Below are 71080 nucleotides of genomic sequence, written 5' to 3' on the forward strand. Positions count from 1 at the left end.
GTCTGTTGTTCAGAATCCCCTCCTGACACTGTATTTTAGGGGGTCTTGTTTAGTTCTTTCAGTAGTAAGTCAAGTAGATCAGATACCCCCTATTGCCTGGCACAGCTGCATCAGACAGGTTTTGCCCTCCCTGTTGCCCATGTATTCTATCCCTTTCAGAAAAGCGTATCCATTGCCTTAAAGGCATTACAGTGGAGAAATTGTGCTATTTATTTCAAACTCATTCTAAAGTCTATATGGAATAAGCAGCCACGTCCGTGTCATATTTGAACTTGCAATATAAACTACATCATATGCACTAGTATATTTGAAACAGCTTTTTGATTGTCTCATAAACATCCGCAAGGCCATTTATGGCCACAAAAACATGTTGTAGGGCGTGAGTGGTGCTGGACTGTTGTTGCTTCTTTGCTGCCAGCAGCCCAAACTTTGTGAGCCTACATGTGTGAGTTGCAGCAATAGCTCAGCACCACAAGCAGCTTCTGGCTAACTATTACCTCATGACGAAGCCATGCTGTCTAGTGTTCCATTTCCTTAATTTTGTACATTTACAATGAAGGAGTAGTGCACTTTGGATTGATCTATGTAAGGTGGTTACTGTGAAACAATCTGAAGTGGGGAATCAGAAGACCAGCAGCTATCCTGAACCAGTTACTCAAGTAGATACTCTCATTTTCCATGATGGATGCCTTTGTTTGCTTTTAATGTAGTTCACCTCTCATGTGTATTAAGCAAAACCACATAAATTCATACTTATTGCAAAAAAGTATCCCCTCGGGGAGCTGCTGCAGAACAGATACTCTGCAGTAGCTGTTCTGAGCTCTTTCCTGTGTAGACAAGTCCTACGGTGTAGATCATTGGTTTGTCTGCTCTTAATGACTTCATGTGAGGTTTATTCATTACATTAGGTGGCCAAAAAAGCTAAGGCTAAGACTACCTGACGTGTGTGTTACTTAATTAGACACGCTTTCAGGTATTTGAGTGACTTTTTAGTTTCCACCTGTGGATTGATTCCCTCTTTCTGACTCCAAAATCTAAACCATTTGGTTTTATTTTTTAATTACCTCGTAATTACTAGTGTTGGATATTAGTGTAACTTCTGAGGTGGGAAGAGTGGTAAGAATTTCTTAGATAGATTATTACAAAACTCATTGGTCTGACCTTAGGATTTGTTGGTATAGCAATATTCCTAGGGAGGTTTGTAATGCCTCCTGTCTTAGCTCAGCTTGTGACATGGGACTCTACCATGCACTTGCTGGTAATAAGTATTTTCAAATAATTATTTCCATGCTGTACTGTGCTGCACTCCCTCACTTCAGTAGCAAAGGTAAGCAAGAAACCAAAAGTATTTTTGCAGTAATTTATTTATTTTCTTAGAAAGTTTTTATATTACCTAAATAAAATAAATTTTTCAAAAAAGCATTTTGCCCCTGTGCATTGAGAGCATGGTAACTGGGCTTGCTGGTGCAGTTACGCTGATTACACTCTGATTACAGATATGTTGTGTAATATCTGGGGTACAGTTAGAATTGAGATTTCAAGGGAGTACATAAGCATGCACTCCTCTCCCCTACCTGTAGTGCTCACCTACCTTTTCAGAGCATGTTGTCTTTCATATCTGCAAGAGTCCAGGCCTTTATATACAGACCTCCAGTCAGACCAGTCTCAGCAACTACAAAATTCATTTCTCGCTAAGAACAGGAAACAGAAAGACATGCAAATTTTAAGTGAGAGCCTGCTGAGTTGTCTTAATAGTGAGATATGACTGGGCCAGACACAAGAAGATGAAGCTGGTTCAGGTTTTGTGCTTGTTCAAAATAGACACAGGCAGCAAGCAGTCTGTAGCAGCTCTGAGCAGCTTCAGATGGCGAGTAATAGAGGATGATAAGGAAGAGCAGGAGGCCTTCAATTGTTTGAAGTTCAGTTCTCCACTAACAGAAAGTATCTTTTAAGTTTGTAATTCTGTCTTTGAAATTTACTCCAGTGCTGATAGCTTTATGTACGTATACAAATTCAAGCTTTAGTACTGCCTTAAACCTCAGTTTTGCTTTTGCAAAGCACTGCCTATCAAATCAAATAGCCTCTTTTTCAAAATACAGCATCTCTTATTTTGAGAGAAGTTAATATTCATCATGGGAAAGTGTGACTAGGAATCAAGCCTGTGATGGTCTCCGTGTTGTAGGTTTCTTGTAATTGTGTAAAGAAAAACAAAATACTCCTTATCTGTTCTTTCCACATAACATCCCCAGTATATGCCATAACCATTCTATCTGTATGGGTAAAGTGTTTTTATTTACTTGCATTGTTTTTCTTCAACCACTTTGCTGCATCCTCAGCCTTGCATCAGCAGGTCAGCTCTGAGACTCTAGTCCAGCATTTACTGATGTTACTGCAAAAGGAACAGGAATGTTTCAGTAGGTGCTGCTTCAAGTGCTGCTTTAGCACAACTTTCTTGGGAAGGTAGTGATTTATCAATGAGTAATCTTTTAACCAATTTGAAATATCTGCATTTTGCAGAGGCAACATTTCCAACTGGTGAGAAAGTTTCCCAAATCTATGTTTACCAGGATTTGCTGTGGTTCTTCTGTTGCTCTTGCACGTATGCACAGGAAGCAAACTGTGCACGTTGCTACGTAACAGCTAGTTTGCAGTCTTTCTCATCTGCTCCCTACTGCTGCTCCACAGCTGTCCTGGATGAAATTAAACAGCTTCTGCTTCCTGTCCAAATGTTCAGTAAAACCATTCGTAAGCAAACAGTAAGTTGGATGTTTAGGACATCACACCGCCACCTATGTGACTAGCAGCCATGAAATCACAAGGAGGAAGGTAACTGTGACTGTCCCCGAATCAGCTTGAGAAGCTTTTCTTTTTCACCAGAACTATTGGCAGGTTAAGAGAGTCCTTTACAATATCTTTGCTAAGGGATTTTAATATTCTAATTCATGTTATCTTACATATCTCTTCAATTTAATTTTAAACTTTATAAATTTTATCGTTTAGTCATTTTTCATTCTAAAAATACATTTGCAAACTTCAGAATGGATCTTATGTGTCTGCCATGAGATAAAGAAAAACAAAGTCTCTTTATTCAAACCTTGAACCATATTTAAGCAGTTAGTATTGAACACTTACGTTACTACCTTTATTGACCAGGCCCACTTACTTCCCTCTAAATGAACGCAGCAACCTCTTAATGGAGGCACTAATCCTCAGGACAGCAGCTCTGGCTGCTGATCTACTGGCAGCAAATAGATTAGTCACTAGAAAGCAATGAGCACAATCAGATTTCTGAAGGAGACATCAGTGCCTGGAACCATGTTGAGGGAAGCCTCTGTTCAACTCTGAAATTCTTTGGCCACTGCTTGCCATTCCATTCTTGTGGCTATCTCATCCCGAGTGGAGCATCACAAGGAGACAGCCATACAGAAACAGGCTGCTTTCATGATCCCTCTTCTCCAGTGCTGTCCATGATCCTTTTCTCCAGTTATGTCACAGTGACCAGGCTGGTGACATCTTCCAAGTCTTCAAAGTCATCCATAAAGATGAGGGCCAATACACCTGAAAAAATACTCAGTGTTAGTGGTTTTCAGAAAGATGGTGCACAGTACTGTGAAAATGGCACCTAGAGTGTTAGCAGCAAATTGACTGTGGAGCACTGAACACGGAAAAATGGTACATTGTTAATTTGACCCCAATCCTTAGTATTTCAGTAGGCTGTAAGCTGCATCCTATGGGGCAGTCAAAGGGTATATAATTGCAGCATAGCACACCGGCTATGAATTCTTTGCGGTGGGAAAAAACAAACGTCATCTCCCAGGCACCAGTATCTTTCTGAAAGGGGAGGAACAGACTGCGGCAATCTGCTGTTAAAACACAACAGCCTGGGGTCCCTTTAGCCGTGAAACTCTTGGAAGATCCAATAAGAGGATGGCATGAGGGTGACTGACTCCCTGCAAGACCAAGACACTGTTCACACCATGCACAACCAGGTGTGCTTAGAGATCTCCTGTGCTTCTCCATGGTTCTCTCCTCGTAGGTGCCTGCTCAGCCAGCACTGGTACAGCCACTGCGTCTGCTAAGGGATGACAGGGCTGGGTGCAGGCAACTACATGACTCCCAGGCTGGAGTGTCATCTACTGAATCACCACCACCGTTGCCTGTGGCAATTTGGTTAGGGTTTGCAGACTTAGCCACAGCATTTGAAATAAAAGCAGCTACGCATGAGATATTTTCATTAAGTGTTATATCTAACAACACCTTTAAATGCTTAAACCTACCAACTGTATCTTCAGCTACCCCTGAAGGAGTAAAACCAGCTGAAAGTCAACAACTCATTCAAAAAAAGATATATTTAACTAGTTTTTTTCGAAATTGAGGGGATAGCATACATTTTTCTAAGCAGTGATGTGCAGCATACTGACAGACATGGAACCTGTGACATGGGTCTGTGACAATTAGAAGAAACAACAGAATTTCAAAGGGAAGCCCACGAATTCTGCTTTTTATCTAAGGACTACCATGCATTATTCTATGAAAGCAAAAGCTTTAAGCGCCTCCCCCTGGATAATTAATACTATGATTATTAACCCTGGAAGGACACAAGCTTTTCTCAGGCGACTGGAAGCGTGCCGCCTGCACACTGTTTCAGCTGCCTTTTGTTCAACAGACATGTTGCGTCTTGTCCAGGCTACTTGTGGTGCTTCATGATGGAAGGAGCAAATGGGTTTTCAATTCTTACCTTCCCAGTACTTTTAGTACAAACAGCATTTTGCGGTTCTGGGAATACCAAAGTCACAATTCATTGCCTGCCTTTTGATTGGTATTTTAAAAGGTAGGGAGAAGAAGTTCAAGCAACCTTTGAACTTCAGTCAGCAGAAGAATAAAATAAATTTAGCAGTCTTGTGTTGTCCAAGTTGTCCAAACATATCGGTTCCTTTACAGTAGCCTCTGTAACTGTATTTATCTTGATTGGTGTAATTCTCTTGGCTTCTTTTGGAATGGATTTTCCACAAAAATAAGATGCATTTTTAGCTTTCTGACCATAGTGTGTGCACACTAAGGAGATATTCTTATTGTCCATAGGACAGCAAAAGACAATACAAATCGATGCTGTAGTAGTAGGTGTTAGTGTTGCCTGTAGTTGAGAACTGCATTTGTGTATTTCTCAGTATTTTCCTCTGGGCTTTTTTTGATTTAGCTGTAGTTATCTAGTTTAAACTAGCTTTTGGATGTCATTAAGTGAAGAGAAAAACACTGGCTTCCTAGCATCAGCTACAGAATACTTGGAAATTCACAACTTAGTCTATTAGAACAGACATCACTGAGAACTGTATTTAAAATCAAAAATTGCAATTCCTAATTTCTTAAGGAAGCAAGTCCTCTTTATTCACCATTACATACTTTTTCCTTAAATTTCCTCATCTGTAGAGTTGCACTGACCTTTCTTTGTTGGATTTTATATTGCAGTTAGAGCAAGGGGGTAGTTGCCAAATACAAAATCCTGAATTCAGAGAGACACATTTACTAGAAATCAACCATGCTGTGACTTATCAAAATCAAAAAATGTTCACCAACAGCATCCAAAACTTTAGATTAATCAGATACAACAGACAGAATCATACAGAATAGTCAGAAACGCTGCTCAGTAAAAGCCAGTGATGCTCCTGCAACAATTGCAGAATGTCTGTGACAACAAGGTGAGATGCTGTTTCTCCCTCAAATGTCTGATTTTACTGCCTTAACAGGATTTATGGCTTAGTACAACAGTGAGAGTATCAAGTTTAGAGGTTCAGCATTCGAGGTGATTGCTTTCCTTGTCCTAGTGAAAAATTTCTCCCTTCTCGTTTTACAGGTACATGTCTGTTCATTTCAATTAATCAAATAAATGGAAATTAACTGAAAACCCAAACTGCAACTCTGGTCATATAATCCAAAAAGAATTAGTTAATAAAAGTACTATTTCTTAGTTATGCAAAGAGGCTTTCTTTATGTAACTATGATTTCACAAATATACACTCTTCTGAAATATTAAGACTTAATGCTTATCTGCAGAAGTTTTTGGATTCAGGTCAATCATTTCAAATTATGGTAAACAATCCACTGAACACAAAGCCCTGAATTACAGTGCAGTGATCCATGGGGTTTGGTAGAATCATTAGACCTTACCTAATTTATTATAACAGCTCCTTTACTGTGGAGATGTAGAACTGGTGTGCAACTCTGTGTGCAAAACTGATTCAGTACCTGGAAAAATTATGTAGAAGATCATGCTGGGTGCTATTGAAAGACATTCAAAGAACAATGCAATCGTCAGGCACAGTCAACATGTGCTCTCAAAGGGAAAGTTCTGTTTAACTAGTTTGATATCCTTCTATGGTAACTCGCCTAGTGAGTAAAGGGATGGTGGTGGATATAGTTTTTCTGGGTTTTAGTAAGGCTTTTGGTACTGTCACAGAATCACAAAATCAACAGAATCAACCAACCAGGTTGGAAGAGACCTCTGGGATCATCGAGCCCAACCGTTGCCCTGACACCACCCTGTCAACTAGACCATGGCACTAAGTGCCATGTCCAGTCTTTTCTTAAACACATCCAGAGATGGTGACTCCACCACCTCCCTGGGCAGCCCATTCCAATGTCTAATAACCCCTTCTGAAAAGAAATTCTTCCTAATGTCCAACCTGAACCTCCCCTGGCGAAGCTTGGAGGCTGTGTCCTCTTGTCCTATCGCTAGTTGCCTGGGAGAAGAGGCCAACTCCCACTTCACTACAACCTCCCTTCAGGTAGTTGTAGACTGCAATAAGGTCACCTCTGAGCCTCCTCTTCTCCAGGCTAAACAACCCCAGCTGCCTCAGCCATTCCTCGTAGGTCAGACCCTCCAGACCCTTCACCAGCTTGGTCGCCCTCCTCTGGACTCGCTCCAACACCTCAACATCTTTCTTGAAGTGCGGGGCCCAGAACTGGACACAGTATTCAAGGTGCGGCCTCACCAGTGCCGAGTACAGAGGGACAATCACTTCCCTAGACCAGCTGGCTACACTATTCCTAATAGAGGCCAGGATGCCATTGGCCTTCTTGGCCACCTGGGCACACTACTGGCTCATGTTTAGCTGGCTGTTGATCAGCACCCCCAGGTCTCTTTCCGCCGGGCCACTTTCTAACCACTCTTCCCCCAGCCTGTAGAGCTGCATGGGGATGTTGTGGCTGAAGTGTAAGACCCGGCACTTGTTCTTGTTGAACCTCATGCCGTTGGTCTCGGCCCATCTATCTAACCTGTCCAGATCCCTCTGTAGGGCCTTCCTACCCTCCAGCAGATCGACACTCCCACCCAGCTTGGTGTCATCTGCAAATTTACTGAGGGTGCACTCAATCCCTACGTCTAGATCATCTATAAAGATAGTGAACAGCACCGGCCCCAGAACTGAGCCCTGGGGAACACCGCTAGTGACCAGCCGCCAGTTGGACTTTGCCCCATTCACCACCACTCTCTGGGCTCGGCCATCCAGCCAGTTTTTAACCCATCGAAGAGTCCACCCATCCAAGCCCCCGGCAGCTAGTTTGTCTAGGAGGATGCTGTCCCTCACAGCATCCTTCTGGACAAGTTGTCCAACTGTGGGATGAGCAGGTTCATGGTGTGCTGAGTGAGGAACTGGCTGAAGGTCGGGGCTCAAAGGATTGTAGTGAATGGGGCTACGTCTGGCTGGCGACCCATCACCAGTGGTGCTCCTCAGGGCTCAATTCTAGGGCCAGTTCTGTTCAATCTTTTTATCAGTGACCTGGATGCAGGTGTTGAATGCACCATTAGCAAGTTTGCTGATGATACCAAACTGGGCGGTGCTGTTGACTTTCTTGAGGGACAAGAGGCCTTGCAGAGAGATCTAGATAGATTGGAGCATCGGGCTATAATTAATGGAATGAAATTTCACAAGCTGAAATGCCGGATTCTGCACCTAGGACAGAGTAACACCGGGCACAAGTATAAATTGGGAGAGGAGTGTCTGGAGAGCAGCTCTGCAGAAAGGGATCTAGGGGTGCTGGTGGACAGCAGGCTCAATATGAGCCAGCAGTGTGCCCTGTCAGCCAAGAGGGCAAACCGCACCCTGGGGTGCATCAAACATAACCAGACAGTCGAAAGAGGTGATTATCCCACTGTATTCAGGGTTGGTGAGGCCTCACCTGGAGTACTGTGTGCAGTTCTGCGCCCCCCATTTAAGAAGGACATGAAGGTCCTTGAATGCATCCAGAGGAGGGCAACAAAGCTGGTGCAAGGGCTGGAGGGAATGTCCTATGAGGAGTGGTTAAGGACTTTGGGCTTGTCTAGTTCGGAGAAAAAGAGGCTGAGGGGTGACCTCATTGTTCTCTACAGCTTCCTGAGGAAGGTGCTGATCTCTTCTCCAGTGGTGGCATGCATGGGAATGGTTCAAAGCTGCACCAGGGGAGGTTTAGACTGGACATTAGGAGGCATTTCTTTACTGGTAGGGTGGTTAAACACTGGAACAGGCCTCCTGGAGAGGTGGTCAATGTCCCAAGCCTGTCAGTGTTTAAGAGGCATTTGGACAATGCCCTTAATAACATGCTTTCACTTTTGGTCAGCCCTGAAGTGGTCTGGCAGTTGGACTTGATGATCGTTGTAGGTCTCTTCCAACTGAACTACTTCTCCTCTTCTCTTCTCTTCTCTTCTCTTCTCTTCTCTTCTCTTCTCTTCTCTTCTCTTCTCTTCTCTTCTCTTCTCTTCTCTTCTCTTCTCTTCTCTTCCCCTCTCCCTTTCCCTCTCCCTCTCCCTCTCCTCTCCTCTCATTTCTCTTCCTACCTCCTTCTTTCCCTAACAGTAGATGCTGAGGAAATCTTTGATGACATTTCTTCCCAGCCCTGCACTATCAGAAGGAATTGAATGGGTAATCATGTCCCATCCCAGGCACTGGCTCTGTCACTTTGTGGGAAGGAGGCATGTACCTTTTGATGGGGGTGAGAGCTATGGATTGTCTCTAGATAATCTGAGCATCTGAACAAATTTGCAAAAAGCATGTGTGAACTGTGGTTTTTGAAAGTCTTCTGTGTTCATCCAGTTTAGCTGGGTTTACACAGGATGGCAAAAGACCATATATCTGACACCAGTGAGGCTCAAAGATCAAGCCCTCAGTCTGAAGCAGGATCTGCTCCAGAACTAAATGGCTGCAAATCTTTTTGATGTGAGCAATACCTGTTCATTTCACCATGAATTTTTGTTTTCTTATGCTCATTTTTAGAAATGCCTGAGCTGTTTTCCTTGGAAAAACATAACAAAGCACAAGAACCTGAGAACAACAGTACTCCATCAGAGCAAAGGTCCATCTGGCCCAACGCTCTGTCCCCAAAGTGGCCAACCATAAATGTCTAAAGGAGAGTACACGAGCAGTGCAGGTTTACTTCTGCAGGGTCCTGGGGGTGCTCATAGGCCTCAATGGCTGGGACCAGCCTCCCCTGGGACCCCCACCCACACCGTCTCCTGCCAAGGGCCCAGGGGACGTGTCTCAGCTCAGCCTGGGGCCTTCAGCCCCTGAGCGATGCTGTAGGTGTGCCCGTCTCTGACCGCGACTCCTGGAGGAGCCCAGGACCTGCACTGCAGAGCCGCTCTCCTGGATGGACCCCGCAGGCCTAGCTCATGGCTTGTCATGCATAACGCTAGGCCTAACATTGCATAACTGTTCTGTTCTGTTCTGTTCTATTCTATTCTATTCTATTCTAATTCCCTTCACTCACGATGAGTTGAATAACAATGAGACTGTTACTTGCCTGAAATGCCAGGGGTTTTTTCAGCTCCAAAAACACTTTCAAGGACACAAATCATAAAGGTTACAAGTGGAAACAGGATTCAATTTAATTTAATTTAATTTAATTTATTTTTCTGAATCTGTTTCAGAGCTGATGCTCACAAGCATTAACACAATGCACGTGTGTAGCCAGGAGCAGGCTGATGTTTAGCTTCAGTTTACCTTGAAAAAACATCCCTTGCAATCTGGCAAAGGAAAGCCACAGAGCTACAGAAGGTAGCAGCAGGAATACAGGCCAAGCAGTCCCTGTTTCCTAGAGAGTGAGAATTTGAAGAATGAGGATCGGTACCGATCACACACAAAAGAAGAAGTAGCGTGTGGTACCATGGGGTGTTTTCAAAAGTGTTACACCTATTGATCACAATCATACTTTTTGGCTTCAAAAAATTCCTCTGCTGTGCTTCTTGGCCAGCAATGCCTGAAAAGTGCTCTCGTGCCTGCCCGGCACTTGTGTTGCATGCAGGGAGAGCTGGGAAGTGGCAGCTCCTGGTGGTGCAGCAAGCCCGGAGCCCTTTTGCACAAGGCAGAACACCTGGGGAAATGGAGCCAAGGAAGAGCAGAGCTCGATCCCGATACAACTTGCAATGGGAGAGAGAGACAGGGCACGAGTGGTGCCTTGGAGGTGCAAGAGCAGCAGGCAAGGACCTAGCCGAAAGGGCCCAGAGGAGCCCTGACAAGGGGCTGTGCTCAGTGCTACAGAGGACAAGAAGCAACGCCTGGGGGCCACCTTTGGGACCCACCCTGGGAGTCTAGAAAGCTTCATCCCCCCAAATGCAGGGCATGAACGCCACCTTTGTGGAGCATGAGCAGCAGGCACCTAGCCAAAACGGCCCAAAGGAGCCCTGGCAAGGGGCCATGCTCAGTGCCACAGAGGAAGGCACAAAACCCCCAGTGACACTTGCTAGCCCACCCTGGGGGAAAAAAAGCCTTCCTCCCCGCAGCTGCAGGGCACGAGAGGCCATCTTCGTGGTGCATGAGCAGCAGCCAGTAACCTAGCCAAAATGGACCAGAGGAGCCCTGCAAGTGGCCATGCTCAATGCTGCAGAGGAAGGTAAAAAACCCCCAGGGACCAGTGGCAATCTGCCCCGGCAGAAAATTCCTTCCTGACCCCAGCACTGGCGATCAGCTATTCCCTGAGCATGTGAGCAAGACATGCCTCCTCATTCCACAGGCTGGTCATGCCTCCCAGGAGACACTTGCACTGCCCATCAGCTATTCCCTGAGCATGTGAGCAAGACATGCCTCCTCATTCCACAGGCTGGTCATGCCTCCCAGGAGACACTTGCACTGCCCATCCCCTTTCTTCCCTCAACCTGGAGTCATCTCAAAGGCTTCCAAGAGTAGCAAAATGCCCTGGCCTGATCGACCTTGGGGGTAAGAATCCTTCCTGTTACTGGCAGGACACCAGTGGGAGCTCCAAGGCACTGGGGGACAGTGCTGGGACATCTGTGCATCCCATTTTTTATGACTACTGCCACTGGCTCCACAGGGAATGAGGACAGTGACCTCTGCAGTGCTCCTCAAGTGCCGAGACTGCATTCCCTTGGTCTTGCCACTGCTATCCAGCTGACAAAGCCTGATAGCCTCGGGCACCTCCAGGGGTTGGTGGTTCTTCTCATCTCCTGAGGAACTTGTATCTGTTCTCCAAAGGCTGAAGCAGGACTTCCATCCATCAGAAACAAGTTTGGGGGCACCTGACTTGGCAGCTAGTCCAGGTTTAGAGGCCTCTGTCAGCAGAGTAGATGTGTCTTAGCATACGCAGACAAATTAAAAAGTTGACTAAAAGGAGGCATTTTGAGATGAAATTCCAAACAGACGGATGACACCAGTGGTAAGGAAAATGCTGAGGATGTGGGAGAAAGCTCTTAGAACAGGGAAGGAGGACAATCTTTTATAGTGCAAGAGCCTAATTCAGGCAAATAAATAAGATAATAATAATTTGCAGTTAAAGGAAAAATGTACTTCTAGTTACATTTGAAATGATGGCAACATATGTTGAGTGCTAAATGTACTACCACCTATTGTTAAAGAACTGTCAAGTGTTTTTAAAGGGAGCTGGACCATAAATCTGGAAGAATTACCACGAAGCATGTAGAATCCATTTGTGCTGTACTGATAAAATTCACCTGCAATGCTGATAGCTTTTTTTTGCAGGTACTAAGAATATTTGTTTTATTCCATTTAACAGCAATTGCTCTTTAGTTAATCTGCAATTAATTCAATACTAATGAACAAATTAGGAGTTTTATTCTTTCCTAGCAAGGAAGTAAGAACCAGGCTGTGAGAAGATGATGCCATAACTGATCACAATTTGAATTTTGCGTAACCTAGCACTACCTTGTTACGTTTAACTCAAAGAGCATGTTCTTCAGCAAGGGTGAGGAGTATTACTGGAGCAAGCACAACTGCTTGGGGGTTTTCTTGTGTGGGGTTTTTTTTTTTTCAGGACAGCAGCATCATCAGAGTGATCATGAAACAACAGCCTGAAACCTATTTGTTTTGGTATAAGAAAGGACAATGACCAGAAACCTCCGCACAAGTCACTAACTACAGAAGATATCTCATTTATTTAATCAGTTAATCTTAAATTAATAACATTTGTTAACTTTTTGCATATGTATGCAGCACATTCAGCATTAATTTTACATAACTTGTAACTTTAAAGTGTGGCATTTCATTACTACCAAAATGCAGTTTGACACAAAGTGAGGAGAAAAAAAGGAAACAAATACCAGTCAGCATTTTTACCACCATAATGTAAAAAACTAGAAATCTAAGTAATTGTTTAACAAGCTGTAAAGTTGTTTAAATGTGAATACAGTGCATTTTTAAGGACCAAATATAATATAAAAGCTGTATCTAGCTACAAATCTATATTTTAAGGGTTACAAATATAGGAGAATTAACCTTTCAACAAAAATCTCTATGTCTACCACTTATAATAACCGATAATTTAAATCAACTGTTTAACCTGTATTGCTTCAAATCAGCAACTTCAAATAAAAGTGAGATCCACACTTGAAATAAAGTATAGGAACGACCAAGTTTCAGACAATAAAATGCAAACTGTGAAATAACATTTTTAAGACTCTTTAAAAAGCACTCCACACTGAAGAAGTAGGCAGAAGAATGCAAGCTGCTTTGGAATTCTTGTTTAGCCCGTGTATTTCTCAAGCTACTGGATAAAAAAGCAAGGATTTCAGAATCCTATATACTAAGTGTATAAATATTCCTATTATAGGCCCCGAGGAATTAAGCCATGAACTCTATAGAAGACTTACACATATGACAAAGTTGGGGTAATTTGTCTAAGGAACAGATAAGAGAAGCCAGCTGAGCTCTGAAATTATCATTACCTGGTGCAAGGGAATGATGGATTCCCAAGAATACCAGATTTTTCCTAGAGCCACAAATAGACAGCAACTGAATTCTGCCCAAACTCAGTAATAAAAAATCTTGATAAGACAAAGCAGTTACACATAAAAAGGTAATTTAACATCAATTTAGCCACCACAGTGTTTAACTGTGATTAAGTGTTTTACAATGACAAGTTTTGATTCACAATGTAAATGGCTTTTGAAACTATGTGAGGACAAATAGTTATAGTAATGTTTTGTGAAAAGAACATCAAGCACAGCCTAAATTCCTTCATTCGCTCCTCAGCACACCATATGAGGGTTTCCAGGAATATCCTTTTTTTTTTTTTACCTTCTAAGAAAACATAGCTGGGCAATCTTAACTGCCTCACCTAGGACACCGACAGTAATGTATTATAGGATTTTTTCTTTTTAGTCAAAACTCTAAATTAAGGGGAATTCTGAAACAGGCTTGGCCATTGACACATGGAGAGGCATAGCTCAAGGCAAACTATAACACTGTAGTCAAAACACAAATAAAAGGTGTGTAGATGAAAGCAAGTGAAAAGAGGAACGGCAACTGGAGAAAGAATGGAAAAAGGCAATTTTGCTCCTCCTGATTTCCCCACCCCTTACTTCTGCCCTTCTGAAGGCATTCTCCAAGCAGCTGATTATAGGACTCATTTGAAATTCAATATGAAATAGAAACAAAGTGTTTTGTTTAAAGTATATGACTTAAGTACCCTCAATAAAATATTCCATTTTAAAGGCAGAACTATATAAGTATTCTTCAGGCAGCAGCCTGAAGAATAATTCCAACCAAACCACCACTAGTTACACTATAGCCTCGTACTAAGACCTGAAACTAAAGCAAAGGCTGATACTGTCAACACATGTCAAATATTTCCTAGTATACCTGCAGAGGGGACTTGGCCTTGTGACCACCAGCCATACCTGAGCAGTATGGTTGCCATCCGTGAATTAAACAAGTACCCAAAGCACATTCATTTCACAGGCCCTTCCTGACGGAAAAAATACTATGCCTCAGGCATCCTTCACTGAAAAAATACAGAGAATCAAAGCCTGGTATTTGTCTGGCATTGTGATTACAGAGTAGCAATGGGGTTATAGTAATTAATCAATTTACCCCCCAAAAAAACAACTGACAGATAAATATATTACAAATTGAGAGCTTAATGTATCAAAAGTTCAGAAATATCATACCGCTTCAAAAGAGTCACAGCCTATCAGTATAAAGGAAGAATATAAAACTATTTTATTGACCACTGTTCACCAGTATTTACAATAAAGTAAACAATATACAGTCTGATAACATTCAAATTACTACAAAGTTAATTTTCACCTGGTCTTCTTGGGACCAAGTGATCCCAAATACTAAAAAGAATGATTCTACAGGTTTAAAGGGGTAGGTTTGGGTAAAGAAGATAACATGCACATCAATAGTATAGAAGACTACAAAACATCTGTGAGCTTGTTTAAACATTCATTATGATTCTGTAATAACTATGGAAGTTTATGAATGTTTTATAAAAGCTTTTACCTAATATGGAGGAAGTAGTAGTATCAAATGCTCTCTTGTGATAAATGAAACAAGTTGCAGAAAGCTTTTATTTACTTGCTGTTGATGCAAAACATACTACTTCAAAAAAATATCAAATTTGATTCTTGTTAGAATGTATGCTTCTCACATTGCTAATAAATCAAATTTCAGGTTTTAATAATCATATATATAAAAAAGCAATGCAAACAATTATTGTGCTTCATCTTCTGGGCATGAATGCCAAGTTAGTCGCTCTTCATAAAAAGCGATTACGATCTGAGGACACTTCACATTAGCTTCTTTGGCCAGCACCAGATCTGCCTCATCAGAGTCTTTCCTGATGTAGAAGAGAGTAGGATTTAAGAAAATGCATAAACATTAATTCAGCAAATTTAGCAGCTTGTGATAGGTCATAAGTTCTGAAAAGAATGTCAGCTAGAAATCAGTTTTCAGTATACCTTTCACTATAGCTACCAAGTACTTCCACGCTAATGGCAAGTTTTCCTAGCTGCATCTTCCTTCCCTTCCCATATTTTTTTCTGTTTGAAAAGAAAACGCTATTCAAAGGGAACCATTTATACAGCTACCTATTGCAGTATGTAATGAAAGACGTAAAACTTCGCTAATTGTGTCTTTTGAAGCATAATGAAAACTTCAAAGTGAGACTTAAAAATCAACAGCATCAGTCTTAAGAGGTGGTACTTAACATCTAAATTATATTTACTGTTTATGCAAGTAGCTTACTGTATTTCATACTGCTATTCTTGATGCTGTCTTGGGGTAATAAAAGAAACTTTCCAGTCTGACATGCTTCAGATTACATTTTAAAGTGCATGCTGCCTTTACAAGTCAGTTTTGTGCATACATATTCATATCTATGTTTGCTGCCTACAATCAATTACGAAAAACTAATCAGCTGCAACTGACCTAAACAAATAAAGCTTATTTTTGTACATTTCCTTCATGTTTGATTTTGCCAATTATCACTACAGAAATTCAGACAGTCACAATCTATATTTTGCAACTCTTCTAAGTTTCACTTAAAATTTATAGAGAATTTAAAAAGGCAAAAGGGAGACACAATCTTTCAAAGCACTGATCTTCAGCAGTGCAGGCATATCACATGACAAATCATTTCTCTGAAGACCACTCAGTTTGACTCCATTCAGAAAGTTATGCCCTTCTCAAAGGCTGCCGAAAGCTATCATTCTTCTCATTCCACCACCATAAGAAATCCGTCCCCCAGCAAATATTAATTTAATCTCTTGTATTCTCAATACTGGAAAAAAAAATTAATTTTATCCTACTTGTTCACTGAGGAGACACAAGAAGTCTCCCATCAACGCTGCAGCTAATGAAGCTGGTCTCCCTCTACCCTCCCAACAATGCAAACTCCCCCCCATCACTCTCCCCTCTTACTAGCCCATAACAATAAACCTCTCCTTCATATCATTTGTTGTTCATCTCAACCTCAGCTTCCTCCACTAGTTCCTTCCAATTCTCTATCCACTTGGCTGCACGCAGAACAGCTGCCACTACAGTTGGTTAGAAGGCTGGCTATCCAGCAGCTGGCTTCTGCTTATTGAAAAAGGTAAAGCTGGAGTTCTGCCTGCTGTTCCCTTAGCAAGAACACTACTGAGATCCAGCTTTTCCGTACAAATGCCAATTTTTCCATATTTTATCAGAATTTACCTTTCAAACTTCTACTTCTGTAAAACTGAACCAACAGAAGGTAAAGTTATTTTGGTTTTGGAAGGAAGAGTAAGTAAGTACTAACAGATTATACAAGCTTTGTTTTTCTAAGAATACAAGGTTAGTAAGGAGATCACCAGCTGCCGTATTCCTGAAGTGAAGTTGTCTCATTAGCCTAAGTGCAACTGCCTGTCCTCCCTTAATATGGACCAGAACTGTGGATGTAAGGCTTACCATTTCATGAGGAACATAAGCTCTCCACTGCTGTCTGTAGCCCCAATTATCCGCTCAGGATCAAGACCCCTTGCAAACCCTCTTGGTTTATCGACCTATTGAGTAAGTTACAAGATTGTTATCTAGTTTAAGATAAAATTCTGTTTTGGCATTAGAGCTAGATATACGCATTCTTGTGTATATATATGTGTATATCAGAACAAAAAATATAGCCTTACATAATTATAAAAGCTATAATTGTCTGAAGATGACATTAATTTTATTTTTTCATGACTGATCTTCAGGACAAGTCATTTAGATGTAAAGTAACAATGAAGGAATTTTACATCAATGTTTCTAGCCCTTAGTTCTGAAAACTCAATAGATGAAACAAGTGATCTAAAAATCCTTATAGCAGATAAACAAACAAGCATGGCCAGTAAAAGCAACAAAAGAGGCAAAGCAAAACCGCACTCCTGGAAGTGGGAAAAACACATCCTTTTCAGCAAAACAACAGATCTGGGCTGGCTTGAGCCAACTGTGAAACTGCACCCTTGGGGAATACCTCAACTCTTCTTGGCTCACTGAGATCACACTGATGGCGAGGAATATCACAACCACTTCCTGTATTAGCTCCTCTAGGTTCACAATATCCTTTTTGAGACAGTGGCCACTACTGTACCAGATGAAGACACACAATTGACTTCATACAGAAACTAAAATATTGTTTGTATTATTATTCATCAACTATTCCTTCTGATGCCTTCCAACTTTTTTGACAGTAACCACACATCCAACAGGTGTCTTCAGTAAACCACTGACATTGCCAACCAGTTTTGTTTCAAACTGCTAGCTTGAAAGTTTACAGAGAAAAATGTGAACTACTAAGCATGTTATTATATATGCATTATTTTGTACTTATCAGCACTAAATTTGTCATGTTGTTCTTTCACTTCAATTGTAGGAGAAACCCAGACCTTTAAGAAAAGGTAGGCTTTCCTCAGTCACCCTTCCTACTCCCTCTCCACCATCATGCCTGGTCCTAATCTAAGTAACTGCCTGGTCTTCACATTTTGCCGTCTTGCCACTCACCTATTTAAAATCATATGCTAAATATGAATGCCAAAACAGAACTTCATCTTTGTTCCATTCATGAACCTCTTGCTCTAATACAAACGGACCAATTAATATCATTCATAACTAACTCTCAGTCAGTCTTACTTTCAATTACAGAGTAAGCAACATGGGACAATGCAAGAACTTTTAGTCATCATGTCAATCAATCATCTTTGCCCACCATTTGGATAGTCTCATTAACCACCAGAAATGATCACCCTTTTCAAACCACAGTTCCAGGTGATGTGCGATTTTTACAGTTTTAAACCCACGTTTGGTCTCATTCTCAAAGCCACAACAGGATTTTGGGGGAGATGGGGATGGAGAGGTAGGGAAGAGACACGGTAAAAACAAAGCTTAGCACATGAACATATACTTACAGAATCACGCTTTTTCTTTGATTTACTATCATCGGATTCACTATCTGACAAAGATTTTCTTTTGGCACCATCTGTTTTCTCTTTACCAGCTTTCTGAGAGTTTAGAAAAGCTTCGATAAGCTCTGGACAATCTAAGTTTTCTTCAGGTTCCCATGTGTTGTCAGCACTGAAACATACATACATTTATGTAAAACTAGGAAAAGAAGAAAAACATAAAACTAGCCATTGTTCACCTTAAGCAAGTTAGTTTTTTTCTCATGATATAAGGCAGGTTTCTTAAACTTAAGGATGCTTATCTTGCTATCTTTAGTAACCCTCATGTACTGCATTTGATGACTGAAAGAAGTATGCTCTGCTACTGTTGAAAAACAATGTTCTTAAACTGCAGATAGACAACAGGCAGCTCTATTGTCTCCTATGATCTGTGTGGGATCATAGGAGTTAAAACAAGCAATCACACCCAACCAAAACCTACCTGTCCATTTAAACTGACTTTCTTCCCTGGTTCCTCTAAAGACTGACCATGCAAACAAACCATAAGATATGAGCACTAAGACTTAGAGAGAACAGAATGTACACAACACTCGCTACAAACAGCGTAAGTATGCCTAAGCTTCTATATACAAGGAATGCTCTCAAAAGTTATCTTCGAGCACTGAGATCAACTATACTCAGAACTATCTTCCCTCCTCCAGTTGACTGCAGGGGGGGAACAAAGGTTCCACGTCCACAGCTGGGCACTGCAAATGTTCCAGTAAGTGTGCATTCTGTTAACTAAAATTTTAAGAAGTCCATGAATGTTCCCTACAACAACTAAGCACCTCTTCAGAAGTCCTCATGCACAAATACTGCCACAGCGCTACTGCACAAGCAGGAAGCCAAACTATTTTCAGTTACTAAAACACATTTTTACAACTTCAAATCAGACCCTCGAATACTAAACACATTGTGTTTTTCATTTATGCACTTACCACTACACAAATTTCAGGTGCTAGAACACAGAAAGTTGCAATGAAATCACTTTGGGAGGTATGCAACAATAATATGACTGCATATGTAACTACTTATGCTCAAACGCTAGGTGCATCACCTTTTTTCAGCTAGTAAAGTAGTCTGCCAGAAAGTGTCACAGGAAGCAGGGAGGAGGCACAACTATGTGCCTTCTTTAACACTCAACTTTTTTAAGTCTACTGTAAGGTTTTCTTGTGCTTCCATAAGGCCTGTGAAAGAGACTCAAAAGATACCTTTCGGGTAGGCCTAATGAAGACAACCATACCACAGAATTCCTTAGGCAAATTCATCTAATCTGAGAGCAGTTCAGAAAAGTGAATAATAAGCAAACTATCTGCTTCAAATTCATCACTTCAGAGCTGCCTACAGTTTAAATCCCTGCAAAATTTCTCACTCAGAAGTAACATTCATTCCACCAGAACTGTCAGTCTATCTTACCTTGACAGATATTGACACAAGCTAAATCAAAGAACAGTGGCAAAAGAACAATCACTAAGGACTTGGTAAAAGTCTTGAAACATTTTAGGTAGCACAAGCACTAAGCTACATATCTTCTATTTTATTTTCATACTTGACTGCCCCACTTCAATATGCATTTATGGATGTCCTTCTCTTGAGGTTCTTTAAAATGTACCCCCATCATCCAACTCCCTCTCTGCATAGTTATTTAAAATAAGTGGTTAGTATTTAGCATTCTACCAGAAAAAAAATAATAGGTAATGCCTTACTCTGTAAATCCTTTCCACTTCAAGTAGTATTCCACCTTTCCATTTACAACACGTCTGTCCAGGACTTTCTCCACAACAAATTCTTCAGGCTCTGCCTCTTCAACTTTTTTACCTTTGCCATTCTGTTTCTTTCCCATTTTGTGCTACAAAAGAAATTCAGAATGACGTTATTCATTCTTTTGCTTTACACAGTTACTTTGCTGGCCAAATCCAACTTTGCTCAATAAACAGCAAAGGATCATGTACTTATTCATACTAAAGCCAGCAGCTCAGACTCCTTTTACGTTAACGCATGTGGTCAGGTAACCTGAGCAAGACATGTTAGTGTTTTGGTTTTTTTTCAGTTGCTTAATGAGATACCCAACATCAGTTTTTAAAAAGGTGAAATATTTTTGTCCATACACTTAGTGCCTCCACTCCCCTTATAAATTTAATTCTCGGAGTGCTACATGTTCAAAAATTTATGAAGCTTCTAAAAGTTAATTCTATGCCTGTGAAAAGGCAGAGGGCAAGAAACAGCATAAGGCAGGAGTACAGAAAAGTAGTAAGGGAACTGTGAAAATGCATAAAATAGAAAAGGGATGCTACTCAAAAAAAGGTGGGTACTACCTTTTCCAAAAAAAGGAGAAGCTGATGTGAGCAAAGTTTATGATGTATTGCTACAATAAGCAAAATATTCAACAATAACCCATAACTACGGAACAGGATGCATGCTAGGAGCATTCCATTACTGCAGTCCCTTCTCATTCTTAGCCACGCACCAATGTAACTTACATTCAAACAGATGTCACAAAGGCGCAAAAATTTAAGACAGCTACACTTAAGTACAGCACTTAACACATAAATGAAATTTTGCTAACTTAAAAAACTTTATAAGTATTTTAAGTTTACATTTGATACTTCAAATAATATTCTTTAAGTTCTTAAAATAAATATTACATCCACATCATCCTCAAGGCATTCCCAGTTTAATAAGGCACAATTAAATAGTAATAGAAGGACACATTTCAGAATTTCCTTGTTTGTAATCTTAAAAAGGTTGGAACAAGCCTATCATGTTGTCATATCACATTTCTGGAGCACTAGCAGACCAAAAGCAGTTTACTTGCCATTTTGGACTGCACTTTATAACGAAATTGTTAAAGTGGCAGCCATAAACTAACGGGAGCAGTATTAAGCTCCTAAAACATATAGTCATGCAGCACCCTAAATCAAAGAGGACAGAACTAGTCCCTCACTGACGCACTTCCTACAGAACAGAAAAAAGACAAGCAAAAATCACAGAGCACCTCTATTTGCTTGACAGCCTTTCTCTAGTCCTCTCTAGAATTCATGTGGGTTAGTTTGAGAATATTGCAAAGCAATTTTGAAACAGTCAAATTTTTAGACTTTTTAGAATTTTGTCTTGACATGGTGAAAGGTAAAAAAAAAAGTTATCTTTTAGACACAAGAAAAACTCTTCTTTTTGTAAACTGAAGATTTGAAGCCAATTCTTTCTTTCCAAAGCCCTGTCTTTGTGCCCCTTATTTTTCATAATTAATTTTTCCCTCCCTCCCCAAAATAGCTTTACTCTAGTTAGCAACCCATAAATTGAAGGTGCAAACAACGAAGACCAGGAAAAGTGTCAAGTTTCTCTTTCAAACAGCAAGTTTCTGTATATGATTATATCTCATGTGACATTTGTTTTGATTTGGAAGCATAGAAGAGAGATTATCTAAAATAGAGCATATATTTCCAATTTGATTTTAACTGCCTGCATATCCCAGGTGTTATTTTGACCACAGCATTTATGTCTGAAAAGTGTCAACTTAAGCACACTGGCTTTTTTTGCCTCCACAGGAAAAAAAATCTAAGACTGAAATTGAAGGAAAATAAAAACATGAAGATGTCCAACGCATCTATGAAGGCAGCTTCTTTCAAGAAATGTGTGAAAAAGAGAAACGGGTAGAGATGAGGAAAACAAAAAAAGAAGTGGGGGGTGGGGGGGTGGGGGAGAAAGACACAGACTCAGTATACCATAGTAATAACATTGTAATTACTGGTGATGAGGCAAGCAGGCTACAAGTGGGGAACATCTCCATCTGTGTTCTCCGTTGGACTACAATTCTTTGATTCAATGGAAGATTGTTTTCTGGTATTCTTTGCGGCTCCACTAATTCTTGTCACTTAAAGATAAATGTTTTGGATTTCTGTATCAAAGCAACATTTTTTTTTTTACTTTCTAAGACTTAAATATCTACATAATCTTCCACAGAAGAAAACGAATGTCATGGGGGTCTGTATTTTTTTCTTGAAGTGCAGTAAGAAATAACAAAATCAAGAGTATGTTTCTTTTTGTTTTAAATATTAGAGATTCAATTAAGTTCTCATGTGCATCAGCACTGCTTTCCAAACTCTTGAGCTTTTCCAAACTATTCAAATAATACTTGATTGTTCCCTACATATTTACCTACGCTATGTTAAATACTACGTATTTAACCTACGCAAATGATGTTGATTGTGGAGCCTACAGAAATACCGAACATTTGTTAAAAACCTGTACATTCTGAGATTACACAAGCCAATGTAAATCTCTGCCCAGAAATAAATGTGGTACCTGACTGAAGTTAGAGGGTGCTAAATGTCCCCTAGACCCCTGAAGCTCCCTTCTCTAGGGTTGCATGTTGTAAGCTGCAACTTGGGCATTTGACCACTGAATGCTGATCTATGGTTCATTTCCCTTTCTGCATTCAGAAGTCACATACGACAGATGCAGATGCTCTCCAGTGGATAATCACTCTTTCTCTGAGGGGCAAGATTAAAACACTGGTGTGACACTGTAGTGAAGGATTTTAACATACAAGAGGTAACAAATTCAGAATTACTGTTCCAGAGCTATGCTATCCCTTAATACATTTAGGTTTGGCATGCAAACACATAACGAAGCAGAATTAGTTACGGTTCCCATGGTAACCATAACTGATTTTCCTGACCTGTGCAGCAAAATTCTCAACAACATTATAAGATTAAAAATACTGCATTCACAAATTCTTTCCTCTCCCTGAGGCACCCCCTGCCCAGGCTGGCTAACTCCTCCTCTTCCTCAAATTAGAGAAAAGTGAGCAATCAATTACTCACAGAAAGTTCAGACATTCACCTTGGCAAAATCTTTTAAAATAGTTATCATACAATATAAAGGAAGGACTACGTTGCACTTCTAAGCCAGGAGTTAATACAAGATTTTAGTATATCTTGATCTGGGTCAACCAGTAATCATTTCAGTAAATTTAAGAACAGGACTTTCGAGCACATCATAAATCAGTTGCTCTGCTATCCAAATTTTGAATTGTACATATGTATTTTTGCTTATTTCCCCACCTCAACCTCAGATGCATATCACGCTATACTTTTTCAGTTGTCTTTCACAAAACTATGTATCATTATTAGTTGAATGGTAACCAGCAACCAACTGCCCTTAGAAGTCCATATTTTAATGTCAAGCAAAGCTTTACAGGACTTGAGATCCATGAATGCATCACTAAAATGGTCCAGGAGGGGCTGACATCTGATAATCTCTGCTCCTATGAAATTCAAAGAAACCGTTGTTAAAAATCATTTCAAAAGGCATCTTAACTATGCCACATCATTTCCCAAGAACATTATTCTTCATCTGTAAAGATTGCCTTTTCTTGGGCAATTAGTTTTCCCCAAATACACTGGAAGAAATTAAATGAATACATGATTTGGATTTTATTTTTCACATATATGATGAATTACATGGTGTGCTGAAAGGAAGCTAAAAAAATCCTTAATGTTTTCTACCACAGGACAGATGGAATAGTGCAGAGCCTTTTAATATTTTTTTCCCAATAGGTCTCTTTAGAAATGACAGATTTATTAAAGCCAAAGACAATGTCCTTTCTAGTAGCCTTACTTTCTGGATCTGAAATTTTGGTCAGAATAATGCTGGGGAGGGGAGATGTGGATGTATCTTTTAAATGGAGATGCCAAGTTATAAGTTTGAAGAAAAATATGTTGATTAAATCCTTATATACTTTAGGGGTGCATGAACTTACCAATGTAGTTTTATTGGAGGCCATTTTTATTGCAGACTTGCAGAGCTTTTACTAGAAAAATGCATGACAATTAAAAGGAAGTTTACATTACTCAAAGAAAGGCATCCCAATACAAGCATGGTCCTTGTTCCAACCCCCATGTATTCACTGCATATAACATTTCTAATAATACGGATTAAATCCAGAACAAAAAGTAGGTTACTACTTTGTCCGGCATAACCCAGTAACGCACCATTATGCTAGCCAGGATAAACAATACTGTCAAAGTGGTATATAGGGTTGAAAAAATGTTTTTCCCATGGCCTTCTAAGGCACAGAGATATTCCTAGAGAAAAGGGGGAGGACCATCAGGGATGCTTATTTCCTTAAACCCAATAGAACAGGAGTTCAGATTCTAGCAGTTAATCAAGATATACCTAGGTTTATTAACTGCAAATCTGGTGGGGAGCAGCTACACATCTGCAGTGTAATAATGAGTCACCCATTACACTTACATCATAGTAAATGCTTATAAACAGCAAATAGTTATCTTAATGCAACTGTAACGTTGCCTTCTGATTCTCAAGTTTGCAAGAGTTAAGGTCCTAAGAGTGATATTAACTCAGCTAAGCTGCACATACTACATATTTAACCCACGCAAATGATGTTGAACACAATCCATCCCCTTTTCCATGTCATTTCTCGTACCGGCCACCTCCTTAGGCATGTATTGTCCCCGCCCCACTGCAAACTATAGAACTGTTATAATTCCCCATGTGCCTGGGCAAGGCAAAAGAGAAAGTCCTTCACGGCCAGAAAACCTCCCGGACTCAGCAATCCCGCCCAATTCTCCCCTGACACGGGAGATGGATTTTGGCAGTCCCATAGGCGGTGGGGTAGGTGCAGTGGGAGATGGGCAGGGACTAGCGCCCCAGCGCTGAGGGGCTTGTCTTGTCCCCGGCTGAAAGGCAGGACGAAGGAGAAAAGAAACACCACCACCACTGGTAACAAAAACGCGGTGCCACCCCCACCAGAAAACCCAGGCAGCCCTCGGAGGCCTGCCGGGGGAGGCTGCGCCTCGGGCCTGCGGTGGGCGCACGTGAGGCCGCCGGGGACGCCCCGGGCGGCGCGGGGCCGGCCCGCCGCCCCACAGCGAGGGCCGGGGCCCGCCGCTCCCGCCCCAGGTAGCCGCCGCCGCCCGGCAGGCCCCGTGCGCCGCGCCCCCACCGCCAGAGCCCCTTCCACGCCGCTTCCCCCACCCCGCCACGTTTCCCTCGGGCCCGGCACCCGCCGCCGGCGCCTCCCGGAGCAGGGCCGCCCGGTGGCGGGGGCCGCCCCTCGGCGGTGGCGGGCTGGCTTTGTCTCCCGAGCGTGTCCGCCGCCACCGCCGCGCGGGTGCCGCTGCCCCCGCCCCCGGCGCAGTCCTCCTCCCCCGCGCCAAAGCCCGCTCGCTCCGGGGCCCTCCCTCCCGCGTGGGCCGTGCAAGCTCCGGGGCCGCGACCCGCCGGCAGCCCTGCTCCTCCCGTTACCCCCCGCCGCCACGGAAGCGGCGGCGTACTGACGGGGGAGGGGGGGAGGCTGTGCCCTGCATCTCCCTGCGGCGGCCCGCAGGCGAGGCCCGCTCCGCGGGGCACAGAGGGAAGGGGAGTCGGAGGCGGGAGGGAAGGAAGGAGGCGGCTGGAGCGAGAGAAAGAGGGGGAGAAAGAGAAGGATACAGACTTCAATGGTGCCCAGCCGCTCGGGTCTCCCGTCTCCTCCTCGCTCTCGCCCTGCGCGCACTGAGCAACAGCGACATCTGAGGGGGGTTGAGGCGGGGGGTGGGGGAAGGGAGGGAGAGAGGGCGGGAGGGGGTGGGGAGCGGTTGGGCGGCAGCGGCGCGGCGCAGCGCAGGGCGGGCGCGGCGGCTGGCTGGGCTGGCCCGAGCACTGCGCGCCGGCGGCTGACGGGGCAGAGCGCACGACGCCGCCTACGCGCGAGCTGCAACCTCCTACCGTCGTCGCCGCCAGCACAGGAGGGGGGCCAAGACGTCTCTCCAACGGGGGGCTAGCGCAGGACCGCGTCAGGCGTCCAAAAGAAGGAAGATGCCTCGCGGCGACAGAGAAAGCGACTGGGTGAGCCGGGGTCGGCGGGTGGGGGAACGGGTCCGCGGCGCCTGGTAACTAGCCGCCATGATGGCCGCCGCCATGAGGGTGCGTTAGGCCGGAGCGGACAACGCCCGCTGCAGAGCGAGGCCTTAAGTTGGTGCGGGAGGGCGGCCTGAGCGAGCCCCGGGAGCGGGGAGGGCGGGCAGGGAGCGCCGGGGTGGGTTTGAAGCTCGCTGCGGCGTGGCCGAGGGGGCCGTTTGGAGCGTGGCCATTTCCCGCGTTGCGGCGGAGAGGCCTAATCGTTAGCGGGGGCGGGGCGCAAGGGGGTTTGGAAAGCACCGGGAGGGAGCTTGAAAACTCGTTTTATTAGTAGGGAAGGAGGTCCGAATCGGCTGGGGAGGCTTCGCTCCGGGTGGGGAGCCGCGGTGGAGCCGCGCCGGCCTTCCACGGGAGCTGGGGGGGAAGAGGAGAGAGGAGGGGGCGGGAAGAAAGGAGCAGCTCCAGCGCCATTTCCCTGGTGCGCAGGGCGGCAGCACTCACCCTTTGTCGCGGTGCGTGCGGGGCCGCTGAGGAGAGAAAAAGGGAGGGAGGGAAGGAGAGCAAGAAGGAAGGAAGAACAGAGCGCCGAAGCGGGCGGCGCGCCCGGTGTCGGCGGTGCCGGATAGAAGGGAGCAGGCTGCGGCGAAGTCCGCCTCCCTCCGCTGGCTGCCGGGCCCCCGCGGTGTGTCGGCGCTCGCGCCAAAATCTGGGTAGTTAATCACTTCCTTCTGCCTGGGCGGAGGGGGAAGGGGCCAGGCCGTCAACGACAAGGGGGAGATTTCGGGGGTGCACTTCGCCCTGCACCCGCCCGCCCCGTGCCAGTACCACAGGTGGCGGGGGGGTGGGGAGGGACGCGAGGCCGCTTTCGGCTAATTATAACCCCTCGCTTTGAGCCTTCGGGGCCGTTCGGCAATTTCCGGTAAAAAAAAAAACCGACACGGTGCCAGTGGTGGTCGGGGCCGTTTCGTCTCCGCTCGGGCACGTATCGCGAGTCTCTTCCGTTGTCGGAAATTGCCGAACGGGCTGGGTTAGTCGGATGACTGCTGCGTCGTTTTTTGCGGAAATTGCCGAGCAGGTTCCGAGCGCCATTCGTGTCGGCTTCGGCAAGTTCCGGAAATTGCCGAAGAGAGCCGAAGGGGCTGCGATTCGCCTTTCGGCTTTTTCCGGCGGCTGTCGAAGCGGATAAGCTTGACGACGACGGCTCCTTCGGCTCATTTCGGAGACAGCCATTACTAACAGTTGATGACTTTTTATTACGCGATAAAAACACGTAGGGGCGTTATACAGAACTGCTGCCCCTTTGGAGATATTTAAGCTCTAGATTCAAGCTTTTTTTTTTTAAAAAAAACTAAAGCCTCGGAAGCGAGCCTGTGCTGGAGAAGGAGGGCGCCAGCACTACGGGGAGCTGAATTTCAAATTACGTAACATTAAGGCAGCCATTACTGACCGGTTGTACGGTACTCTCGAGCAGGAATACGTAAACCATGAAGAATATGGTACGTGAAAAGGGAAAATTCAGAGTTTGCTTTTAAGGAGGGTGGGACGTTTGGTTACCCGTACGGAGTGAATTTTTCCGGGTCTGGGCGTTACAAGCGGGCTTTGAGCCCTGGTCAGCGCGGGTCTGGGTGCCGTTGCCGGCTCCCGGTCGGTGCGCGGCGGGTAGAGGGGCTGTGTGTCTTTCCGTAGAGGGAAGCGTTAGCGGAGAGGAAGGTTCTGGAAGCGGCAGTTGGGGCTGGTGCGCAGCCCGAGAGAGGAGGCGGAAGCTGCGGTAGCCGTGCATGGCGGGTGACGAGTTGTTAAATCGCTTAACGTACCCGTTAGCCGAGCCGCCGTTAAGGTGGCGGTGGAGGAGGGGGACGCGCGGCTATGGAGGTCAGTCAGCGCGCGGTCCGGGGAGTCGCCTTTGCCCTGCGAGGTGCTGACCGGCCGGGGCGGCGCTGCCAGTAATGGCGGAGGCCGGGGGAGGGGTAAAATGGCGGCGCCGGGACTCGCTTGTGCGTGAGGATGTGAGCATGGCTCCGAGGGGGAGAAAGCGCGTAAGGCGGGAGGGGCTGCGAGGCGGGCAGGCAGCTGTAGTCCTGTAGTATCTGCGGGGGCGGAAAACAGCGCTTGCAGGCGCTTCCTGGTGCCGTGTGCGTAGGCGCACGGTAGAAGCCGTTTGCAGCACTTGGTTTCTCTTTAGCCCGAGGACCCGGGTGTTTTTTCTTTCTTTGTGTTTTGTGGGTTTTTTTGGTTGGTTGGTTGGTTTGTGGTTTTTTTTTGTTTTTTTTTTTTTTTTTTATCTTGGGTCGGTGCTTACAGAAGTTCTTTCCTTCCCGCTGCATCGCTGTCCCCGGAGGCGACGGCAGCTTCTGGGCGCCATTTTCCCCTCCTAGCTGCGGGGGCCCCTGTCTTCCTGACAGCCGCCACATGGCGGAGCCGGCGCGGTAACCGCTTCGCTCCTGATAACATTGGGCTGCGGGGGTGGCGGGAGGACCAGGCTGTTGGATTGCAAAGCCCTGTAGAACGTATGGGGGCTAACGGGGCGCTTGTGGGAGGGCGGAGAGCAGTGTCTTTCTAGTTTGGGCCCAGTAAACCTAGCTTTGCTTTTGGCAGGCCTAGCCGTAGTAGTTCAGAGATCCCCCTCGCTTGCTTCTGTAAACCGTTCTTGTTACTCGGGTTCCTAACTCCGCAGAAGTCTGGGGTCAGCTTGGCGTATTTGTGCATACATTATTGCTATGTAAAACACATTTCCTTGCTCTGATGATGAATTTTCCAGCAAAGGCTACACATTTTCCAGTCCTTCGAAGTGTTGCTTTAAGCCTGTGAAGGAAGACTTAAAATAAGCACTAACGAAGATTCTGCAGAGTTCATTAAGATTTCCTCATACATCTGTAAAGTGTGTTATTATTCTGTTTAATGTTTATTAGTAATGTGGTATACGTTTGTCCTTTAAAAAACAAATGCAGTTGTTACAGCTGATAAATTCCATTCTTTCCTTGAGTTTCATTTATGTGCTAATAACTGGTTACAAAGGTAAACCTAACAGTTACTGGAAAAATGCTACCTGCCAACTAAATTTGCTTGATTCTCATATTTTTATAAGAATATTAATGTGCATCATTAGACGCACAGATTATATAGGAAAATGTCTTTTGTGGGCCTGTGAAACTGTAGCAAGCAGTCCCTAATTTTCAAGCAGCAGAACTGAAGTCATTTGAAGGCAGGATTTTTTTGACAGTGTTGTTGCTTAAAATGATTTCTCTGCTAGCCTCCTCAAATTATAAATGATAGTATGACTTGCAGCATATGACTTTTTAGTCCAGGTCTGCTATACAGCATCCTTTCCGTTATTCCTTCTAAGAGATGAGGTGAAAGGAAACTTGACATAACATGGATTTGCTGCTTCTAAACTCGTGTCTAATTTTGCCTGTCTGTACAAGGAGGAGACAGTACTAGCTTCCTGTGTTCCTTAAGAGGAAAAAAACCCTAGATCCAACAGCACATTCCAAGTGTTTTTTTAAGAGATGTTTCAACTGATCGTTCTCAAATACAGTTTTTATTCGCAGGGGGGGAAGTTTATTTTTCTAATGGTTGACTTCGTTGTCAGACTGCAGTAGCTCCAGCTGGCAACAGGGTGATGCGTTCTGAACAAAAACTGAATCAGTACTGCCTACAGTAATTGTCTTCCTGTTAGATGCATCTAGATCCAAGCCTGCCTTGGACAACCTCAGAAAACATGTTGGTCTACGTGCATGTGCATGGAACTATTTTGCTTATTTTTCAAATCTCATTGGTTGTCTTAATTTCCTTTTTATATTATTTTAATGTCCAATGCATAGTTGGTCATGTTGTGTTTGTCAGTTCTAGTAACTATGCAGTGTTTGGGTTGTTGAAAAAACAACCACCACCCTAAAGAAAACACAAAACCAAACACGCAAGCAGATTTTCTTTATTTTCAAAATTAATTAACAGTACTGAGTTACTGAAGTAATCATTGCATTTGAGTTCTCTTGTCCCTAACAGGATAGTTCTCTTTCAAACAACATTCTGAAATCTTTGATTTCATGGAAGAGGACTACTTTTATAGTGCATTTTTTTTAATTGTTGCCTTTTGACGTATGAAATTGAGAAATGTATGATCTGGTGGTGCTGTTGTGTGTAGAAAATAACAATTACGATGGCTGCTTAATACAAAAATTAGTCTAAATGTATTTTTAACTGGTAGAGGTCGTAAGGTTGTCTTTCCCTGCTTTGGTATAATATCACATACAAAATAGTAAATGTAATACCTTATTATTGGTCCTGGGTTTTTTTAATTATGTACTTGTCATCACAGCAGAAATTTCTGCTGAACAAGTGCAGTGATAATTTCTCTGAAAGGTAATAGAACAAAGTCTTACTGGAAGCATAATTTATGTTGGTGGATACAGATGCGAATATATATTATGCAGATATCCAGTTTAAAGGGAATCCATTTAGTTTTGATACTGCTGCACTTGAGGATGGATAGGTTTACTGCTAATTCCAATGATGCAGGATCCCAGATTAATTCTACAGATGCTCCAGCTTCCATTAGTTTTAATAATTAATGAGAAAAAATGAATTGGCGACCCATTTTAGAGTATCTTTAGCTGTATCTTCATTTATTTTTATTTGTAAAGCTTTGGATAAATAGCATGATAGTATTCACGTGCAACAATCTGAGCCAGAATGGTTTTTAAAAATAAATGCCGTCTGGAATAGAATCAGACATTATTGACTGAATTGGTTATCTGTAATGAGAACTTTTGGTTTTGTTTTTATTTTCCTTTTCTTTAAAAAGCAACTCCTAAAGATTTTTGAGAGGACTATTCTGGAAGTCTTTCAGCGTGGTCCCTTGTTCTTAATATTTGAAGGGAGGGATGAGAAGCAGCACATTATTAAAATCTGTATTGTAAAAGTGAACATGTAGAATTGTGTAAATTGCTTAATGTCTTGAATAGTGGTAGAACATTTAGAAGAACCAAGCCTAATTTTGAAAAATAGATCTGACTGAAAGTTCTTGACACTTAAGAAAATCTTGTCTAATTATGCTGATGCAGAGGGGGTATTGTTAATTATATTAATGTAAATCTTTTCTGTGATAGAGGGAAAAGGAGCAGTTCCGCAAACTGTTTATTGGTGGCTTAAGCTTTGAAACAACAGAGGAAAGCTTGAGGAGTTACTATGAGCAATGGGGAAAGCTTACAGACTGTGTGGTAAGTTTGCCATACCAATGCGCAACAATGGCATAGAATGTTTAGAAATTGTAGAAGTGGGGAGTTTGTTTTCTGGATAGCTTAATGAAAAGATGGAATATTAAATTTTCTTAAGTGTACAGTTGGTTGGTTTATACGTAATTCAGTCCATTGAAGCTGTGCACAGACTTTGCATTGCACACTCTGTTGATACAGTTAGGGAGCATACAGAATCTGTTTCCTGTAAAATCTCCCAGATTATCTCTAATCACTGACTTCAACAGTTTAAAATTGACTTGGGTGTCACTGGCTGAAGTGCATTAGGGAGTGCTTACACAGAGCACTATTACATCTGTGTGATTGGTAACCTTTGGAAGAAAGCTGATATCGTGGTAAGCAGCCTCAATAAAGCTGGAAAAGGATGTCTTTCTGTGTGCTGTTTTCATAGAATCTTTTAGGTTGGAAAAGACCCTTAAGATCATCAAGTCCAACTGTAAACCTAACACTGCCAAAGTCCACCGCTAAACCACATCCCTAAGCGCCACATCTATACATCTTTTAAATGCCTTCAGGGATGGTGACTCTTGCAGAAGTTCCTCCACTGAATTTGTTTTGAGAGCAGTAAACACATACTTCATAACACAAATAACAAAAAGTCTGTGGTCTTCAGAAGGCTTAGAAGAAATTCTGTTTGATTTTTTGAGAAAACAAACATAAGCGTTTATCACTGATACAGCAGCATTTCTGCGTTACGGGTAGAGTCTTGGAGGATAACAATAGTTTGAATTTCTGTGATGCCCAGCAGTGCCGTTACGCACTTAATCGGCATAGCCTGCTACGTTATTACAATTGTGTTTTGAAATCATGTCAAGGAAAATGAAATGAAGTTCACATGTTTTCTGCAAATGTTGTTAGTATTAAGCTTAACATGAGACAGGTGGAAGTGGTTTAAACATGTTTATTGTTTTTAGGTAATGAGGGATCCTGCAAGCAAAAGATCAAGGGGGTTTGGTTTTGTAACATTCTCCTCCATGGCTGAAGTTGATGCAGCCATGGCTGCAAGACCTCACACAATTGATGGGAGGGTGGTTGAGCCTAAGAGAGCTGTGGCTAGAGAGGTAAGTATGGCTTTGAAAGCAGATACTTTTCGTGCTTTGGAAAAGGAATCTCTGTTTTGATCGGATAGTTAAGCTTTGTTCTTGTTTGAAATTTCCTGGGTTTAAATTCTCTAGTTAAAAGGCTGTAGTTGAGGCACTATTTCCCATGCTTACTGTCTTATGACACTGTTAGCTAAATGTCTATCATTACAGTGAACTATTAAGTTATTCTGGTTGTAGAATCATGTCTGCAAGGGATGCAACTGGGGTTTGAAAGTATTGTTAGAGAAAATATGTCAAGTACATGTAATTATGCAAATTCCAAACTAACTCTTCTCTGGAATGGTTACTTTACTAAACCTCAAATGAATAAACTCCTATCAATCTCTCCTGACTCTATTCTAAGATGATCTTGGATATTTCTGAAAGGTGTATAACTGAAGTGACTAAAAATGGAGAATGTAGTTGAGAAACTCTTCTTCATTCCAGTGGTGGTGTACAAAATCATCTTAGGACTACTCTGGTTTTAGCCCCAGGCATATTTTGTTTTAAACTTCAGGGTACAAATTAGGTGTGTGCACAGGAATTCAGTGTACCTGTAAACTTTTCAGCCAGGTTACTGTGGCGTGGAGGTACTTGAGGAGTAAGTGCAGATTCTAGGTGACTTTGCCACATTGTGGGAGCTCTAGGAAGATTTACCAGTTTAAGGTTGGACCCAGATATTTAATGCATTGTGACTGCTGGACTGGAATTGACTAAGCTGTCCCAGAGGTCAAGGGAAGTGGAAATTGTAACCACTGGTACCCCTGTGAGCTATCCCATTTTTCTTTCCATTCCCTGTGGAATGCAGGGTTGGTTAGCGTTTGGAAAAAGGTAATTAAAGCAGGATACATGCATACTGTTTATACACACAAAGCTATTGCTAAGCTTTAGGAATAAGTCATTCTTACCTAGTGCGGCAGCTTGGATATCATGCTCAAAGTGAAAAAATCACAGAATCACAGAATGTTAGGGATTGGAAGGGACCTCGAAAGATCATCTAGTCCAATCCCCCTGCCGGAGCAGGATTGCCTAGACCATATCACACAGGAGCGCGTCCAGGCGGGTTTTGAATGTCTCCAGAGAAGGAGACTCCACAACCTCTCTGGGCAGCCTGTTCCAGTGTTCGGTCACCCTCGCCGTAAAGAAGTTTTTCCTCATATTTAAGTGGAACCTCCTGTGTTCCAGCTTGCACCCATTGCCCCTTGTCCTGTCAAGGGATGTCACTGAGAAGAGCCTGGCTCCATCCTCATGACACTTGCCCTTTACATATTTATAAACATTAATGAGGTCACCCCTCAGTCTCCTCTAAGCTAAAGAGACCCAGCTCCCTCAGCCTCTCCTCATAAGGGAGATGTTCCACTCCCTTAATAACCCATGACTGTGAGGAGTTGTCTTCATATTTTGAATAGAGGTTTAAATGCATAGCTGTGGATTAGCTGAAGTTGAAGGACCTTTGCTGTTGATATGAGTGGAATATGGGTTTCACTGCTGTTGGGGAAATGGGCAAAGGAAGCTCACAAATCTTTGTTTCAATAAAAATCATGCTCTAGTTTAAGTTATTAAGTACTTGCAGTTCTTCCAAACAGCTGATCTTACATTTTCTCTAAATATGTTTAAAGGCTTTTTATTTGCTTTTATGCATTTTGTAGAACTTTTATCTGTATCTTTTTAAGTGCTTTTAAGGCTTTGATGTAAAATAGGGAAGAAAAACCTCCAAATTACCCCATGTTACTTCCCTCCCAGAAGGTCCCCAAGCAAGGTTGCAGGGACATGCATCATAAGGGGGCTACCTCAGTGCCTGAAAAATCTTAGTTCGGTATTCTATTCCTGAAATCCTGGCAAAATAGTGATTTGTGAAATTGTTTTTCTTTGTGGTAATTTGAAGGATTCTTTTAACAGGAATCTGGAAAGCCTGGTGCTCATGTTACTGTGAAAAAACTATTTGTTGGTGGTATTAAAGAGGACACTGAAGAGCACCACCTTCGTGACTACTTTGAGGAATATGGAAAAATCGACACTATTGAAATCATCACTGACAGACAGTCTGGTAAAAAGAGAGGGTTTGGATTTGTAACATTTGATGACCATGACCCTGTGGATAAAATTGTATGTAAGTAAGCTTCATTTCACTCTTTCATTTGATAGTATTAGTCCTTGCAGTCATGGTAATTGTGTAAAGCTGAACTTGAACTGAAGAGATAATGGGATTAGTTATGTGCATGAATGTGTGCTACGTTGTAATTTTGGTGAATTGTGTGGGAACGTGTATTTTAAATGAGTACTGGCTTCTTTGTGTAAAAGGTGTATTTTTTACATGATATGGAGTATGTATGGATTAATTTGGAAATTACTTCATTTTTGGAAGCCTGATATTCTTATTTGTTGCCAGGTCAGTAATTAAATGCTGATGGTATCTTATTTGATGTGGTTACAGTGCAGAAGTATCACACCATCAATGGCCATAATGCAGAAGTAAGGAAAGCTCTCTCTAGACAGGAAATGCAGGAAGTTCAAAATTCTAGGAGTGGGAGAGGAGGTACGTACAAGTAACGATTAATGATTTGTGGTTGATTTTTGTATTCACTTTCCATGATCTCACCATTTATAAATGTTAAACTGTTACAGGGAACTTTGGGTTTGGTGATGCACGTGGAGGTGGTGGCAACTTTGGTCCAGGACCTGGCAGCAATTTCAGAGGGGGAGCCGGTAAGACAGGCATGTTTGTAGCATTTTTTTTTTTTTTCCCCCCCCCTTACTTATACTGTCTTTCTGGTTCTGGGTGACTTCACGGCTACTGCTGTTTAATTTAAATACAGCTGTAGCAGTTAGAGAATTTTTGGGGAAAATAACTTGAAAACCTCTTCTGTAGTACCCAAATTGATTATGTGGATATTCAGTAGAATGAAGTTGTTTTGTTTTGTTTTGTTTTTTTTTAAAGGATTTTATTAAAAGCCGGAATTAACCTAAAGTTAATCATTTTGTTAAGGGATTCAGAGATTTCTCCTCTGTAATTCTATGCAGCACTTGCCTGACCTTTACAGTGGAAGGGCTGTGTCCAAAATTAAAACTGGATACTCTACAAATGCAAGTAAAGATGTAAAGCAATGACTAGATGTGTTATTTCATATATGTTTTTCTAAATTCAAGTGTACATTGCTTAATCAATAATCTGAGATTTGGTCCTTAAAGTCATGGGGTTTGAGAATTCAGTTAGTTTGCTACAGCTGAATTGAAATACTTGGGTTTTTCCCCTCCAACAGATGGATATGGAAGTGGCCGTGGATTTGGTGATGGGTATAATGGATATGGTGGAGGACCTGGAGGTTAGTTTATTTTTTGTGGTGGTGCTCGTTGTTGCTCTCTCATTCAGAAAGATTATTACATTCACTTACCGTTTGTATAAAATTTATTTTAATTGCCAAAGCCATTTTGTTGACTTCAAGAAGCATGCATGGCTATTGGCTCATTTTAAACCTTTATATGGTAAATTGTATGGTTATTTCTTGGACAACAATGCCCTTTTCTTTTCTTTACAATAGCGTTTCTTAAATTTCCTGAAAAATCAAGATTTTAATTAAGCCTTTTAATTGAGGCTTTTAGGCAGTCTGGTGGGTTTTGGTCACAATTCAGTTAGGGTGGGAGTTGGTATGTGCCTTTAAAAATAGCATTCATAGAAATTTCTTTACAAAACTCCTACGCTTTTCTTAACCTGTAGACTTCTAAACAGAAAAATATCCTCTGATTCTGTAGAATTTGATTGCCTTCTACACTGAAAAGTTTATTTTAAAGGATTATCTTGTCATAGGTGGCAACTTTGGTGGCAGTCCTGGTTATGGAGGAGGAAGAGGAGGATATGGTGGAGGAGGACCTGGATATGGCAACCAGGGTGGGGGCTATGGAGGTGGTTATGACAACTATGGAGGAGGTAGCGTACTGGCTTGAAATGACCAAGCATTCGAGTTGTAAATTAGTGCAAGTCATTTGAAATTTGGGGGGGGGGGGGGGGTGTAAATGTTGTCTAAGGAAGCTCTTGTTTTCCAGATAATATGAAATAGTATGAAAAAGTTCGTTGCATACACTACTGGAATATCTGTGTGATTTTGTACTTTATTTAAAATTCTTATATGACTTTTTGAGTGCCGTATGCGTTTTAGCTGATCTAGGTATTTCTCCACTTCTGTATTGATAATACAGGCAATTATGGAAGTGGAAACTATAATGATTTTGGAAACTACAACCAACAACCTTCAAATTATGGTCCAATGAAGAGTGGAAATTTTGGTGGCAGCAGGAACATGGGGGGACCATATGGTGGAGGTATTGTATATGTCCTGACCTGTCTTGGAACCAGGGTGGGTGGGCTCTAATCTTTTGGGGGCGTGGAAGGGAAGATGGGACGTAAAAGAGGGTAAACTAAGATTAGATATAAGGAAGAAGTTCTTTGCTGTGAGGGTGGTGAGGCACTGGAACAGGTTGCCCAGAGAAGTTGTGGATGCCCTGTCCCTACAAGAAGTGTTAAAGGTCAGGTTGGATAGGGCTTTACTATTTTTTTTTTTAGAAAAAATAAATGGCAATATACTAACTTTTTCCAGAATATTATGAAATGTTTTGCAGCTTCCAGTCTGTAAAGGTTTTAGCCGAGTTTCATGTTCTTTGCTATCAGCTCACACTATTTGTAGAGAGCCTAGTTAATGTCCACTAAACTTGCTGGGATTTCTCCCTGCCCCCCCTTGTAGTGTCACTTTCTTCTGGCACTTTCTGCTTTTTGTTGTCTAAATGTTACTTAATATGGTGTGTAAAGCATGTGCAACGGAAACTGAAACACAAAGCCCTTTCTTGTAAGGTTTAGCATGCAAATAAAGTCAGCCCTCACAGGCTGCAGACGGTGCAGTGCATCAGATCATGTGTGACGCTGCTGAATCTTTTAAAATTTCAGCATGTAGTTCTTGTGGCAGTTCTTGGAGGTTATTTAGGAAGACAGCAAAATGTTAAAATCTTTGTTGTATATGCCATCTCTGGAATTAAAGCAGATGTTAATCTTCATACAGAATCAAAAGCATTCCTAGATCTAAAAAGTGTACTGATGTAACTGTTTTCTTCTTTTTCTGCAATTGCAGGAAACTATGGTCCAGGGGGCAGTGGGGGAAGTGGTGGATATGGAGGGAGGAGCCGTTATTGAGTTTCTGCAAGCATGCCATGGGTAAGTATGTTTCTAAGTCTTAAAATTGCAGTGATTCTTGAGAGTAGCTGCAGGAGTTAAAAGCTTTTTAGGATCATATTATCTTTCCTTTAAAAAATGGTTAGATGAATAATTTCATAACCTATTTTTTTACTCTTTACTTCTGTTGAAACAGGCTTCACTGTATAAATAGGAGAGGATGAGAGCCCAGAGGTAACAGAACAGCTTCAGGTTATCGAAATAACAATGTTAAGGAAACACTTATCTCAGTCATGCATAAATATGCAGTGATATGGCAGAAGACACCAGAGCAGATGCAGAGAGCCATTTTGTGAATGGATTTGGATTATTTAATAACATTACCTTACTGTGGAGGAAGGATTGTAAAAATGCCTTTGAGACAGTTTCTTAGCTTTTTAATTGTTGTTTCTTTCTAGTGGTCTTTGTAAGTGTAGAAGCATTCCTTTGATAATGTTAAATTTGTAAGTTTCAGGTGACATGTGAAACCTTTTTTAAGATTTTTCTCAAAAGTTTTGAAAAGCTATTAGCCAGGATCATGGTGTAATAAGACATAACGTTTTCCTTTTAAAAATTTAAGTGCGTGTGTAGAGTTAAGAAGCTGTTGTACATTTATGATTTAATAAAATAATTCTAAAGGAAATATTGTGTAATTTTAGATTTTTTTTTTAATATTGTAAAATAAGGCAAGGAGTGGGTAGTATAAGGTCCCACAAATAATATAAGCTATTGTTGTACATGTAAAATTAAATGCTGGTCAGAAAAAAGTATGTTGTCTGTAAATGATCAGGTTTAAAATCTCTAGATAACTTAAGGGATATCTCTGCAAGGAGAAACACCTTTTTAGATCTTTTAGATGCTGCTGCTTCCATGGCAAGGAAAGGAAATACCCCCAGCGAGGTACTCTTCCAGGGACACAGGTCTAGTACAAGAGAACTCTTGAAAACGTCACTAAGTTCAGCCAGTCTTAAAAAGCTGCGCTGTATTCTGCAAAGCTTTAACTACAGTAGTGTATAAGGATGCCAACGAAGGCTGAGGGTGTAGAGCAAAATAGTTCTAAGCTTCAGTTAAACTTCTTTAGGTAAGATCTTATTTACTTTTCCTTTCTTAATGTTCCAAAAACAAGACACTAATATTGCTTGACAGTATTCTTTCAGTATAGTGATTATTGTTATGTAGTTTAACATAGCAATGAATTGAGTTAACAATTACCAATTGAAATGAAATTTGTGAATCCTGTTTTCTTGTATTATTACATTTTTTACAAACAAATTTCTGTTAATTTCAGCTACTTAACATATTTTTTTCCTACTGGAATCTAGCTATGATATGAACCCTGGACAAGCATAGACTGCTGCTACTGTACACTGCTACAGTTGAACAAATGAGACCTGCAAGTGTCCATTAGTAAAGCTTTGCAAGGGTTCCATCCTTGGTGTTGGTAGTTAAAATGGTAGGTCACAAGTTAATTAAATCATACAACTTTATTTTTGCATCCTGCAACATTTTACTTTTTCTTGGGAGTCTGTGCATTACGGTGGTTGCAAGGTAATGCAATGAAGGTAGTTCTGTGCTGTTGAAAATGGAACTATGTTGTTATGTGTCTTGTGTACTGTAATCTGTTTTACATAACACTTTTCATCCTGAAGGTTCCCAAGTAACTGTAGACTGTTACATGTAAGGACAAAAATTGCACCACAGAATACATCTGCCTCTGTGAAGGAATGTGTCGTCCGTTCTTCTAACAACTGCATAAGCAGTTCTTTAGGGAGGGGAAGTGAAAACTTCAAATGAAACTGCAGGTGGTATTTCTTCAGTGTATAATGTAATTATGTAAATTGGAATTTGGCTAGAATGTTGAGGTTTCCAACATTTTTTATAGTTCTTGCAGCTAAATAAACCTTAGTGCCAAATTCAGTCAGCCTTACTCTCACTGCATCGAATGTTTGCACTTCAAATTAATGAAAATTCATCAAGTAATGAGTTACTCAGAGTAAGGGTGGCATACTCTACTAGATTTGGTTTTCAAATAAAAATCAACAAAACCTAACAAAAAAGCAACCAAAAATGCCCCAATTTCAAAGTTCTGTTGCCTTTTAAAGCTATCGAAGAAGGTGGACTCAGCTAACGAAAGTCCTGTTCCTTTTTGTGTTAGACACACCAGTGAACTGCTTATACTTTTTTTTTTTAAATGGCTGAAGTTCCCCTATTGGTAATTTGGTTTAGACATATGTGATAAACATCTTCAGATACACTTTTTTTTTCTTTGGCAGGAAGGTGCCATGCTGCAGGTAACTAATGAAGAAGTGGTCAACCACAGAAACGCTTCAAGAAATAAGAAATTCTGTATCATCACAAAATAGTTGTTTTTGCTGCCTTCATTAAAAATCTAGAGGTTAAATGAATACTGATAAAACATCACAATTAGTACAGCTCCCTGTAATGCTGGGTTTTTTAAATTACAGTAATAATGTCTTGTAAACCTTTCAAATAAAATTCAGATTCGTTAGGAGAAACAAATCACTAATGTTAAAATAGCAAACATTCTGTGAGTAGAAAGTTTAACTACATATTTTTATAACTTTCGTAGCTTTAAAATAAAGTATTTTTTTATACCAAAGTAGTTCTAGTGTAATGCTTAATAAAACCTAGTGTGTGTCTAACGTTAAATAATGTTTATGTGCAGCTTTTAGACCTTTTCATGATTTGAAACATTCCATTTTGAGGTGGATTTAAAACAAAGTCAATTTGGCAAGTGTGTTCACAGAAGTTGTATCTCTGACCATAGGCATCTGTTCTCTGTTGGGAGAAACAGTGCTACAAATCAAAAATGCTGATCTTTTTGCTGTTGGACACAATTGCTTTCAAATAGCTTTTTGGCTGTGTTTTATGTTACTTTATAAAAATATCTCCTTTCCTGTTAATGAAACTAACCACTTAAGACAGTTTGTCAAAAGGTGATAGGACAATAGTTTTATCCTCTTCACTTGTAAAGAGCTTTTAGCATCAAGAGAGAAAGACTGAATGGAATGTAGAGTTCCTGCTGTACCAAACTGTGTTACTGATAGCTGCATCTTCGGGGGAGGGGGGGAAGCCAACAACAACAACAAAAAAACCCCACAAAAACAAACAAACAAAAACAAAACAAACAAAACACCCACAAAACAAAACAAACTGCCAAGTGTGAGCTTGGGAAAGCTTCAGTATTTGAGGGAAGGTATCTTCAGTCTGTACTGTTTTAACCCATTACCTATATACATGGTTTATTCTAAACTAGAAATTTATGTGCTTAGCTTTGGCAGAATCATAATGTGTTTAACCTTCTTTATATAATTTAAAAATATTAGTTAAGGATTCACATATGATTTTTTTCCTGTTTCTTAAGTTGAACTTTGAAATACTTGCATTGGTAACTGGCGGGCTGCAACGGAAGTGGGAAATGAAGATACATGAAATCCGCTTTACTTTCTTCTTTCCAACAGAATGAGTTGACCAGCTGATAAGGAATTTGCCTTCTTTCCTGGAATTAGATTTAGTTAATGGAAATTTTTTCTTTACAGTTGCCAAGTCCACATTCATTTGACACAAAAAAAAAACCCACCCACATTTCAAAGGAGAGTAATTATTCTCTTTTTCTCTTTGAGATATTTACACTCTTTCAGTAGTTCTGCAATAAGCTTTAAAGTTTACTTGAATTAAGTACGTTATATTTTCCATGATGAGGATGTTTTAATTTTGATCTGGTGATGGGGGAAAGGAGTGTATAGGGTGTAGCAGTATGTAAAAACTAAGTTACTGGATATTTAAAGTCTTGAAATCTTGGAATATTTGAGTAAGTTTTCTGTTCAACTTTCGTGCCTTTTCTTTCCTGGTATGTTCTTAAGAAGTAAAGCAACTGAAAATCACAATGTGTGCTGATGAATTCAGTGAGAGAAGTCACCATTTTGAGTCAACCTAATACGGAAAGCTAGCAGCTTTGAATAAAAACAACAGTGTGTGGTCAATTACTGGTCCTCACTTTGTAGACAATGTATACTTTCCCTCTGTTAATTTCCAAGAAGTTGGGTTTATGTCACTACAGACTTTCTGTTCCCAAAGTAAGGGTAACATTATGGGTTACTATGTTTCAGTGTATGAAGAACTGAGCATCAGGTTGTCAGTATTAGGCTCAGCTTGCCCCCAGCAAACACTTCCTGCAGCAAACTGAAGGAAGAATGTGAAAGACAACATATAACTTGTTGGTAATCGGTATGGGAGCACAAAACCAAAAAACTACAGCGTGTGACTTGCATTTATAAAGTGGTGTTGAAGAGAGGTCAATATGGGGGTTCTGGCCGCTCAGACTTTGTGTTCTCTGTGTTCTTTCCAATGAAAGTTGAATTTTATTCATTCTATTACTTGTGCTTCATGTGCAGTAAAGTCTTTAGGAAAATGTGAGAAGTTGCACTTAACACTGTAAAATTTGCAGGAATTGAACTTTGCCATGTGTGGGGAAGAAGATTACATTCATGTAGTTTTATGATGAACGTATGTATTATCTTGGGGATGAAATCATACTACTTCTGGGGAAGAAAAAACAAACCCCAAAAAACGTAGGCCTGAATTTTGAAGGAGCTGTCAGCTGAGTTTGTTTTGGCATCTTGACTGCATTTGTGAAAGAGGATGGTTTGCTGAGAACATACTGGAACAGTACACTTCCTATAGCTTCAGTGTTTCAGTTTGTTTACAAAGCAGAGTACATGATGCAAGTGGAATCCTGTAGTAGTGCTGTTAACTTTTTTTTTTTCTTCCTAAGGGAGATGCCAGGTTCTCTTCTCATTTATACAGCAGTACTGGTAGGAATGCATAGGAGTGTAACATGGAAGGGTGTTCCTGGGTGATGTTGATCCATTTTGCCAGAAGTCATACTGTCCCTTTTAACAGTTGTGTTCTTGCTTTGCAGCCAGTGTTGATACGCATGGCAGCAGGAGTTATTGTAGTTAATGTAAGCAAGAACTGGTTTATTTATCAACAGTAAAAGTAAACAGTGTTTAACTTTAAATGGCCGTGTGACTTCCCTGAGAGATTGCTGTGAATGTACTATGTCAACAGTGTTTGGGGACCATGTAGTACAAACTACCTTCTGTGACCTCCCATGGTGCTTCATTGTATGAACAAGGTGACTGTGAGAAAGTCCTAGAAAATTGGTGTTCCCCTTAAGTTCTCACCAACACGTGATTTTTTCCCCCCGTTCCTTCGCTTCCTCTTCCTTGGTCTGTTTTCTAGGCGTTCTTATATGAAAATCGATGGCTGATCCATTTGTTGGAGTTGTAGTAGGTGTGTAGCAGGTATCAAGTTGCAGTGATTTTACAAGGTACACTATGGTAATAAGACTTCATGTGGTTACACGTGTCATCTCTATTTGGTTTATTTAATAAAATAGTTTTTCACTAGAACCTAGTGCTGAGTGTCCTGTTACCTTATTTATAGGCTTCAACCTACTCTGTCCACAAGATTCTCATTAGAACCACACTTCTCACTGCCATAAGATACAAATGTATTTGTGTATTTTGGGACAAATTCTGAGCTCTTAAAACTGACTGGTCTTGATGAAGTTGCTTTGCCCTTTGTTTCCTCTTTGAAGTTCGTTACACTGGTTTACCCTATCTAAAACTAGATTTTAAGCTCCTGAGCAGGAACAGTCTTAGTTTGTAAAATTTAGCTTCTGTAAAAAAAGTCTACTGAATAAAACCAAAACATGATGCTAAAGCTGCACTTCAGTGCAGGACTGTTAGTGGTCCTTCAGGCGGCGTGGGTGTTAGCAGCAGCATGCCATGTGTCTTCTGTGCGGGCTTATTTGCAGCATGCCTGTACATGAGTGTTCAGCCTTACATTTCATAAACGATGCTGAGTGCTGCATTCCAATGAAGTATTACACTTGTGTTTGTTTGCAATGGATGCTTGTCTAGAAAAGATACGGATCTGAGAGCAGCTCATGGCTGATGCTGGTCCACAGTGCCTCTGCGTGTTGCTGTGAGCAGTGGTGGGGAAGGTAATGTGTATGCTCTCTGATTTACCCACCACCTCGTGTTTTTCTTTATACTTGCTCAATCTGACCTTTTCTAACCTCTTGTAGATAACCTTAATTTTCATTATTAATGTAACAAAACCACAGTTTACCACTAATGTTTTGGACTACTTAATAGCTTTGCCATGGGAACTACTTTAATGAGAACTCCCACATTGCTATTTGCATTTTTTTTGTTGCTGTATCAACAGCTAAATGCATGTTCCTCAGCTTTGCAATTTTCTAGCAGTGTAGCAAGTCTTAAAACTGTTTTCATTGTCCCTACTTCAGAGAGATGCTTTTCTCCATGTTCGTATTCAGTAAGGCAGAATGCAGCCCTAAGCTTTTTCACTAAACATCTGGCTCCAGAGTAAGTTTAATATCACATCATGTCTTTTTACACAGCATAGTTCCTGGTTTGTATGTTTAGGATTTCGGTTTCTTGAAAGTTATGATCTGTCCATAAGAAAGCCAGGGTAGGCTTCAGTTGGGATTTCCCACTTTGACAACCGTTTTAGTTACAAGATTCCTTTAGTGCCGTTTTCCTGAATAGCTCGTTGACTCCTGTGCAGTGTCTCCTTTTTGTGTATGGGTTCAAAATACAGTCTGAGGCCATTGTATGAAGCACGTGAAATATAGCTTCAGGAACCCTTTACCTTGGGAGGAAAGCTTGCTGTAAAACCTGCTCTTTCCTTAGCTGTCTAGCCTAACTTTCACAAATTAAGGATGTGAAAATGTAAGGCATAGCCTAAGTGATGTTTGGGGCTTTTTTTGGGAGTGGGGTGTTTTGTGTTTTGTTGGTTTTTTTTTTTTGATTTAAATCTAGGCTAGTCACAAAAAGGGAAGACACTTTAAAAAGTATTAGCAGTTTTTAGGTGAAAATGGCAGTCTTCTAAAATTGAAGAAAACAGGACGTTCTGAATTCGGCCTAGAGTTTTGTCTTTTCTGTGGGTAGGTAGCTGAAGGTTGAGAAAATGCTCGATGTCTGTGTCATAAGCACTGTTATAACTCACAGTCCACCCCAAATTAATAATTCGCCTGAGAGGTTTTGTAGGGGTATAGTTGCTAGTTGAGTTCTCAGAAATTGAGATTCATACATAAACTTCTTAAAGAAATACAGTTGAGCAACAAGGAGAGTGGAATTAGCTGAGGGCGGTTCACGATACTTCCCAGTCTGCAAGTTTACAGGTTGTGGAGTGGGGCTGGGGCTAATGTCTTCATATGGATCATTTGGAGTTCACTGCTTTTACTAGGGTTGGTCTCTGAAAGAGTTCCAACATGCTTATTTTCAGCATGTGCCAAAATTTAACCAAGTAACTGCTACCCAGTTGGGTGTATGCTATAGTTCATTAGGAGCGGGCTTTACAAGAGTCCGCAGAACTTGCTCTTTACTGAAGGAGTGGGCATGAGAAGGTTTAACTGTTCTGGTTATTTTTTTCTCCATTCTAATATCTATTGGAATTTGTGCGCATGGGCCATAAAGGAGACTTAAAGACCTGGTCCTGCAAAGGCTACATGCGTAGACTTTAAAATACTTCTTATGTCATTTAATTAAAACATGACAATCATGCTGACTCAAACTTTTTTTTTTTTTTTTCCTGGAACTAGAAATAAAGTTCACAATTCCTTACCTGAGACATGTTTTGGTTGAAGTTCATGAACTAGTGATTAAATAAATTCCTTGTGAATACCAGTTTGGATAGATATGCTTCACACTGATGCTTAACTGACAGCAAGAAATTTTGGGGCCTCACCAATGAAAGCTTCTGCTATGAATGTACTCTAGCAATTTGAGGCTGTGATGAAACTGATAAGAGAACAGATGCACACACACACATATATATATTGTTTAATATAAAATGCAGAACAAATCGTTTGAACTGGCTGGTTTCATTATTGATAATTCAGTGCATTTTGCACTCTGAGGCAGTGCTTCCTTTTTAGAAAAATACCACTTGATGCTACCAGTTACTGTAAACACAAGTGCAAACAAACAACATGATTTACATGCTAGTGGCATAGTTTATTTCTTCAAAAGGTACTGTTCAGCATTTAAACTTGTATTGCATGTGTGTGTAGTTTTCACGTGTTTGATGCAAGTGCTTTTTTTGACATACCTGATGTAAAGTTGCTACACGGGCTTCATACTGTGACCAGCGAGCTCTTTTTTAATACCAGTTTTATGGGGTTTGTACGTAAAAAAGTATTTGTTGCTATCTAGTTGTTAATATTAGTAATGATTTCAGTACCTTACAAACTAGTTGGCCTCTTAACATTCCTTCCTTATCATTACATGCCTTTTAGGCCATCTTTTTTGCAGACCCTTTTCAGGTTACTAAACAGAAAGGGATAAGCCATTGTGAATAAGCATGTGAGTGAATAAATGATGTCTTTTTCATAGCACCCATAAAAGCTCTTGTCTTCATTCAAAGCCACTATCACAGTGTAACCTCATTATCACAAGTACAGATAAATAGTAATTTGGTACATTTTAATTTACTTTAAAGATTTAGGGAAAATCTAAAAAAAAAAAAAAATTAAATCACATTGAAGATACTTATAAAATACCAGTTTTAAAAAGCTAAAAAAAACTTTAGTACTTCTCCTTGAGGAAGGTATCCAAATGGGGAGAAATGGGAAGGTACACAAGTAAATACATCACAGACCAGGGAACAGAAGAGGAACTCATTCACCCATCACTCATTTCCATGGAAGAAACTGGAGAATGATTTGGTTGCAGAGGATGAAGGTAAGACAGTATTGAATCAGATACTGATTACTTTTCAGAGTCTATTTGTATATTGACCAGATGAGTTGTGAAATTAATTGGTACATTATGTTTGCTTGGAGCTATGATGGTGAAGGGAGTGAGAAAAATGCAATAGTCTCCTGAGCTCCTCTCCTCAAAGGAAAACTAGGAAAAACAGAACACTTCTGAACAAATGCAAAGCATTATGTATCTCTCAGGAATACATAAATCCACAGTGAATTTAAGGTGAAGATGAACTTGACCTACAATTTTTCTTTCGGTGCTAAATGAGAGTAATAAAATAAGGCCACTCTGTATATGAAGAATCAAGTACTCAAGACTAAACCCCATTTTTCTTCCATCTTCCACGTAACTTTGATCTAAAGCTTGCTTTTTGCCCCCACTGATGTTTCACCTGCCCCATCACCAGAAACTAAATTTCTAGTTTCACATAGGCCTATACAACTATGCTTATACTGATGGCCTAGCTCCTTTAATTCTAATTAAAACTAAACAGATTTCCTCATTCAGAAGCCTCAGCTGGTAGACTTTCTAACAGATCACAGTCGTCTGGGTTTGTCAGACCTTTGAACATGCAGTCTTCCTCCTCAAAGGTGGTCTTTTCTGTTTGTACTACTGTAATCAATGACCTCCAGTCTTCATGCAAATACTCTTTCAGGAAAAAAAAAATCCTAAGTGATCTATAGCCACCTTATTTTTGTTTCTGCTCTTTATCATTATCTGGTTTCTGTTCTGATTTGACCGAGTGTTTGGGTATTATGATAACACTGCTATCGCTACTGCAATGAATGACATACTCGCATGGGTTAACAGGTCTACCCTGGTCATCCTTCAGTGTACTGAAAATATCGCCGTACAAGTTGTTTAACTTTTGCTTCATCCAGCTGATTGATCTGCTACACTGAGAGTGCTCCTTTTTAAGGCTCTCCTTTTGTGTTTGGAGATTACACACATCTTCTTCCAAGTTAAGAATTGCATTCAGTTTGCATTTACGACAATTTTTAGCAGCAACCTTGTTTTTTCCTCTTCGTCTGATGTCACGTACAAGTGATACCTGAGTATCTGTCAGATGGTTCTTTGCCAGCATGGTGGTGAGAGTGTCGACAGGCATGCTCACAATTTCATCTACTGAAAATGGTATTCTCAGAGCTTTTGCACGGCGTTCATCGCTGCTAAGGTTTGTATCAGTAGAATTATGGCACCTATCCTTTACTTCATTTGGTTTCTCCATACACATCTGCTGATGATGCTTCAGAGTGGATGCTGCTTGACTTGGCAGCTGATAGTATGTGTGGTTGTGAAGAAACTGCTGAAGGGTGGCTTCTTTAGAACATTCTGAATCACCTGGATATTCCACATGGCCATATTTACTGTGTTCTTGGCTATGGCCACCAACAGCTCCTAAGCCATGCAAAGAAAGAGATTTAACATCACTGCTCTACCCAATAGCACCTTCACTGCAGACTGAGTAAGAGGCAGTGCTGTGACTTGAATTCAAAGACAGTCCCAAATCTGAGCCAGGTTCTTCAAAGAGCTGAGAAAGCTCTGTAGGATCAAAGCCTTCATCCAAAGCCAAAGACATTAGTTTAATTTCATCAGAATTATCATCGTGGGCCATTAGGTTTCTAACGTCAGCAGCTGAAAACAGCCCTGTCAAATTTGACACATGAAGTAGCGATTCTGGATTTGTGATATTAGAGCTTGACAGAGGAAAAGACTCTTGCCTTTGTACATGTCTTGTTTCAGAATTTGATTGCATTGGGTAGTCTGTTCTTAGTAGTGTGGCATCATGAGGACTGAAACAGTGGCAAAGTGCCTGGGTGAAACTTCCATTGAGGTGTGAGGATGATGAGTCTTGGCCTCTAGTAGGAGCAACTTGTCTGTCTTCCAGTAAAGTCGCCTAAAAGATGATGGGGGGAAAATGGGATCTTTTATAAAATGAATGCCTCTACATCCATCCCCTACACAGTATTGGTCAATTTATTTTTTAATATTCTGCTATTTTAATCTATTAAAGTCAACATTTTATAGGTTAAACTCTTCTAGCTATCGCGAATACTGTTTCCAATTTGTACGCAGCATAACCTGCGTTGGCATATGGCAAGAGGAAGTGGGAAGGGTGCAGAAGAAAAGTGACTGAAGGGATGGGAGGAGGAAGACTCACAAAAGAGAGTGTGGGACTGATGGGTGTTAAGGGGTAGAAATGGGACTGTTGCTAAGCACACAACAAAATACAACCTATGTGCTCCTCTGATCTAGTCTTAAGAAAAGGTCCTCTATGTTGGGCGGTCCTGCCCCTTCTCTAGTAGTGGTTTTGATGATCACCTAGTTCCAGGGTGAGCTGGTTCAAGGTGCTAAACTGTTAAAAAATTAACCTTGGAAAGAAGATAAATAGCTCACTGGCAGGACTTAACCAGTGAGAACAGTGGTGTAAGAAAAGAGGGGACGAGGACAGGAACGTTAAGGTCATGCTGGCACATTCTCACTGCTTTTCTTTCACAGTTTTTAAAGCTGTGGGGGCTGTGAGCTGCCACGTTTGGCTTTGCTGCTTCTTAACCGAGGTCTACTGTGTTCAGATTTCAACTCAAAACTCCTTTGCTATTCAGTTTGTAGGAAACATTCCTCCCCCAAATCACACCTTCTATGGATGTCTTTTGACTTTAAATTACTACTCAGTTTTTCCTTACAAAAATAAAGCTGCTGTATGATCCCTCAGCCCTGAAGTCTGGATGATAAATGAGTGCTGCAGTAGCATTAAGACCCACCGTTTGTGGGCCTGGGTTATAGTTGCTGGGTCCTAGAAGTACAAAGCCACTGTGCAAGATTATGTCAGGGCACTTGCTGACAGATAGAGTAGTCATAAAATACACAGGTACAAAAAACTTCAGAATGTAAATACATCAAGTAGGAAGCGTATGATATGATTCCTCCATAGATGAGCATACCTACTGTGGTGCAGGAAAGGACTTTTCTGATTGCAGTTCATTGAACAAACAATGTAAAAAACACGTTCCACAGGGAAGGAATGGCGTGCCATAAAGACAAGAACATCTTAAGTTCTCTACTATGCTTACTGGGAGCTCAGATAAAGTCTTGCCTATTTCTGCTGCAGAGTTGCCTTGTCCTAGACCAACTGCAGTCTGACAGATAGAGCTAGTATTTTCAATTAAGCCCTTGAAAAGAAATATTCTTAGCAAGTTAACTATTAAAAAAAATCCCCCACACTGTAAAGACTTGGTACCTGATAAAAACAAGCAATCCATTTTCAACAGACAGAATATCATGAGATGGCAGCGCATTAACAGTCTTAAATAAAATATGCAACCCTGTGTTTTTATAGCTACATCAAGGCTACAGCCAAATTCCTTTCAAATTATGAATAAATCAGATAAAACTAAACTGGTGAACTTCCAAACCTTGTTAGTGTGGAATCCATTACCAAAGCTGAACAGAAGAGGAGGCTAATTTATGGGCTGGGAGGCACTATCCAACCTAGAGATTCCCAAAACTAGGTGTTCCAGAGATAAACATGAAGTTATATGGAAAACACTAATGACCCTGTAAGGCTCCTACAATGGTAAGCGTATGTAAGATGCCCTTGGAGTACTTCAAAAAAAGGAATGTAGGGAGTATCTTCATGGTTAATGATTGCAGCTATGAGCTGTAGGAGAGGAGGGAGACTTCAATTAAGATAACAACCGTTTTTTGTGAAGATGGGCACACAGAAAATAAACAATAGTATCAGAAGCCCAGAAGATAAAAAAGGAAAACAAAATCATTTTGCCACTAATGCTGACTGACCTGATTTGCAGCAAAGATGGGTCTGTTCTTCTTGAGGGTAGTATCCTTGTCAGCACTTGACCCAATATTTATGGCAACTCTAATCTTTGGCTGCAAATGCTCAATAGCTGCTAGTTCTTAATAATTCAGAGTGTTGCTATAGAGAAACACTCCAAGAGCTGCTGAATAAATATGAATTAGCATTAGGTTTCAGAAAGGGAATTATTAGTTGAACTAATTAAGTTATCCAGTGGCTCCATTGAACTTTGAACATCAGGTGGCAGAGAAGACAGGACTTTGCAGTTTTCAAATCACAGACAAATTACAGGCGAAAATTTTTCAAGTAGAGCCAATGACAGCTGCCATAAAAGGTGGATTCTAGCATCTTTAACGTCTTCAGGTAAGTTTTACTGCATTGATTTGCTGATATATTAACTGTTTTTTTTTTAATTAGACAAAACAGAGTAAGTCATTATCCAATAATCACTGACTGTATCCTGACATATTAGCAATACATGTGTTTTCCCATTTACCTCTAGCACGCTTTCCATCTGCGATGACAGAAGCTGTAAATAGCTCTCTAAGGATAGAAGGGAATCTACATGCTTGCGGTTGCTCTGTAACAGAAGAAACAGAAATGCTTTGTAAAGCACAGTTATTTTACATAAAAGGAGGTAAAAATCAAAGTTCAAGAGGCAACAGAGCACAGCTCTGTGGAACACTGCTGCCAACCCTGCCATCAAGTCTTCATCCTGATGGGAGATGTCACGTTGCTAGAACAAGCAGAATAACTCCATGGCAAGAGCATCCTACTCTGCCCCACAACAGAACTGTGCTTTCCTCATTTCTGAGGCTGCACCTACCCACCATTGTGGAAAAATCAAGTATTTTTTCAAAGCCGAGCTGCCAGGGCAGTGGTGAACAGAGGGGCTGGCAAGAAAACCAGATCGGTTGGCAAGAAAACCAAGAACATCGGTTCTTGGCTCTCATAAGCTCTCAAAAAGAATGAATGCTCTTTTCATTGTAGCTCTCAGAGAGAACAAAATCCAAAGTGCACCTGTTTTGGTTTAACTTCATTAAGATTATTTCTCTGCCTTCAAGATACAATACACATGTAAAGATTTGAACTATCCAGTGTCCCAAATGTAAGTCTACATCTGAGCATCAAGCTTTACGTAAATGGCAAAAGCAGTATAATTTAGCATCCACGTCTCAAGTGTTTGTAGGCCAAAAAAAATCCTTGCCCACAAACACAACACCTTCACAATGGAGAAAATAAAACCACATTGAAAAAAGAGTTAGTTGCAAGTGATTTCTGTAAACTTGAGAACATTTCAACTACATAAACTATACTTGGGGGGTGTGTGTGCATTTTTCGAGAAGGTGTACAAGGGCATCATTCACAAAGCATCATCTGAAGTCACTGTTCCTTTCCTGCCCTTGCAAAGGACACTCTAGATGAAAGGAGGAAATAGAACGTTACTTTCAAAACCATTCACTCCATTTCTTCAACTACTCTTTATCTCAGTGATAAGACCTATGTCCTCCCTCACTTCCTCTTCACACTTTTCCCTTCTTCCATTTTTTTCATCATTTACTTGATTTATGGCTCCCTCCTCCTCTTGCAGTTCCAGCTGATCATCTTGGTGTGGACAGCAGTCATCCAAAGCTTCCTGACCTGCTTTCAGGTCAACATCCTGAAGACACAAATAAAACAGTTCTATTAAGCAACAAGCTGTCAAAATTAATCTTTAAAATGCACATTTTTCTTTTTTTTTTTTTTTTTTTACAGCTATAGCATTTCAAATAAAATATACACTGAACAGTTCATTCATGTGGATGAACTGACTCTGTGTAGATTTTGGGGGCTGAACGAGGCCAACATCAGTTCAGGAGTGCAGACACCGCCTCCTCTTTCTGTGCCCAGGCACTGAACCCATCTGCAGTAGAAATGGACATTCATAAACACTGGAAACAAATTCTTCTAAAACAGACACATGATGATGTGATTTCATGGAAAGGTTGGGCTATCAGTGTCTTGTGGATGTCGTGTCACAACATCATATCCAAGCCAGATACATACTCAGTGTTGGAATCTTAAAATAGGCAATTGCACATGGCCAGTTAGCAAAATCCCTTGCTTTTTCTTTCAGGAAAACAATCACATTAACAGGTATTTTAATAGCAGCTGTTTCCCCATCACTTCCATGTACTCATTACCGAGTTCCCATTTATCCAAACTACAGGGGTTTTTTTAATCTCCAGCAATGAAATTGTTCTGATTGAGTGGTCTCAGAAGCATTTTTCAAGTTATCTTTTATCTATAGTGCTATCAGCAGACTTTTAATATTTTTATTATAGGGCTGGGGTGTTGCTAAGGTGTCAGGTTCCGAATCAAGCTCATCGCCTACTGCAGAGAAACCAGAGCTTCAACAGTTGCCCAGCCCTTGGCCCTTGACAGCAACCCCAAGTAAATCCAATGCAGTCAGTCCCACGCGGGACCCTGCCTTTGAATAAATCCAGTGCAGTCAGTCCCACATGGGACCCGCCTTTGCCAATGCAGTCAGTCCCACATGGGACCTGCCTCTGAATCACGCGGTATGCTTTACCTGCCTGCAGGTAAAGCACCCCCAAAAATCCTGACCGAAAATAAAATAGATACAAGATCCTTGAGTTCGGACAAAGCACAACCGAGGCACGGTATCAATAAACTTAACCTTTGGCTTTATTGCTTCCAACGATAGGACAACTTCTTAAGATAAAGTGAACAAGAGAGAGAGAGAGGGAGAGGGGTAAATAAAAGCAAGAGGGAGAAAGAGATCAGTCAAGAGGGAAAGAAAGAACAGTCACCACCCTGGATCCCGCAGCATCCCATGGGTCCTCCATCGATTCTCAGCAGTGGGTGGTGGGTGTGCACATGGTGCGACAAAATGGCTCCTTTTTATAGAGAATTTTTGCACAGTCATGCTGACGTGGAGCCACCAGTCACAGTTCGCACCACTCACAGTCCCGAGGGCGTGACACGTGCGGTTCCTGCGCCGTAGGATTGGCCCATTGACAGGCTGTCACCTGGTATCCTAGATGGGTCTCTCAAGACCCATTAATTCAGGGCGGGGACACCACACGTCATTCACCCTTAGCCGGTAGCTAATTCCTCGCCTTGGAAAATGGCGTCCAGGTCAGGCAGTCCTTCATCCCAGAAAACGGCGTCCAAGCACATGGGGTAGGATGGTTTCTGAGACAATGCCGGAGGGGAAGGCAAGGCATATCGAGGAGCAGATCCCCACATAAGGTAAGAAGGAATCACTGCTAAGGACTTTGCGTATTTATATTTAAAAAACTTTGATATTTCAGCTTTTATAGGGCAAGTCTGAGTTATTAAAATAAGAAACTCGGTGGAATGGCAGCCAGAAAACCAAGTGGCCCCACTGCATTATATATCCTCAGCAAAATGCTAAGGCAGGAGCAGAAAAGACAAGCTCTCTCAACTTCAGCAAACGTAATGAGTTAGTGTTCTGTTCTAAAAATCACAATGAATTTACTTCACAGGTTTTATATAAAAGTATAAACTACATAAAAACTGCAGTTGTAATAGTCATCAAAATGTAAGAGATTTTTTTAAATTCATATAAAACACATTAAAAATTAAATGTAAGAAGGTTTAAAAATAGGACTTGAGTAAAATTAAATATAATTTGAAAATAAAATAATATTAATTTCATTTTTATTAATTCTATTAATATTTATTTTAATATTAAAATTAATTTTATTTTAAACTTATTTTATTTGATAGCTTTCCATTTTTCTGTACTTTCTTCTCAAGGATTGGAAGGGAACTTTAATTTTACAGTCATTTCTAACAACCAATAGTTATAAAGGGCACTCGTCTGTCACTCTGGTGGAAGAGGTACTTTCCTTCAATGATGCCTAACACAATTTCTAGCTATTAAAAATTATATTCCAGTATAGTATGTCTTCTTTGTCAGCTGAAGTTGGAAATGACCAGATGACTTATTATTGCCAAATATGAGAAAACAGATTTACTTTTCTAAACACACACACAAAAATACCATTTTCCTCTATGTAGTAAATCAGCAGGAGAGCGAATTTAGTGTACGGCACACTGAGTACATGGTAACTAGCTACCTGCAAACACTTACATGACTTCAATGGAGCTACTCACAGGCATGAAGATAGTCCCATAATTACATGTTTGCAAGATCAGGGCTAGTCTTTAATTTTACAAACAACAAACTTGTCTGATTAATATGATCTATTATCATCCTAATTAATAAAATTCATCATCATCATAAGCAGATAAGAAGTCAAGGACAATCACTATTGAAGACCTTAAGCAGCTGAGTGGCCTGGGAAGCTGCTGCTGCTAAGGCCTCTAGAGTATTCAGCTCCTGAATAACACTGCAAATTCATTACCCTACTGTCTGATGAAGAGGCAAATGCAGGAAACAGTTAGAAATGTCGTATCTATAATGTGATACCTCAAAGAACACCTGTAAGCACAGGTTTTGAATACAGAAAGTATATGGGTGACAACTCTATGGTTACTATTAAAATGACCAGGGGTACAAACCTATTCTACTGCCAGGGAAAAGAAAAGCTTATGGTAACTTTGTGAAGAGCCCACGGTGTGCCCTGCAGATCATCTGAAACCCTCAGTTCAACTTGCTTATGGTGGAAATCTGTCTGCAGATGATGCCAGCCTGCTGAAGTCTGTGACGGAGATGGTTCTTCCCAGAACCATCATGAGGACAACTGAATTTCCAGTGTACCTGATGGGACAGCTCCTTTCTGAAGAGAAATGAAATGCTCCTGAAGCTCATAGAAACTTGTGAAGACTGTCTTGGCTTCAGTTTCCCCTGGAAGCCAAAACCAACTGAATTCTTAGGTCTTTTCCTGTCAATGTATAGAGCTGTTAACCACTAAGGAGATGGGGAATACTTCCAACCATGAATTTTAGGATTTATCTGGAGTCTACATTGATTTTTATGTATCTTTTAAGAGAAAATAATGGCTTTGACTATTTTCTCTGCTAAGCCATAGACAGTGTCTTGGTACCCTTAGTTTCCAAGCTGAGAGACACCAATTGCACTACAGGATCACATGCCATTTTGTCCTAACCACCCTTTGGCTTAAGAACAGCATGGAGGTCAGAGCTTCCCTCTGATCTTCACACAAAGCTCCTGCTGATGTGAACAAAGGTGCCAGCAGGGATGGGAGGAATTCAGGGTCTCACATTTGCAATCATGACCATTCACTGTAGTTTACCAAAGGAACTTTATCGTCTCTGCTGAATGAGCTTAATAATGCTGCACTGTGTGGCTTTGAAAATTAGTCTTACTACCACCATATCTTCCTCCAGCAGATGATATTCAAATACACTCATGCCTGCTCACACTGATTATTACTGCAATATGTTATCCATCCTTTAAAAAACCCTGTTTTCAGCACTACCAGGGCAGTTTCTGAAGGTGCATGGCCCTGTGATGAGCTTTTCACAACAGTGCTAGTACAGATACAGTGCACGTAAGACTGTTCACAGCACCAGTTTCTACATACGGGATCATTTCAGCGAAACACTCTATATGGAAATCATGTAACACAACCAGAACATTTTACCCTTAATTTCCCAGTTTTGGCTTTCAACAAAAAAACCCTGGATTATGCTGTGAAAGATTTACTCTCTGACTGTGCTTCCCTCCAGCTTGTTAGTCTTTCCCAGTGATGGACAGCTGGAAAATACTGCTCCACAACTGAACTCTTCTTTCCATGCCTGTGCATCACTTGGGATTGATTGCTGGGCTGCTGCTATGGGGAGAATAGGAGGGGTGCCTCCCCCAGAAACAGCCATATAATGTTTTTTAATAAGGCATTTCTTTAAAGATAGCTTAATTTTGCACTCTGAGTATACATCTAATGACAAAAGGGATTAGGTGTAAATACTACATAGTACTGCACCACCACACTTAAGTGTTTCTGTCCTGTTCCATATTTTGCATTAATGGTAGCAGAAGAAACTGTGATTGAGTTATAGTAATACCACTATGAGCCCAAAAGCTAGGTCAGGACCACATGTGGGCGGTCTCTGTACAGAGAAAAAGAGTGTCTCGTGCTGATTGTAGGAGACTTGCTGTTACCACTAAACCCATTTATCGCAGCAGCCTTTCCACTTCTACCACTGGAGGGTGTGGAAGTTCACACCTCCCACAGCAGGCTGTTTGTAAATTGTAAACTGCAAACTGCAACCCTACCTGACAGCAACCTTCGAATTGCATTTGGAAGGATTTCTGTGCAAGCACAAGGCAGGAGATTTACACTAAAAAAAAAAAATCAAGAAAAAAAATCCAAGTATCTCAAATTCTAATCTTGCTTCTGCCATTTACTAGTTTCAGTTGGGCTAGAGGACACAGTCTGAGACTAAGTCTTATTTACTATATTATCCATCAGCCTTGTACTCTGAAGGGCTGGGCTCTAACTGTGCATCTGCGCTTTCCCTAAGGTACAACTTACTGCAGGTTAACTATCAGCTTCAGTTTGTCAGTCTTTGGAATATGAAAAATAGTAATTTATGTCAAACCTGCTACTTAAGGTGGTCCAAGAATCAATGCAGAGGTGAGAGAAAGTATGATTTTGCAGATGGCCTGGCATACGTTTATTTGGAAGGACGCTGTCTGCTCCTGCAGGTTTTCTTACTACATTCAAAACAAAGCCTTCAGTTTCCAATTAACAACATTGGAGCGTTGACCTCAGCATAAATCGGGTGCACTTACATCAAACCATCTCTCCACATATCTCTTCCCCTTGCTTCCCGCACCCATATATTATTTGTTGCCCATAAAACAACACGTAGGGAGCAGAACCTGTAAAGGTATCAAAATACGAATAGGTCTACCACAATGCATTGGGTGGGTGAACAAGACCCCTCTCTAGGAGCAGCAGAAAGCATAAGCAAGCTGTTTTCAGCCATTGTTCAGTGTGCAGTTGGCAAACAGAGCTAAAACTACACAGCTCAGGGTTACAAGTGCACAGAAATACCTGAACTATCTCTGGAGCCAGAGCAGAACAGAGTGGACAGGGTGGTTTGCCAGGGTGTACAGACAGCACCAAGAGGCAGAGGATATCTGGCCCTGCAAAGCTCTGTTTCACTGCAGTCAGACTCTGGGTTATCTCTACAAATATCCCAGCGCCAGAGCGAAGGTATATGACCACCATTATTTGCAAAATGACATTTTTTCATGCTGATTACTCATGTCTCCTGTTCACTTGCTGTCTTCTAATTCCTCTACATTACATTTTCTTTATTTTAGTTGTCACGCTTTAAATTGTTCCATTGCTCTCACTAACCTTCGAGATGCTTTTCTGCAAACTTGTGTCCCTTCTCCTTTAGTAACTGCACTTCTCTGTAGAACTGGCCCTCTCCTTCCTACTAGCTGAAAAGACATGGCAGAGGCCTGGTGATCTTCGCCACGTTTTGAATAATTAAGTAACATTTCCAGAAAATTGTTCCACACCAATACAAGTTAGGCAAAAGAAATACAGCTCCTACTAACATAACCAGTAGTTTCACTTTATTATTTTGTAGGATTAAATACAATTAATAATTAAATATAATGATGCATAACTGTTTTCATAGACGTCTACGGTTACTGATGTTGCTTTTTGCCTGCATACTTCAAATATGTGGTGATAATTAATCTTACCAATTGATATCTACTTAATCACAGAATGTTTAGGTTTGGAAGGGACCACTGGAGACCATTTAGTCCAACCCCCTGTTAAAGTAGGTTCACCTAGAGCACGTTGCACAGGGTCACATCCAGGCGGGTTTTGAATGTCTCCAGAGAAGGAGACTCCACAGCCTCTCTGGGCAGCCTGTTCCAGTGCTCTGTCACCCTCAGAGTAATCTCAGCTAAAAAGCAAAATGTTTCTTGCTGTTTCTCTATATTCATAACGAGCCCTAAAGTATCCTGAAAACACAGGAGCAGAAGAGCACTTTATTATTTGAAACGAACGCAGCCAGGGTTTAGAAAGCATGGAGAGTGGAATGGCAGTTGGAAACACCAAATATCAAAGTAACTTTTATGTTACATGTGGCTAGGCTTAAAAATCACACTAAACCATGCTAACTAAGCAATGCAATGGAGTAAATCAAATGGTGCATAACTGTGACTCCAAATGTGGCACCTGTCAGATGTCTATGACACATCTACTCCAAATCCTAATAATACTGTCTGGGCTGCAAGCAAATGCACACTGTTAAAGGCATTTCCGCTTGTTGCAGTGAGTTGTTGGCACCTCTCTAACCACGTGCATTTTGGAAACAAAAACGCTAGGGCTTTACACAGCATGGCTCAGCTATTACAAAACACACATACTCTGTGTACTCTACGTGTTTGACACATACACAGAATTAACACCAACCTACTCCCAAATGGAGGCAGGGATAGGTACAAGTCAAAGACACAGATGTAAATAGTATCATTACTAATTTCAATTAAGACACCAGTTTTCATGGTGAAAGACACGAGCATGCCCAAGACAGCTCGATATCCCCTTGTCCTGGTTTCGTGGGGATAAAATTTATGGAATCAAGTTTGCGTTACATTTTGTTTCAGTTTGTGGCCAGCCGTGGTATGGTGATCAAGGCCATTAGCTGTGAAAGGCAGGGCAGCTGACCCAGGCTGGCCCACAGGTGTATTCTATAACATTCTCACCTTCACTATAAATGGGAAAGCTGCTGGGGAGGGGCTCTTTTTGCTCTGCTCTCTTCTCCCCTCTCTCTTTCTCCTTCTTTTCAACAATTGCTATCCCTGGAGTGACTTGCCAGCACTCTAAGTATAATTTTGTGTGTTTTGTATTACCATTGATATTGGTTTTCTTATTTTATTAAATCTGTTTAAATATCAACCCACGAGTCTCCCTCCTTTTCCCAATTCCCTTTCTCAGTTGGGGAGGGGAGATTGGGTGATAGAAAAAGTGCTTATTGTTTAGCCCCAGGTGTGGGCTAAACAGAGACACCCCTTCAAAATGAACCTTTCAAACCTCTTCTGAGACAGAAACCAAACAGTTTTACACTCTAGCCATTTGATCCTGTGCTGGTGTTTTGCACCAGAAACTAATTTCATCCTCCAGCATGCAACATCTCTGACAGTAAAACTGATGAAGGTTATTAAATTTATTCTGTCACTCTTTCACAGTGAGCACATTAAAAAAGAAGGAGCTCTTTCTATGCCTCTGCTGTCCCAAGATGCTTTCTATTGTGGTCAGTGGACTACACAACATCAGAGTTCTCCAAGACACTCTCTTCTTTCCTTCTCTCTCTACCTTTAACCAGGCTAGATTGCTAGTATATCCTCATAGGTATGATGTAGCCACTACTGAATAAACATAAATGTATCCAGGGACCCCCCTTTCTCATAAAACTTTGTCCACAACTCAGTTCCCAACGTCTTCCTTTTGAGCCCACCCAGGCGAACATACTTGCTCCGGTCCCCAGCTCCCACTTTCTCAACACCAAACACCTGCCAACTCACAGCTCTGAACAGGGAGCGCTGTTAACATCCACAGTCTGATATTTCAGCTTCTCTGGGATTTGAGTATCTTCACCTTCCCTCTGCCACCCTGTGTAATTCCTCTTCTATTGTCTACATTTACCACACACTAAATCTTTCTTCTTTCTGTCTGATACTCCTGTCACCTTCTCTCACGTACACTTCTCATGCATATCCTACACCCAGAATACCTTCCCCACTCTCCAGAGAGCACAAAAACGCTGGTCTAGGTCAGCCCTACACCACTGGCTCTCTCTACGCCCTTCTTGACTTGACTTTTTCAAAACCCTCGTGCCTCCTTGTCTCCATTTAGCCCACACACAGAGCTAAAAAATAACCCGTTGTCCTGTCACCCAGTGTCCCCTCCCCAACTACCAAAGGGAATTGGAAAAAGGAGGCAGACTCATGAGCTGAAATTTAAACAGATTTAATAACATCAGAAAACCAAATCAATACTAATACAAAAGACACAAAGTTATACTTAGCCCATAGAGTGGTGGCAAGTCCCTCCAGGGAGAGTAATGATGGAGCAGAAGTGATTCAAAGGAACTGACTCACAGACTGACTGTAAGCCAAAGCACCTTTATTTTTGCTAGCCGGGAGAGCATAGGGTCCGCACCCCACAAAATGCACCTCCACCATGGTAAAATTTCAGTCGGTTTATATAGCAATTTTATCCAACATTCCATACATTCTGTGGTTAATCCCCAATACGCAAGCAGTTTGGTTACATGACTTTAGTGCTCTATTTTGCGTGTTATAACTAATTTTATGCTTTCCTAGATAGCAAGCTATACATGCCTAAAAGCAGCTGTCTCGGTACTTATCACACCCCTGCAGAGGGGTAGGCCCCTGTTTGCAGTTATTTTGCTAATTCACACTTACCAAACTTTTGCTAATTCATGTTTATACTACAAGTGGTCTCCTTATGTCAAGCAAACAAAAACCCTCCCAAACTCCATTCCTTAATGCAGGAGCAGGAGCACCACCCCCAGCAGCTTTCCCATTTATAGTGAACTGACATTAATGCTATAGAATACACCTGTGGGCCAGCCTGAGTCAGCTGCCCTGACTTTCACTGCTAATGGCCTTGATCACCATACCACAACTGGCCACAAACTGAAACAAAATGTGACAGAAAAGTGATTCTATAATTTTATCTCCATGAAACCAGGACACTCCTGCAGCACACCATAACAAAAATCAAAATCAATATATTTCAAGACAGTATGTACCTCAAATGCTTGAGGTTCTTCTCTTACCCCATCTCTCTCCGAAACACCACGTGGTCCTTCACACACCCTCTTATTAAACCTAGGTAAGTTCTGGCTGAGAGGTGAGAGCCATCCACGAGCAGGGACCCAGCCCATTTATCTATTTGCAGATGTCCCTCCAGAGCAATATTGCCATGTCCTAGTGCTCAATGAGTTCAAAAAAAAAAAATATTTTGAAATACGTTCTGTAAGTTAAGCACACAACTTCAGTCAGTCTGCTCTGAAACAGACTGGAGAAAAGCCTTCAGAAAAAAAAAAAGCCTACCTGGTTTCTATTTACCTTTGCTTTACCAAACTTTTCACACTTACTAAGAAAAAAAATCCGTGACTCAAACTATTCTCACTCAATGTAAATACTTCAAACAGTGGCCAAAGTCTGGGATGGATTCACCCCATCCAGTGCTTGAATACTGGGAATCTCTGCCTCCAACAGCATTCAAAGAACTGTGCTTGTATGAGGGTTCACATAACCTGACCCAAACTGGCTTTTCTAAACATGAAATAGAGACTACAGTACAAATAATACAAATTATCCACTGTGCATCTTCTTCCTTAACTTTTGTACTTCACGAACAACAGCAATGTTACACTGTTAATTATTAATTAGAGCAGGAGTTCTTTAATCAAACACAGGAATTCAGCTTTTAGGAAGGGCTTCAAAATCCGTCGTAGAGAATGTAATATATCCAGATATAACAAACTGACTTGGTTTGGGTAGGAGCAGAGCCTTCCTCCTCTGTCCCACCCTGAGCTGGAGCATGTCCCACGTATGATGTGATGACCCAGCACAGCAACTGCTGCCCTTATTCAGGCACTGCCTGTTCTGCTGGCATGGGCAGCATCAGTACTTGGGGGTTCACACGGTCTGGAAAGTGAGAACATTTTTACTGTAAGATTCAGGCCACAGATAAAAAACTGAAGAGCTACGTAGTCCATTCCTGCTAATCTAAATAATTCCCCATGTATATTCCATGAAAGATAAAGAACCTATCCAATTTTTAAACTCCCTTTCTTCAAGTGTATACATATATATACACATACAGAAATACTGATACACAGAGAGAAAGGGAAAAGAAAATCACTGAATCAAGTAGGGTAGCTCTTAACTCTTGCAAGATCTTCAGCTAAGACACTGTTGTATTGCAAGCTTCTTGAGACTTTCTGTGTATTTGTGAATATTATTACCACGTACATAAGACTGATGCCACATCTTGCAGCACCGAGGCCTCACATTTCCCCATACACAGTTCTTAAGCTGCTTTGGAAAACAGGTCACGTTCATTTTGCATATGGACTTGTGATCCAACATAACAGCTTTTAGAAGTGCTGTCAGGGCAGGTTTACAGTGAGAAGCCTAAGGAAAATGTAGCCTTTGGTTGACACAGTGGGGCACAGACTACCTCCCAGGTTAGTGTCTGTGGGATGGCTTCTCTCTTTCCCACCCCAATATCAGACCTATATCCAGTACCAGTTGCATGTCTGTCTTTTGTATTTTTTGTTGCTTTTTCTATATCTAAAACTTCAAAATTTACACAGCCACACAGTGTCTCAATTTAGCATTTTCCTTAAAACACATTGCTTGAGCAATCCAACAATAATTTACAAGCACATTGGGAAAAAATAAGCAGATATGCCTAACTTTACCTGTGTGAGTAAGTCAACGTGACCTACGATATGGCCTACTCAGTGTGACCGAACTCTGTGAGTAGGTTTGAGTAGGACAAAAAAAGTTAGGCACCTGTGTTTTCAGTAGTGGATGTCGTCATTCAAATAGGTGCTGAATACACTGCCAGCATTTAAGGAGTAAGTGGTATAAAATTATAAATTCTTTCTTAAAAAACAAGATTGCAATCTGTTTCTTCAGCAAACTGTGAAGAGGAAGACTAGGTCATGCACAAACACTGGTGTATCTGGAAAAACAGCACCATAAGAAATAATCACCCCAAAGAAAAGACAAGGTTCAGTCTTACACTTTTTTTCTATTTCCTTAGCAAACATGCCCACTGGAGCCTAAAATCTTGGTCCAGGGTATTCTGCAAATGGTAGGACCTTCCAATAGTACAGAAATGATTCCATTTCCTCGCTTGAACTGATGCATGTTTTCCTGGCTATTCAAAGCAAAAGTTTATTGCTTTTTTTTTTTCCCTTTTTTTTTCCCCCCTTTATTTGTTTTTCCTCTAAAGATGTAATGGTTCCCATTACCACAGGAACCCTGCTACCTTAGTCTCAATCTTAAACATCCATGAGAACCAAACCTACAAGCTTTGATACTGTAGGTGACTCAGATTAGAACAGCACAGAGGCATTAAACTAATATCCTAAGACATATGAGTACATCTTCTACCAACCACCCACTATGACCTGCTGTAGGTAATGCAGGACAGTGAATTATGTATAGGATTCAGAACGAAAAACTTTTAAAATGTAGTCTCTGCTGTGGTACAAACACTTCATCCCTGTTCCTCTTACAGACATCCATCTAAGAAAACAGGTAGCAAGACTATAGGATCATATGATTATTTTCTCCATTAAAAGGTGTATTTCAGAAGAAATATATTATGTTATTTTTATTACTGAGGCAACAGAATATTGGAGGTTTACATTTCATCAGTAAACAATGTTTGATTACAGAAAGGGACTGAATGAAATAGTTTGCTGGGAACATAGTGAATACAAAGGTTAGGGCTGATCCCAGGCTGTCAGGCAGCAAGCTACATGTAGGAACCCACCTGTTTACTTCCCTTATTGTCAAACATGAAGTTCTCAGGCTGTCCTAAGGCTGCACTGTCTCATTTTAGCACAGGACAGAAAAATAGGCCAGGCAAGCCCGTACAGTTTAGCATGCTCCAACAGCATTCTTCAGCCACTGAATTAATTTTCTTTTTCATTTGCAGTTGTCTTCCAGAGTGGTTTTAAGTACCAGTTCCCTAAGGAGGAGGATCAACAGCTCAGTTGTGTTGCCAGCAATGCTCTCAGCAGGGACTAGAGCCCAATGAATAAAATTAATCCAGGGGTGGGTGAATCCAGCTGCTAACTTTTCAGATCATCACACAATCCCACAATACTGAGCAGAACAAAGCGATCACTTTCATCTCTTTACACAGGCTCCTCGTCCTGATCCAGCGTGGATAAGTGAAGCGCTAAAAATAGCTCGGGTCTATTTTTACAAAAGGCAAAATGAAGGTTATAAATCAGCTAAACCACTTTGAAATCCATTATACTGTTACAATAACATTTTGACAGCACGAGTGGACTTACTCAAACCTACAGAGGTCACCTTTAAAACAGAGATCAACATTTTCCTCTGTGTTTCATGTTTTGGACCTGTCATACACTTCAAAAGAAGCCTGGTGGAAGAGACACGGTGGTTTTCACTTAGAAGTCCATTTACATTTTAGGTCAATAACTTAATAATGCTTTATCTTGATCCAATCGTTCTTTCAACTTAAATAAAATGTACTTAAGAGAGAGGCCCAGACCTACATTTAGCAAAGAAATGAATCATCTTGCCTCCACAGAAATGAGTGATCCCTTACAGTTAGGGTGTTGAAACTAGTTTTGCAACTACTTTACAAAAATAAACAAGCTAACACATGGGGAAATAGAAAAACAAAACAAAACAAAAAAAACAGGAAAAAGAAAATGAAGAAGGAAAAAAAAAAATTACCATACAAGACAAATTTCATAATTGTCAGTTGATGCTGGTCTGTTAATTCATAATAAGAACCAGCTATTCATAATGGTTCAAAACCAACTTGAAAAATGTTGGTAGTTCAATGTGATATTTCAAAATGTACTGAACATCTGAGTCACAAAATCATCATCTTGGCATTACTGAATCTTTTGTATCCACACAGTGCATCACAGAAGTCTCAGATCTTAAACTGCTCGGGAAAAATGAAACTCAATGCCCACTAGCGACTTAACTCAGAAAAGCAGTCCCTGCAGCTGCACCGCTTAGCTAATCTTTGAATTACAGATGTGCACAGCCCTTCTGCAGGACGAGGGTCTAAGCGAGCACACGCAGATAGAAGTGCCGTAAGGATTGTGTGCTGTGCGACCAAAATAGGGAAACCGGCCATAGCTGCTGGATACTTACTGCCTGAGTGTGTTGTTCAAGATGCCACACTGATAATAGAGGCAGACACAACGAGGCTGGAGTTTAGCCCTGGCACAGGAAGACTCACAAGATGTAGGAAATGTTCCTGACGAGTGTAGTTACCGGACTACGAGATACACGCGCCCTTCCCCGAGGTGAGGGGTGCAGTTCTGCTCCTCATCGCGATGCACTGCCGAGAAGCTGCATTTCTGCAGCCGCACAACATTATTGAGCTGCCCGTGTGCCCGCACCAAGAAAACCGAGGCGATCCCGGAGGAAATGCCAAGCAGAAGTGGCAGTCCTGGCCTTGCAACCCAGCCTTGCAGGTGACGAGCAGCGCTGGGGCCACGCGTGGGCCCCGGCCAGGGCAGCTCTGCGCTTGGGGAGCCCCCCCCAGCTGCTCTGTTAGCAACGGCTGCGTGGCGTTAATGCACAGCACGAATGTGCCGCTGCCTTCGCTCCCCGCTGCCCCCGAGCCCCTGGGAGGCCGGGAGGCCGCCGCGGCATGGAGGGGAGCGCACAGGCCAACCCTTCGGCCACCCGCTGCCGTCTGGAGTTCTTCCCCTTCAATTTTTTGAGCGGGGGGTCTGGCTCAGAGAAGCGTTCCCCTTCGCGTCCCCACAGCCCGCCCCCCACCTACACGACCAGCCCACCCCGGGGCTCATCCCCCCCTCTCTCGGCCGAGGCGGCGGGGCAGACCCGCAGCCCGCCGCGCCGCTGCCGGTGCCCGGCCGGGACGCTCCGCACCTACCCCGCCCCCGGGGCCGTCCCGTTGCCGCCACCACCGTCCTTACCTCCGCCATGGGGCAGCCGCCTCCGCGCCGGGCCGCCGCCGCCCCATCCTCCTCCCGCGGCGGGGCGGGCAGCGCCGGGCGCCGCCGCTCTCCCCAGGGCCGAGCGAGGGCCGAAGTGGGCACCCGCCAGCGCAGGTCCGCTGCCAGCGGAGCCCGAGGAGGCTCCGGGGATCGGTGACCCATGACTGCCCCGCGGCAGCCCCGCTGTCTCCGCAGCCGATGCCCCTCGTGGGGTGCGTGTGCGTGGGGGGAGAGGGACAGCCGCCCCGGCTCCCGCAACCAGGCACAAACCCGTCCCTCCGCCCCGACCCCGCTCCGCGCACACAAACCTCGCCGCCGCCGCACCGGCCCTTCCCCCGGGCGGGAGGCGGCGCGGGGGCGGGCGGGGGATGCGGGCACCCCGCACCCCGCACCTCCGCACCCCACCGCCGCCGCCCAGCCAAGCGCCGCTCCGCGGGGCTGGGCCCCCCACCTGTGTCCTGGGGGCTTCCTGCGTGCCCGGGGCGGGTAACAGCCTTCAGTTGCTGGAGCGAGCTGGAAATGAAGGAGACGAGTTAGAAGGTACAGTAGCTGGCGGGGAACGGGGGAATATAGAAGAGTATAAAAATGCGAAGCAATTCTCCACCTGCCTCTGGTAGCAAACATTCTTCTTTTTCTCTCCTCCCGGTTTGTAGAATCCCCAAATAAAAGAAAAAAATATACAGGTACAGATTTTAATTACAATCAACCTGATGTCTAAATATCTATCCAATGCCTTTGCTTTCCCATCTATTGAACTGCAGTTCCCACAACACGTCTACTTAGCACTACCCGGACTTACTCTCACACATGCTAAAGATATCTTTTTCCAGCTGTTTTGTTCTCCCTGTCCTCCAGAACGGCTTTTTATCACTTCTCCTCACTTCTACTTATCTAAGTGTTTCAGACTTGTTTTGGCATTTACAAGGCGTAAGGCTGTTCGGGCAGACCCTGAAAGTGTCACTTCTTCAGCGATAACTGCATGTGTAACTGGTGCAGTTTCTCATTTCTCTGCTATCACGGATGACATTTCCCTTTTTTCGTTGTGTCTGGTGTGATACTGTGCAAGGGGTGTGTTGCAATGCTCTTGGCATTTTCTTGCACCTTGTTTCTTGAATTGCAATAAAATAACAGTTTTCTTTCAAAAATCCAAATGAACTGGAATCTGATACAATCTTCCACTGCCAGCTTTTTTTTTTCCATGTTGGAGTACCATCTCTGCCTTTTTAAGTGGAAGTATAACTGAAGGTAACAATGTTGATTTTTCTGTTGCAAAAATAAATTAAATGTGGCTTAAGCTAAATACATTTACACCTTATGCTTCACAGCACAAATGCCAATCCAGACATTCACCACCACAACTCCTTACATTCCACCTTATTCATTGGTGTTAACACTTTGTTGTTGTTGTTGTTGCAACACCATCAAAATCTTTGCACATAATTTTTAAGCTTGTAGATCAAGTCTTCTAATGATAAGAAAAAATATGACAGTTGAATATAGCCTGTAGACTTTCTTGCAAGAGGTGGAGAAGAAAAGGAGCATATGTTTTGAAGGTGCTGGTGGATATGCTGTGGGAGAAGACCTTGGGGGATGCTTGGACATGTCTCAGGGCTAGAAACTAGTGCTATGTTTCCTTTAACTTTTCAGTGACGATGCCCAGTGCATCTCCATCACTGCCTGAAGCCCAGCTGCTGTATTACAGCACAGGGCTCTCTCCTGCCTGGCCCAGCTTGGCCACTGCAGGCCACTACAGCAATGTACATTAAACAGGCCCATTTAAGCACTTAAGTCTTTTCCTTTAACAAGAGGGTGGATTTTAAATGATTAAGAGGGTACAGAAGCTCTGCACTGTTGCAGTTGCTTTTGGCTGTTAGTTTTTCATCTGAACTGAGTTTTAAGCCGTGGTCCTTGAGACCCTCAGCAGCACACATGGGCCACCAGAGAGGGACTGAAACCTCTGTCAGGCTGGCCCAGCTACCTTAGATTGGAGATAACCTTCACTCAGAAGAGATTTTATGGTTGTAGCTTTAGGGATGCTGTTCAGGTCTCTGGCTCCCAGTATTCAGCACAACAGTAAACATGACAGTTTATATCAGTTAGCTCTGCTCTGGCAGCTCGTTGATCAAGGAAAAGAGACAGCTGACTTCCCTAGGTCTGACTACAAGCTTGATCTGAGTCTGTGAAAAATGTTATGATGTAAAGATGAAGGCCTCCTTCTGCTTGCTTACTTCAATTTGCAATACAGTAACTTCTCAGAGTTTCTCCTGAGTTACTCAAATGGAGAGTTGGTCCCTATGGCATATGGTCCCCCAGACTTGTCTCCACAAGGAAAGCTGGGCATGCAGCCTGGGTGAGTGCCACAGTGTTTTTACCACGCTCCTGGTCTGAATTCCTAGGAAACAAAGAGTGCATATGTGTCCGTGTATGGAGCTGCAGGTGAGCTTAGGTTACATCATCTCAGCTGTTTACAGCTCCTAAATGTATCTGTAGTAATTTATTCCAGAGAAGTCTCTTGATGATAGTTTCAAGTACTCTGCTAGTCTTACATTCAGTGAATCTAGTAAATAGCTGTTTGGTTTTTCCTTATTGCTAAATTCTGATAATAATGTGTTTTGTTTAATAACACATCAGCAAAGTTTCTTGCATGTGACATTTCATGCATCATTTCTGATTATTTCGATTTATAAATCTACTTCTTGTGAAGCATACTTTTAATCAAGGTAAACAATTCATAGATAATCTTCTCTCAGAGAAGCATTAACATCAGCTTTAATAAAAATGTTACTCAGTTACTTGGTATTGATTCTGCTATGCTAGATGGGTGCATTGCTCCCTAGCATGCCTTTGTGCTTCATGCCAGCACAAAAAAGGAGGGACAGGCTCTTCAGCATGAGAGCATTTATGGTGGAGGCTAAGTGATTGAGTAGAAATCCTTGCAGCAGCTGATGCAAGTGTTAAGTTCGGACCCTTATTTGGAGCAGGCAGGTACTGTCAGTCACACATATACAAATGTCAAGAATTTGTCGCCTAGTTTTAGACTGTAATCATTTTCCTACTGTATTATCTGACTGGTTTCTCACCATCCCATTAGTTTGTCACCCTGACTGTGACCAACTAGCAACAATTTTATTACTTTCCTAACGGGTGCCCCTGTTTTAATTTTACTTTCATACTTCTTGTGGTGTAAGAGATCCTACAACTGGTACTGGTTTTAACCACTCTCTTGTGAATCCTTCTATGCATAAGGTGCTTCAGTTATCAGTCCTAGCAGTGTTAGCTATAAAACAAACAGAAAAAAAAAATTCCTTTGTTAATTTTGGTCAAATTTTTGCTCTGTGCTTTGAAAAAAAATTAATTCATTAAAGGTGTTTGCATGGGCAGAAAGGAGAAAAAGAGAATGAATCTGCAGTGGCCAGATCTGGCATATTCTGAATCAAATGGCACAAGCTGAGCATACATCTGGGACCCACTTTTCTACATGTTACACTTTTATCACATGGCTCGAACCAGCTCTCCATTATGTCAGATACACAGATACTATACCCGTGACATCACTGTATAAATACCTGGATGGATTATGTGTCTTATTAAGCTCTTACTACAAATCCTTTGGCAGGGCTCTGAAATAGCTGCATTAGTGTTGCTGAGGCTGCGGTTAACAGAGCTGGACATAGATCATGGGAGAGTGGCTCATTAAATCGACCTAAACAGGTCTGTATGCATACATGCTTTCATGTCTCGGCTCCCAGTACAGCCCCTTGCAAGGGATATATACGGATATATAAACTCAGGGGTGGGAAGTCAATTATGTCTCAACACAGAAAGACTTCATGTTCAAGACACTGAAAAAGCAAAAATTTTTGTGCCCTGGACATCAAGCCACCCATTCACAGATTCCACTATCTAAGCGTGCAATAAGAAGTGATGTGAAGTTACAACTCACTTGCTTTCTGCAACCTATCCCCTGGATTCACCCTGACAGCTTAAAAAAGCTGCCAACTTTCTTTCTCCAAACCCTTACCCGAACTGCCCCGCTCTTGCTGGTGCTCTGTGTGTGCACAGCAGGCTCCCACAGAAAAGTGGTGGGCCCAGGTTTTCTCTTTTGACCCATACCCTTGACCACCTACTCAGTGTATTTCTACCACCTGGAGAAAAGAAAGGAAAATAAATGTCAATTCCTTTTAAAACCAGGAAGGTATCATTTTCCCTCCTTGGCATACAGTTCAAAAAATGGCAGACCTCCAAAGTTCAGCATCGCCTTCTTTGAGGTGTGCTTGGATAGGATCCAGCTACCTCTCCATTCTCCATGAGGGAGGCTGTTTGCCCTGGCTCGTTAGCCTCAGCTGAGGAAAATTCACCCTTTGTTCTTCCGCGAGCATCTTTTCGTTACATCGATGGATTTCAGTGCAAGGACAGTTGGTGGTGGCCCCATACAGAGGGGTGTTAGGCACCTACGTGCTTATTTTGAATCTGTGCCTTAATGCTTTCTTCCTTCTTCAGACAGTATCTAGGGACCAGCTGAGGCCGTGGCTCAGCAGGAATTCCTCTTAGCAACACAGTCACAATGGCATATGCCAAAGCCTGATGAAAGAGTTCATTTAATAATGGTTCTTTCTTCTCTGCCATATCTGCTCCTTGGGTCATACTGGATGATACCAGTATGTTCTTGTCTCCATTTTAAATAATACATTTTTCTTTTAAGCTACTCTTAGATGAGGAAAAAAAAGAATGAGATACTGTCTCCTTAAATCACAGTCCTGGATAATTACAGCTAGGTTAAGCACTGGAGTCCAGAAATCAAACCCAGATTATTCGATTGCTGTAGCTAAAAAATAATATTCCCTAAGATTCAGGGTGTTACAGTGTCATCTTCATAATGAAAAGTATTATTTTTCTGGTGGGGCACCCTCGAGCTAGGCTAGTGACACTTTTTATTCTGTTGTCCCATCTGCAGTGCTGGATTTCTGCACAAGAGCTCAGTTACTTCCTGCATTTTGGCATGTATGCTTTGGCTCTCTGCCCCTGCACTTTAATGGGAAAGCATCACAAAACTAACCAGTAAAAACATTGCTGCCTTACTCAAGGTGAGATGTCTGACTCAGGAACAAGGGAGTTGCAGTCACTGCCTGTCTGCAACTTACTTTAAGTTTCTGCAGCCTGAAATATAGAA

At 41.8% G+C, this 71080-nt stretch overlaps 3 protein-coding genes across 10 annotated transcripts; 1 reads left to right on the forward strand and 2 right to left on the reverse strand.

The window, feature by feature from the left end:
* Window positions 1-14418: 14418 nt before the first annotated feature.
* CBX3 (chromobox 3) lies at window positions 14419-27954 on the reverse strand. Of its 5 annotated transcripts, XM_068404595.1 has the most exons (6): window positions 25620-25709; window positions 23922-23972; window positions 19867-20009; window positions 18128-18293; window positions 16653-16747; window positions 14419-15063 (listed from the first exon to the last, which is right to left on the reverse strand). In XM_068404595.1, exons 2-6 carry the CDS (start codon window positions 23943-23945, stop codon window positions 14937-14939), a joined length of 555 nt encoding a protein of 184 aa, XP_068260696.1. In that variant the 5' UTR covers window positions 23946-23972; window positions 25620-25709; the 3' UTR covers window positions 14419-14936. The 5 variants fall into 5 exon arrangements, with proteins under 5 accessions (XP_068260696.1, XP_068260699.1, XP_068260698.1 ...); XM_068404598.1 differs by lacking the exons at window positions 23922-23972; window positions 25620-25709 and adding an exon at window positions 27838-27954; XM_068404597.1 differs by lacking the exons at window positions 23922-23972; window positions 25620-25709 and adding an exon at window positions 26525-26856.
* HNRNPA2B1 (heterogeneous nuclear ribonucleoprotein A2/B1) lies at window positions 25816-42992 on the forward strand. 4 transcript variants are annotated; one of them, XR_011048518.1, is made up of 12 exons: window positions 25816-26011; window positions 31132-31242; window positions 32193-32339; window positions 34260-34470; window positions 34795-34896; window positions 34986-35075; window positions 35621-35683; window positions 36166-36285; window positions 36555-36677; window positions 37478-37560; window positions 38880-39010; window positions 39831-42992. XR_011048518.1 is itself a non-coding variant. In XM_068404591.1 (11 exons), the coding sequence occupies exons 1-10, from the start codon at window positions 25982-25984 to the stop codon at window positions 37537-37539; spliced, it is 1059 nt and encodes a 352-aa protein (XP_068260692.1). In that variant the 5' UTR covers window positions 25817-25981; the 3' UTR covers window positions 37540-37560; window positions 37715-38200. The 4 variants fall into 4 exon arrangements, 3 of the variants coding, with proteins under 3 accessions (XP_068260692.1, XP_068260693.1, XP_068260694.1); XM_068404591.1 differs by lacking the exons at window positions 38880-39010; window positions 39831-42992 and adding an exon at window positions 37715-38200 and having other exon boundaries at window positions 25817-26011; XM_068404592.1 differs by lacking the exons at window positions 38880-39010; window positions 39831-42992 and adding an exon at window positions 37715-38200 and having other exon boundaries at window positions 25818-26011; window positions 34986-35066.
* A 2500-nt stretch (window positions 42993-45492) lies between these two features.
* NFE2L3 (NFE2 like bZIP transcription factor 3) lies at window positions 45493-57383 on the reverse strand. The gene is given in 4 exon segments (XM_068405178.1): window positions 45493-48273; window positions 50687-50770; window positions 51752-51850; window positions 57207-57383. Coding segments are annotated over 4 exon segments (1569 nt in total). The 3' UTR covers window positions 45493-47064.
* Window positions 57384-71080: the final 13697 nt, after the last annotated feature.

The sequence above is a fragment of the Nyctibius grandis genome, chromosome 7 (assembly GCF_013368605.1).
Source record: "Nyctibius grandis isolate bNycGra1 chromosome 7, bNycGra1.pri, whole genome shotgun sequence".
Lineage (NCBI taxonomy): Eukaryota > Metazoa > Chordata > Aves > Nyctibiiformes > Nyctibiidae > Nyctibius > Nyctibius grandis.

Bases quoted from the DNA above. Each gene is read 5' to 3' on its own strand.
- CBX3 (XM_068404594.1), bottom strand. From the start codon at position 21,947: ATGGAGATGTTCCCCACTTGTAGCCTGCTTGCCTCATCACCA. The intron at 20,010-21,905 runs GTAATTACAATG...TTTCTTTTGTAG, and splicing joins GCCTGCTTGCCTCATCACCA to CACAAAATGGGAAAGAAACA. The intron at 16,748-18,127 runs GTAAGTATATGT...CTTACTCAATAG, and splicing joins CAAAGAAAAAGCGTGATTCT to GTCGATAAACCAAGAGGGTT.
- HNRNPA2B1 (XM_068404591.1), top strand. From the start codon at position 25,982: ATGCCTCGCGGCGACAGAGAAAGCGACTGG. The intron at 34,897-34,985 runs GTACGTACAAGT...AAACTGTTACAG, and splicing joins TTCTAGGAGTGGGAGAGGAG to GGAACTTTGGGTTTGGTGAT. The intron at 36,678-37,477 runs GTATTGTATATG...CTGCAATTGCAG, and splicing joins GGGGGGACCATATGGTGGAG to GAAACTATGGTCCAGGGGGC.